We start from the raw sequence: 60,948 nt of genomic DNA on the forward strand, positions 1-60,948 counted from the left end.
TAACATGATTTGGAAAGGACAAATGCATTACATGTTCACACAAATGTAATGTCTAATGTACTGGATGGAAATAGCAAAAGCATATTATAAATTATAAAGCATATTTTGGAATCATGATTGCTTAAATAAATGCAGTGTCAAATACAAATAAAAATGGACTGGATGCACAGAGAGAGAGAGAGAGAGAGAGAGAGAGAGAGAGAGAGAGAGAGAGAACAACTGATAAATCAGTTGTCTGACAGAGTTTTAGTCAGAAGCTGTCAGGGCTGCAGCTTCTCCTTCTCCTCTCTCTGAGGATGGAGGATCAGGACGGAGCAGAGCTCTGCTTTCCACAACTCCTCAATGCCTCCTGTAGGAAACCAAAGCACTATCAGTCTGACATTGTCCTCATGAATTTGTTGTTCTTCATCTCTGTGTTCACTGTGACTCTCAACCTGCTCGTCATCATCTCAGTCTCCCACTTCAGGCAATGTGAACAGTCTGATTTGCAAGAAAATGTTACTTAGAGTTAGTGTGTAAATGACTTCACATCTTGACACCAGACATATTTTCTGCTTTGCAGACAATGTTTTTGAATGTTAATTGTCCAGATGTGCCACATGTAAGACATATCACTTTACATTAATGTCTGATATTACATTACATGTCTTTGTCTCCCTGCAGGCAGCTGCACACACCCACCAACCTCCTCATCCTCTCTCTGGCTGTGTCAGACTTTCTCTACGGGCTTGTGACAATGTTTGAAGCTCATCGACAAACAGCTTGTTGGTTCTTTGGTGACATCATGTGTTGTCTACATATTTATGTGAGTTCAATCTGTTTCTATGCCTCAGTAAGTGACATGGTTCTCATATCAGTCGACCGCTATGTGGCTATTTGTGACCCTCTGCATTATCCCACCAGAGTCACTGTGATGAGAGTTAAAATGTGTGTTTGTATGTGCTGGATCTGTTCTGCTGTCTTTTACAGTATAATTTTAAAAAAAGAATTAACTCAACCAGGTAGAAATAATTCCTGCTATGGAGAGTGTGTGGTTATAATTCCCTTTATTGCAGGATATGTTGACATTGTTTTCTCATTTATTGCTCCAATCACTGTGATCATAATTCTGTATATGAAGGTGTTTGTGACGGCTGTGTCTCAGGCTCGTGCAATGCGCTCTCATGTTGCAGCCGTCACACTCCAGCGTTCAGGGACTGTAATGACTAAGAAATCTGAGCTGAAAGCAGCCAGGACTCTGGGTGTTGTTGTCCTTGTGTTCTTAATGTGTTATTGTCCAAATTTTGCTCTGTCCTTTATAATAGTTGGGGCTGTTAGTAGTATACCTGCAGCTTCAGGAGTTTTTCTGTTGTGTATCAGTCCCTGTCTGAACCCTGTGATCTACGCCTTGTTCTACCCCTGGTTTAGAAAAGCTATCAGACTAATTTTCTCTCTTCAGATACTGCAGCCTGGCTCCCGTGAGACCAACATGCTGTAAACAGAGACTATGCAGTGACTGAAATGTGATCTGCTGTATGGACAAAGAAATTCATTTGTTCGTGTTCTTCAGTGACTGAATTCACAAATCCAGACAGTGAAAATGTGCAGTTCTTAAAGTTGTTACTGTCAGATAATCTGTTGGATTTTCTCCTGATTGAAGCGATGCTTCATTATTTCCAGTGATGGTGCTTATTATCAGTAACCAGTCACACACACTCCCTGCTGCAGATATCTAACCTGTGTATTTCCAGTCTGAGTCTGTCCTGTTTCTCATTCAGCTTCTGGTTACAAACAGTTTTTTCCTCTGTGTTTTCACAAGCACCACACAGTGACTTCTGTAACACAAAGCTAAATTAGAAGTAAGCTTTAAAAATGACAACTATGATGAATGTGGTACGTTTTACATTCTGTCTCTCTTCCTCAAATGTGCACAAACTCTTCAACAGACCCTTACATGTGAACTATATTGAAGATATATAATGAAATGACGTGAAAGCAGATGGTAACAGACTGGGTGGTTTAATGTTGGCCAATTATAGTCCCAACAGAGAGAGGAATTCACAGATGGCAGGACATGAAAAGGAGCAGGAGACTGAGAATTAGTATTTCAGTCAACTGAAGAGAAGCAGGACTGGTTTCCTTTACTTTTGAATTGTGACCAATATTACTACTAATGATGATCAATACTAAGAACGATAATAATTAGTTTGATAACATGCAGGTTGTTTCTGTGGCCTCAAGGTGTCAGTGTAACAATTCTGTGAAACTGTTTTAGACCAGAGCACAATATAGGAAGGTGTGGATGCAGGTTTAAACAGTAACTCAAAAACTCAATGCTCAGGTACTTGCCTGAAAGTAATGCATTACAGGTAAGAATACCATTTTTAAATTAATTTTTAAAGTACTTAGTCCGTGGTTGTAAGTCCAAAAGTAACAGTACTGCATTCACTCATGGAGATACTCACCATGGGTTTGTGCATAGTCTGGGATTTGATCTGGGATACTTTTGTGATGCTCTACCCATTGAGCCACCGCTACTGCAAGACTGTGAAAACCGCATTACTTTTAACTGGATATACATGTCTGCTGTCCAAAGAAAGCAGACTGCCGAGTTCAAGTTAATGTACACTCCCCAAAACCAAAATGTTACCACAAATAAAATTATCAAAGCCTATAGAAACTTTCTTCCAGTAAAATGTACAATTTTTGCTGACAGGTCATTCTGACCAACAGTAACATAAAGTGTCTTGCAAAAGTACAAGGGGTAATTTCAGGCGATATGAATACTTTTGCAAGGTACCGTATTAGAGTTTGAGTTTTTAACACATTTGGATAAATGGCAGACCCAAATACAAGACAGTCAGACGGAGTGTAATAATAAAAAAATTATCTCTAGGCAAGACTCTGAACCCCCAATAGCCCATTCCCATCCCCAGCTCTGCAGTGGCGGACCAAGCCCGGTAGAAATAGGGGAGGGTTGCGACAAGAAGGGCATCCAGTGTAAAGACTGTGCCATATCTACATGCAGACAATGATCCGCTGTGGTGACCCTGAACTCACAGGATAAGCCGAAAGGACAAAAAAATAAATTAATAAAAAATGTAAAAACTATGGCAAAAAAGAAACATCAAGTAAACCTTAGTCCAAATACTTGGCACAGGAATATGAACAAATTTCAAACAAACAAGGAGAAGCTGTATCTGTAAGTGCTTATGCTGTGTAGGGACGCAGCAAGCCTATCCCAGCAGTCATTGAACAGGTCTATCTCAAGGCCAACACGGACCATTCACACTGACATTCATACCTATGGGCAATTGACAGCCACCAATGAAGCTAACATGCATGTCTTTGGAGTGTGGGAGAAAACTGCAGCCCCTGGAGGAAACCCACACAAGCACGACCACAGACAGCCATAAATGCAAACCTGCATCCAGCAGGTGAGGCAGCAGCACTAATCACTCCACGACCATGCTTCTTCTATGACACAGCTGTTATTGTGTCTTTGGGTCTCTCTCTCTGTACCTTTCTGCATGTTCCCAACTTTAGAACTTTGTGTTTCCCATGTGCAGTTACTGGTCCTGGCAACCTGCCTCGAGTTTTGTTGTTGTTGCCACCCGCTCCATTAGAAGCAGACATGCTTCTAATGAAGATTACTTCCATTAAGGTCATAAAAACATTTTTTTTGGCCCTATCTAGGTAACACACACACACACTCACACATATATTACTGGTCAGTGTATAAAACACATGAGCTTCCATGTTGCTAGTTTTATAGTCCCACACAAATAACTAATTAAAACCAGTGTCCACATTTTCCAAACTGAATATCAGAGAACAAAAACAATGGGAAATGAATAAATAAATTCCAATCACCCATTCCCACGATACTTTAAATAATCCTTGAAGCTTTGCACAAGAGAGAAACAACTAATGGTTCTAAGATTAAGTATGGTTCAGTTATCTGGGTCAAGGTAGTTGAGGGTTTTAGGGGACAATGATGAGATGAAGAATAAGAAGCAGAGAAGCCTGGAGAAATGTAGAGAGAGACGTACCTTATCTTGCAACTCCAGCAATATCCAAGCAGGTTAGGCAGGTAGCAATTTAGCCAGCATAATCCAGGGATCACTCCAAGATTTTCTATTATTGTCCAAGTAATTCAGCCAGTTCAACCACCACCGTAATTCTTTATTTTGTGTAGTTCCTAACTTTATCTTTGATTCTTTAGGATTGAGGTCCAGAAACTGAAATTAGGCTTTTTTTCCCTCCTATTTCAGTCAGTCTCACTCTTTTGTCTTTTCTTTTGTGCTGCTCAACTTTTCCCCTCCCACTGGTCAGAGGTGTGTCTGCTTTAACTCCACATCATTTTCTGTCATCGTGCTAAACAGATAATCTTTGATTTGAAATCCACCAGACATTGTCTGTCTTCCTCAAATGTGCACAAACACTTTAACAGATCCTTATATGTGAACTTTACTGAACATATTAAATGAATTGAACTGAAAGTGGATGGTAACAGACTGGGTGGTTTAATTCGGCCAATAATATTCCCAACAGACAGAGGAATTATATATTAGTTCAGTCAACTGAAGAGAGACAGGACTGGTTTTCTTTGCTTTAGAATTCTGACTAATAATATTAATAACAATAATAATATCTTCATAATAAGTTAATACTGAGGGATATAGTAAAATTATATTAATTAAAGAAAAAAGGTTAAACAACATTGAATATTTATTATACAATAATTGTAAAAAGACAGCATGGTAGTTTTACTCTCTCCAATTGTGTTCCAGAATAACCAAATGGGAGTGGCTGAGAGAATTTAGGTTTACATCCCGGGGTGTTAGGTTATTAGAGGGCCTTGTTGATCTAGCAGACACAAACAGTGATTTGGGACTGGCATTATTAATACATGTGTCAAATAATGGAACATAGCTTCTTGTTATAAAACCATCCACTGAAAAAGCAATATAGTTATTGCTATTTCAACTCTTAATCATGTAAAGCATCTCTGGTTGAAATGACTGCGGCAGGCATGGAGGGAGCTGTGGAGCTGTGGGCTCTAAGACATCAACTGGGGGGTGGGGAACAAGACTTGTCATAATCGTAGCTGCCAGCTGCGGTATACAGTAGAGCTGTCAGCTGATTAGTAATCTGGCCATTTTTTCTGAAATTTTGGCCCAAGGGCGCTGATGTGGTCTGTTTAGGGTGAGGGTGGGTTGCATCGAAGCTCCCAAACCCCACGGTGACGATAGAGTGGCTGGAGTAGTCATTTGTCATAAGCGATATAGGGTATCCTTCCAGCCTTTATAAAGAACTTTCAGTACCATTCAATGCATGTGTGTATTTGTATTTGTGATCATGTAATTATATTAGTGTTATAAATTGCTGCCTAATTTGTCTACTGTGTGTAAGAAGCCAACTAAACCCTGTATGCTAATGTTGAATGTCAGATTAAAGGTGTGTTTTTTTATCTCATTATTTGTTTTCCATCCTCCTAAAATGTAGTGTGATTAAAATTGTGCAACACAAATCCAGTGGTGTAAGTAAACTTTGCATAAAACATGATTAAAAAACCCAATCCATACACTACACAAATCCCAACTTAACTCCAAGATAAACAGATACTATCTTAATAACAGCTTGGATGTGGTTACAGAGTAAGCTTCTATACAAAAAACAATTACCGACCTACCTCAAATGACTTGCCAAGTAGTTCAGTTCTTGTTTGGTGCAAACACGGAATATTAAATCACAATAACCATGGCAATATTGACCTTGAGTACAGTGCACAATGCAGCAGTGACACACTGTGGTTAATTCAGGTTACTGCCCTACAAATACATCATAACATACATTCATTTTCTTGATTTATTCTCTCTATTTGGCTGTTGGTTTGGGAATGGAACCCAGATAGAGGTGTCCAAGGCCTTGCAGATCTCAGTTCAAAAAAGTCTAAAAAGCCGCAGTGAACCAAGGCCCCAGTTTGATAGTTCATCCTCAGGCAGTTCATGAGGCCTGAAGACATGCTGTATCAGCAGCTCTGCGGTCTCTCTGGCAGATGGCAGTTTAACTAGGGGAATGGCATGAACTAATTTGAAGGGAATCACTAACTACAAGCCTGGAGACACCGGCCTGAATGAGTTTTACTGACGCTTTGAAAAACAATGGGACAGACCTGATACACCCCAACCACTGATCAGCAGCAGTGACCCCTCCACTTCCTTACCTGGTAAATGGTAATTGGTAAATGGTCTGCACTTATATAGCACTTTTCTACCTATTGGCACTCAAAGCGCTTTACACTGCTTCTTATTTACCCATTCACACTCACAATCACACACACATTCATACACCGATGGGGGAGCTGCTATGCAGCTGGCCAACACTCACCGGGAGCAACTAAGTTGGGGTTCAGTGTCTTGCTCAAGGACACTTCGACATGTGACCGGAGGAGCCGGGGATTGAACCAACAACTGTGAGATTGGTGGACCGCTCTACCTTCCTGCGCCACAGTCGCCCTCTTTTTTTTTTTAGATGTTTAAAATAATTTATTATGTTGTTGTTGTTGTCAGCTGTAATAGCTTGTTTATAGTTCAAGGTAAAACTCATCAAAAGAGTTCCTTCTGTAATGTTCAGTCATCCTGCCAAATCTTTCATTTGTCTGGATTATTAGTACGTGTCCCACATATGAATCACTTTTTGAATGAAACCAGCCAAGGTTAAACAGCACAAACATCTATTGACAAATGAAAGCTTCAGGTTAACAGTGTTTTTTTTGGATGTCAACCCTGTTGTGCGTTATATTTTCATTTAAGGTCATTTCTTCTTCCAGAAGTGACTGTACTTGTCAGCTTTGAAGTCATCTTCATAGGCACGGGGCCGCGTAACTAGTTGGGTCTCTCACAGCTTTACACCTCAGTGTCCCCCTTCCCTCCGCCCCTCACACCTCTCACCATCACAGAGGGAGATGTGAATAGACTGTTTAAACGGTTTAACTCTCGTAAAGCTGCAGGCCCGGACTTTGTCTTCCCCTGAAGCACTGTGCCAATCAGTTGTCTCCGGTGTTCAGAGAAATTTTTAACACCTCCCTGGCCACCGTAAGTGAGGATCCCCCTAAAAAGGTGAGGATCATGGGACTTAATGATTACAGACAAAAGCTATACTGCTGTTATCATTCATCCCCAACACTCAGGTTAGATGGCTCATTACAGGGATCATAATGGCCGATTTTCAAACACCCTCTTTGAGTGTTTGTTTACACATTATGTTTTGTTGACTTTATTTTCATCAATAACTACAAAAGTTTCAATAAAACTAATGTAGCAGTAATAAGATTGGATATACATACTAAACAGTTGTTATTCTGACATACAACAGGTGACAAAAGAGTATGAAACAATCATTCATGTGAGGTTTTGCACATTGAACACAGGCATAGTCACATTTATGACAAACACCAGATCGTATTTTGTTGAGAAATTTACAAACCATGGCATCATTACAAATCAGATTTGATCCCTTTTTGACACCCCTCTCTGCATATGATACAGAAAAAACACGGTGTTGACCACACGCCAAGGAATTATTATTCTGCACTTGCTCTGTAGAAAAAAAAACACGTCTGTACAATTCTGTTTAAGAAACTGGTAAATAACAGGTGGGAACTGAACGTGTCTAGGGGGATTGCACAAGCTATCAAAAAAACAACTGTCTATAATGAGCTTCTAGTCTGACATTTCCACTTTTAACCAGAGACACGTGTCCAGCGCATTCCTCATCTGGATCCATTTTAAAACAAAAAAGAGTGTATAACCTCTAGTAAAATCCTGACGTGGTATCACCAGAGATCGGTCTTTTAGGTGTCTCGCTGTCGTTTGTATCAGCTGATAATATTTACAAACCTATATACACACACACTTGGTCACACACCAGCAGGTACAGAAATTTTTTTACACACACTCTATAGCATATTTTGCATTAATTTTTAGCAGGGCCTGGCTGTGAGCCAGTCTCACGCTGGGAGGCACTGCTACTTTTTTGATGAATAAACTGGCGGAAAAATTACTGACATTAAACTGATGTAGAAGTCATCAGACAGAATTCAATTTTTTAACGTATATTTGAACGTATCTTTATATCATCTCTGTTAAAAAATAACTTCTCCCGAAAGAATAGATCGCCGTGTATTAACTCCACTGTACGACTGTCTCGGGTGCAATCAGCCCTTGATGCAAGACCTTCATTGTCACCATCTATTGCTGAATTGTCCATGTTATTAGCTGTATCCATGCAAAACAGAGCTGTACTGAATTGCATGTGTAGAGTTTCTGTTCCATAGTTTTTAAGCAGTTCCAGAATGCATCTGTATGGATAAGTGTTGGAGGACTGTGTTATGAGCCTGTCCCACAGTGTTATACGTATCACCCTGTGGAAAAGTGATGCTCCCGGATAATTCACAAAATCCCACGTTTGCCGCTTTTGCTATATTTGATCAGTCAGGGTTAGTGATTTTGACACGGGTGTACAGGTGTGTATTAATTAAGGTTAGATAATCTTCTCCACTTATGTAGAATTCCAGAGGACCAGAGAGCAGTGGGATTTCAACATATGTGGATTTCTCAATACTCGTCTGCTTATAGGTTATGGCAAAAAGGTCTCACTCTTTACACACTCTTGTAAAGTCTGGGACGTCCATGCTTTAAAGTCCATTGTTTATTTAGAAGATGTCAGTACTTGTCTGTCCAGTGCTAAGTGGAATCTTGCCTCCAAGTTACTTTTTAGCAATCCTTGCTGTTTTACATGATTTTATACGGGTTATGGGCTCTGTGACACCACACCTATATCCCACAGGAGGCCTTTTTATTGGTCTTTTACAGTACACAGCTAGTCCGTTTCCCTCCTGCTTCTGCGTGCTTCTCCCAATATTAGACACCACATCGCCCACAATACCCGACGCTGCTTTTTTCATATGAGGAGCTGCTATACTGAATCCACATTTAAGTAGGGGTATGGCCATTCTGAAGTGATTGGGAGAAACCTTGCTAAGTCCATTTCCATATTGTGTACTGCTGCCAATGAATCTGGGTAACTCTCTGCCTGCTTGATTTAGATAATTGTCGCAGCAAAAACTGTAAGGCAAGTTAAGAGGCAAAAGGCAACTTACAAGTGAAGGGTTATGGTGAATTTAATTAGCAAAATGGAGAAAACATACAGAGCAGAACAGAACTACACTCTAGAGTGGGCCAAATCAGATTTGACCCCACTGTGTAGGTTTTTCAGGCTTCTATACATTTAGCTCAGCAGCTGGATTTACAAAAAGAGCAAAAGGAATGAGTCAATGCAATTCAACCTTCATACAATGTGATCAGGAGTCTAATTAGCAAGTTCTTGTCACTTTGTCCTTTTGCCTTTCATGCCTTGTCCTTGAGATTGATCATCTGTACTGGCTCCCGTAGGGTCCCTGCCAGGAAGCACCTTTTCAGATGTAGGTAGTTTTATGGTTGATATCTAGCTAACACACTTCTTTGCGGAGCAGACACAGAATGTCTTGGTGGGGAACAAAAAGTGAGGAAGCCCTAGTGTGAGCAAGTTTGATACTGGGTCTGCCAGAAGTGAAAACAGTGAAACAGTGTTGCCTAGACTTTGAAATGTCTCTCACACATCCCCCCTTTTATCATTTTATGATAACTACATGATCAGGATTCATTAGGGCTGAGCAACAGTAGGGACAGCTCATCAGAAGTGTTAATTCACAAAGAAAGAAGCCAACATTCATGGATCATCCATGGGATTGTTGCAGCCATGGTGAAGGCTGGTGTCTGCAGGGGTAGACAGGGCTGCTTTCATCTGCGGACGAAGGTCTGAGAGAGGCAGAAGGTTTTGCACAATGCTGCATCATATCTTAATGACGCCGAGTCATCAGTCTGTGTTACCATTAAGCCCCGCACTAGGAGGTTTTCCAAATATAATCTCAAATGGACTTAACCCATGTGTTTTTCTTATTTTTGTACGCATATAGAATAACACCAGTGGTAATGCTTCCATCCACGTCAAACCTCTTTCTTCACAGCATTTTGTTAGTTTTGTCTTCAAGTTGCCATTTTATTGTTCTATTGCTCCTGCACTCTGAAGATGATAAGATTAGATTAGATTAGATTCAACTTTATTGTCATTACACATGTACAAGTACAATGCAACGAAATGCAGATTGGGTCTAACCAGAAGTGCAATAGCAGCAAAAGCAGGATATCTAGTTATTGCATAAATTAATAAGTTAGTATTGTAGAGTATTTTGCAGATGGATATGTACATAAACAGAAATTTTAAGAAAATGGATATATACACAATGATATACAAGGCTGTGGTGAGCTATAAACAGAAGAAAGAGATAGTATATAACGATAAATAAGGTTATGGTGGGCAGTAGTGCAATGGATATAGTGCAAATAAATTATGAACGGAGGCTTTAAAGTGATAGTAGTGCAGTGTAAGTTATTGCATGTTTTGTAAGCTGCAGTAGCGACTGTAAATGAACAGTTGGCAGTGCAAATGAGCAGTTTTGTGGTTCAGTTACATAAGTTATGTGTAAACAGTCCAGTAGTGCAAATGACATCGGGAAGGGGGGTTACAATGGGGGGGCAGAGGGGAGCAGGGTGCAGAGTTCAGTAAAGAGACAGCTCTGGGGGAAAAAAAAAAACTGTTCTTCAGTCTACTATTCCTTGTTTTGAAGCACCTGAAGCGCCTGCCAGAGGGCAAGAGAGAGAGTCTATGGGCGGTATGAGAGGAGTCCTTATAGATGCTGAAACACAGGCAGCGTTTCCTCTGGATGTTCTCCATGACTGGAAGAGTAGACCCTGTGATGTGCTGGGCGGTTTTCACCACCCGCTGCAGTGCCTTGCGCTCTGCAACGGAGCAGCTCCCATACCAGACTTTGACACAGTTGGTCAGGATGCTTTCTATTGCACAGTGGTAGAAGTTCACCAGAATATCAGAGGACAGTCGATTCTTCTTTAGTGTCCTCAAGAAGAAGAGGCACTGGTGGACCTTCTTAACTAGACTGGAGGTGTTTATAGTCCAGGACAGGTCCTCAGAGATGTGGATCCCTAGGAACTTGTAACTGGAGACACGCTCAACAGCCGTTCCATTAATGTGGATGGTGTCATGTGTATTTCTTGACTCTTTCCTGAAGTCCACAATGAGCTCCTTTGTCTTGGAGGTGTTAAGTAGCAGGTTATTGTCATTGCACCATGTGGCGAGGTGCTGAATCTCCTCCCTGTAGGCAGTCTCATCATTGTTGCTGATGAGACAAATCACCGTAGTGTCATCTGGAAACTTGATGATGGTGTTAGATGTGTTCACAGACTTGCAGTCAGAGGTGAAGAGGGAGAAGAGGAAGGGGCTCAGTACACAGCCCTGTGGTACGCCAGTGTTTATGGCGGTGGTGTTGGAGCAGATGGAGCCGGATTGGACTTGCTGTGGTCTGTTGGTCAGGAAGTCCATAATCCAATTGCAGAGGGAGATGTTGATGCCCAGGTCTACAAGTTTAGCTATTAGCTTGGATGGGATGACCGTTTTGAAAGCTGAGCTGAAATCAACAAACAGCATACGTGCATAAGTGTTCTTATTGTCCAGATGTGTTAGCACAGAGTGCAGTGCCATGGAAACGGCATCCTCTGTGCTCCTATTGTTGCAGTAGGCAAACTTTTCAGAGTCCAGTGTGGATGGCAGAGAGTCCCTCAGGTGTGCCAGGGCCAGCCGCTCAAAGCACTTCATGACAATAGGTGTCAGAGCTACAGGGCGGCAGTCATTCAGACACTTTGGGGTGGAGTGTTTTGGCACAGGCACGATGAAGGTGCTTTTAAAACATGTCGGCGCAGCTGCTTGGGGAAGAGAGAGGTTGAAAATGTCTGTGAAAACCCCAGTGAGCTGCTCAGCACATGCCTTGAGCACACGACCCGGGATGTTGTCAGGTCCACTGTGAGAGCCACTAGTGGCCTGAAAAGCAAATGTGTTTAGAAACCTTGGCTGAAGTGTGAAATCTGCCCCCACAGGCCACACTTTGATGGTTCTTACTGATGACTTCACACGATTGATGAGGGATGCATATTTGGAGGTGAGGAACAAAGAAAGGTGATCTGACTGTCCTAGGTGGAGGAGGGGGGTTGCAACGTAAGCTCCAGCCATGTTTGTGTAAACATGGTCTAAGGTTTCGTTTCCTCTGGTGTGGCAGGAAACATGCTGGTGAAATTTGGGAAGCACTGCCTTCATGTTTGAGTGATTAAAATCACCTGCAACAATAAACGCAGCATCTGGGTGAGCGCTCTGCTCAAGGAAGCTCTGCTACCTCCCGCTCTGCCTCGTCTTTTCTTCAGTGCCACTGTCTCTAAGCCGAACATCATCTCTGGTCTCACTACCATCTTGAACACCTTCCTTTCATTCTCGCTGATACTCTTTTATCACACAAAACACCTGACACTTTTCTCCACCCGTTCCAACCTGCCTGCACTTGTCTTTTCACCTCTTTTCCACACTCTCCGTTGCTCTGAACCGTTGACCCTAAGTACTTAAAGTCCTGTACCTTTTTCACCTCTGCTCCCTTTAACCTCACTGTTCCACCTGGTTCCCTCTTATTCACACACACACATGTATTCTGTCTTACTGCAGCTAAGCTTCATTCTGTTTTCCAGAGCAGACCTCCACCTCTCCAGATTTTCCTCCACCTGCTCCCCTCTCTCATTACAAATCACAATGTCATCTGCAAACATCATAGTCCATGGAGATTCCTGTCTAACCTCATCTGTCAGTCTGTCCATCACCAGAGCAAACAAGAAGGGGCTCAGAGCCGATCCTTGATGCAGACCCACCTCCACCTTGAACTCCTCTGTCACACCTACAGCACACTTCATGTCCTGCACCACTCTAACATACTTCTCTGCCACTCCAGACGTCCTCATAAAATACCACAGCTCCTCTCTCGGCACCCTGTCATACGCTTTCTCTAAATCTACAAAGACACAATGCAACTCCCTCTGACCTTCTCTGTACTTCTCCATCAGCATCCTCAAAGCAAATACTGCATCTGTTGGACTCTTTCTAGGCATGAAACCATATTGCTGCTCACAAATGTTCACCTCTGCCCTTAGCCGAGCTTCCACTACTCTTTCCCACAACTTCATTGTTTGGCTCATCAGCTTTATTCCTCTGTAGTTGCCTCACCTCTGCACATCTCCATTGTTCTTAAAAATGGGCACCAGTACACTTCTCTTCCAATCCTCAGCATCCTCTCACTCTCCAAGATCTTGTTAAAAAAACTAGTCAGAAACTCTACTGCCACCTCTGCTAGACACTTCCATACCTCCACAGGTATTTCATCAGGACCAACTGCCTTTCCACTCTTCATCCTCTTCAATGTCCTCCTCACTTCACTCTTACTAATCTTTGCTACTTCCTGCTCCACACTTGTAACCTCTTCTACTCTTCCTTCCCTTTCATTTTCCTCGTTCATCAAGTCTTCAAAGTTCTCCTTCCATCTTCCCATCACACTCCTGGCACCTTTCAATACATTTCCATCCTTATCTTTAATCACACTAACCTGCTGCACATCCTTTCCATCTCTATCTCTTTGTCTGGCCAACCTGTACAAATCCACCTCTCCCTCTTTAGTGTCCAACCTAGCATACAAGTCCTCATATGTTCTTTGTTTGGCCTTTGCCACCTCTACCTTCACCTTACGCTGTATCTCCCTGTACTCCTGTCGAGTCTCTTCAGTCCTCTCAGTGTCCCACTTCTTCTTAGCTAACCTCATTCTCTGTATACACTCCTGAACTTCCTCGTTCCTCCACCAAGTCTCCTTGTCCACTTTCCTCTTTCCAGATGACACACCGAGTACCCTCCTACCTGTGTCCCTGATCACATTAGCTGTAGTAGTCCAGCCATCTGGAAGCACTTTCAAACCACCTAGAACCTGTCTCAGTTCCTCCCGTGAAAACTACACAACATTCTTCCTTTTTCACTTCCACCACTTCATCCTCTGCTCTGCCTTTGTCATTTTACACAGCACCATCCTGTGTTGTCTGGATACCTGTGGGGCATAACCACTAACAACACTGAACATCACATCTTGAATTTCCAGCTTCAGACTTATCAACCTGTCTGAAACTCTTTTCACCTCTAGAACATTCCTCACAAACTCCTCTTTCGGGATAACTCCTACTCCATTTCTCTTCCTATCTGACCCATGGTATAACAACTTGAACCCTTCTCCTAAGCTTCTAGCCTTGCTACCTTTCCACCTGGTCTCCTGGACACAAAGTATGTCCACCTTCCTTCGACCAACAGTAGTCCAATTTCCACCGGTAGCCTGTAGGTCAACAGCACTGGTTGTGGTCATTGTTAACCCGGGCCCCAACTGATCCGGTATAGAAGTCATTGTCACATTTAGCATTTCTCTCTTTCCCACTCTGCTGGTGTCCCAGCTTTGGAGCTGTGTGTTTTCCAGGGTGCAGCTACTGGTACTACCAACCAGCTCGATGTATTGTTGACCCTCTCTCTTCTCTCTTTACTTTCCATTCACCCCAACCGGTCAAGGCAGATGGCTGCCCACCCTGAGCCTGGTTCTGCTGGTTTGTTCCGTTAATGGGAGTTTTTCCTCTCTACTGTTGCCTAGGGCTTGCTTCAAGGGGATTTGTTGGATTCTCTCTATACATCTTTATACTCTTGACTTTATTCTGTAAAGTGCCTTGAGATGACTTTGTTGTGAATTGGCGCTATATAAATAAAGTCGAATTGAATATATACTGTATTCGCTCACCTGCCTTTAGACCCATATGAACTTTAGTGACATCCCATTCCTAATCCATAGGGTTTATTATGACGTCGGCCCACCCTTTGCAGCTATAACAGCTTCAACTCTTCTGGGAAGGTTTTCCACGAGGTTTAGGAGTGTGTTTATGAAATACATAATACACAGTGCTCGCAGTCTTCGCTCTTATTCATCCCAAAGGTGTTCTATTGGGTTGAGGTCAGGACTCTGTGCAGGCCAGTCAAGTTCTTCAACACCAAACTCACTCATCCATGTCTTTATGGACCTTGCTTTGTGCACCTGAATTCATTTATTTGGATGAGTGAGCGGATACTTTTGGCAATATAGTATATATACACACACACTACTGCTGTCTTTATAATTAATTATTTAGTAAGACAAACTTCAACAAAATACAACGATAATTCACTCTACATTGACCAGTCACTCTAAAATAAAAGACTGTTTAACAAATTCTCTTAAACAATATAAACCTTTTTTGATGGAAGTAAAAGATTTTACCAATTCTATAATATTAATACTCTAAATTCAGTAATGTTGTGGAAGTCAAATTAATTCCCAACAAATCAATAAAATGGACATTAACAAAATGTTTTCACAATACTAAACAGTTCAAGAGAGAAATTATTTAAAAGGAAACTGAATTTCTAAGACAAATTTTGAACCTCCGTCTGTGTCTCAATGACGTACTAAATCTTTAAAGCTATGGGTTAGTCATTTTAAATTGAAAAGAATTTCAAAGGCCTATATTCTAAATTCTAACACAAAAATTAATTCCACTTTAAGGAAAATTAACTGTTTAAGACAATTGAACTTATAAATGACTATTTTTCTTCTGTCCTTCCATCAACTTAACATTATCACAGTTTAGTACTAAGGCAGACCCAAGAGAAGACACTGTGAGACGGATTAAACTAAAAAAACAAACAAAAAAACAAAACAAGTTTATCGTAAAATAATCAATAAATAACAAATCGCTCGTAACAGGAGAGAACAAATAAAAACTTGACAGGTAACAGAAAACACTGGGTTACAAACAAAGACACCACACACCTTTAACAAAAACGCAACACACTAAACTTAAACTATAACGGAAAACCAGACGAACACTAGGAAGAGACTAGGAATGAATGAATGAATGAATGAACAGAAGCAAACCAAACCCCAGACCAAAAGTTGCTGGGAAAACAGAGTCCAATTCTCAGAAGTCAGGATTGTTAGGATCAGGTAAATCAGATGAGGATCTGGCAGGGAACTGTGGGGAAAGCTGGATCTAAATAGTGAGCAGAACAGGTGCAAACAATAATGAGGGATAACGAAAGGTAAAGCTGAAGGAAGAGACTAAGAACAGGAAGCGGGGACAAGGGTCTACAAAATAAAAGTCCAAAGGCAGAACGCGTAATTGAAGGCCAGATCGTGATAAACATGTGTTATACCAAACTGACACACTAACCTGTGGGGCATAACCAAAGATTAACTGGTTGTAAAGGTGAGAGAGAAGAATTACCAACATATTAGTTAATAAGTAGTATAATAAGGCTGTAGTTCATAAGTTGCTCACTGTCATTCACATCATTTATAAGTCCCTGTTTAAATTATCCAGGTTGAGTTATTTTAGCTCAGCTTGATATCTCTGATGTTTGCATTGTTTCTTTAAAAAAATGTTGACCAAGACAGACTTTATGATGCACTGTTTTATGGTGAGGCAGTAATGGCTAATAAAGAAGAAATTAATGTTGTCTTTTAAGGTAAACAGTCAGAAATCAGGTTTTGGAAGAGGATTTATCCTTGAATTAAACTTAACAAGATTTAACATTTAGTCATTTGCCAGACAAAACGACTTGAAAAAAACAAAAGTTATTTGAGAAATGTTTCCGTTTTATGAGATGCGGGTGGAATTGTGGAAATTGTGGAAGAGGTTTTTTAAATATTGGGAGTGAGGCTGCCCATGCCTACAATGTGGGATCAGTGAGCTGAAGAGTTTTGCTTGGTATCTTTTGTCTGGTGATGGAACCATGAGATACTGTTCTTTGGCAAAGCACAGTGGATAGAAGAAATTGTAGTCCTGAATGTGGGAGTTGAGGCTGGTAGGTGCTGTTGTGTTGACCACTCTGTAGGCAAAATTCAGAGGTTTGAACCTGATATGGTCAGCTACAAATGAGATGTAACATTTAGGATTTATACAGAAACCAAGACTAGACTTAGACATTCATGTTATCAGCAGCATCAACTTCACTAATGTTTAAATACTTTTTATATTATTATAAATTGTTTTATAGTATTTTTAATAGTTTTTATCAGTAATTAGGAAACAACACTTTCTTACTGTATTACTGGACTTAAGAACATGTACCTAGTATGTCTTTTAGTGGCTACATGTAATACAGTACTTTTGGATTCAAGTATTTTGAGTTATTTCTTATTTTCCTATTTTTTGTTCTGAAAACAGACACAGAGGAAAAAACAGTTTGTAACCAGAAGCCGAATGAGAAACAGGACAGACTCAGAATGGAAATATACAGGTCAGATATCTGCAGCAGGAAGTGTGTGTAACTGGTTACTGATGATAAGCACCATCACTGGAAATAATGAAGCATCACTTCAATCAGGAGAAAATCCAAGAGATTATCTGACAGTAACAACTTTAAGAACTGCACATTTTCAATGTTTGGATTTGTGAATTCACTCACTGACGAACATAAACAAATGAATTTTTTTCTCCATAGAGCAGATCACATTTCAGTCACTGCCCAGTCTCTGTTTACAGCATGTTGGTCTCACGGGAGCCAGGCTGCAGTATCTGAAGAGAGAAAATGAGTCTGATAGCTTTTCTAAACCAGGGGTAGAACAAGGCGTAGATCACAGGGTTCAGACAGGGACTGATACACACAAGAAAGGTACCAGAGACTGCAGGTAAACCACTAAGAGTGTCAACTTCTATAAGGGAGAGACAGTAATATGGGCTGTAACGCATTAAAAAAACACCTACAACAACACCTTGAGTCCTGGCTGCTTTCAGCTCAGATTTCTTAGTCATTACAGTCCCTTAATGCTGGAGTGTGACAGCTGCAACATGAGAGCGCATGGCACGAGCCTGAGACACAGCCGTCACAAACACTCTCAGATACAGAATTATAATCACAGTGATTGGAGAGAGAAATGACACAAGTGTGTCAAAAACCCCTGAGATGTAATTAATGGCCATCACACACTGTCCAAAGCAGGAATTAAACCCGCTTTGTCTGATCAGATTGTCCTTATAAATCAGAACATTGTAGACAACAGAACAGGTCCAACACATCCAAACACACATTTTAACTCTCCTCACAGTGACTCTGGTGGAGTAATGCAGAGGGTCACAAATAGCCTCATAGCGGTCGACTGAAATGAGAACCATGTCTCCTACTGAGGCAGAAACAGAGATTGAGCCCACAAAACAATACAGTGAACACATGACATCACCAAGTAACCAACACCCTGTTTCTCTGTAAGTTTCAAAAACTGACTCAAGCCCAAAAAATAAATCTGACAGAGAGAGGATGAGGAGGTTGGTGGGTGTTTGCAGCTGCCTCCAGGGAGACCAAGACATGTAATGTCTAACTGTACACACTTATAAAAAGAATCAGTTGTAAGTTTAGCTGAGTTTATCTTTGCCTGAAGTGGAAGACTGAGATGATGACGAGCAGGTTGAGAACCACAGTGAAACCACAGATTGATCTTGCAGTATGTCCCTCTTAAAGGCCAGCCGGCAGCTGCTTGGTGGAGGTCAGCCTTGTTTGTAGCCAAGTGGGTTATGATAGTGTGAAGTCTGATTCTCGAATAAATTTCATTGTAATCTTCCTTGATAGCACAGCTAAAGTCAGTGAACTGATTGTATCAGGTGTTGTCATTCAAGACACATATCAGTTCTCCAGCTGGAACCATCTCTAATGGCCCCATTTATTAGAAATGAGGCACTTGCTACAGAACCAGTGTCCCTGATATAGTGTCCTGTCCCCAGTGACAGGATAACAAATTATTTTGTCTTTTATTTTAAAGTAGATGAATTCAATTAAATGTTTTTTCACCACATCAGAAACCATGTGTTTTGCTTGTAACATCAGGGGCATTTACTTCGCTCCTGTTCTGAGAGGGTGTCTCATGAACATGTGGAAGCAGCAGTATCTGTTATTTGTGCCACTGTTGCAAGCCTGGGCGGTATTCACTAAGCACGTCATCACAAGGGGCCATCTTCCTGATGTAATAATGGATCTTGTTTGTTTCATCCTGGATAGTGGCTCTGATGCTCACTAATCCTCTAACGCCTTCCTTCCACTTAGTGTACAGTCTCAGGATGCTGGATTTCGGGTGAAACCCTCCATTCATTCTAAGGAGCTTTCTTTGATATCAGTGGTATATCACTTTGCAGTGACTTTGGAGTTGGAGGTTTGGTCTTAGTCACGGGTCCGTGCTCCCAAGAGAAGGGCCCTATAAAGGTCTTTTGGTCCATGAATGACGTGAGTGTCTTGAATCTCTCCTGCATCATTAGGATGTCCTTAATTCTATCTGCCAAACCCTGGTAAAAAGCATCTAGCAGAGAGAGCATCAAGTGGGGAAAAACGCTCAACCGGAATTCGGGATGTTTTGCATTTTTGTGTTTTGAGATTTCAGCTGAGGAGGAATGATGAGTGGGGTGCCGAAAGAAGAGGTCCAATGACTGAGGGATCTTTTGTGTGGTGCAAAAATCCTATTCAAGGAGAAAACATCAAAGCAAAGGTCCTATCAGAAAAGTGTTTACATTTCATGAGATGCAAGTGCAAAAAAAAGCAGAGAGGAAGTTGTTGGGTTTTTTTTAAGTGCATAGGAAGGTGTGGAAGAGTTCTGTTTTCAATAGTTTTTTGAATATTTGGAGTGAGTTTGCTGAGAGTGCAGAGTTACGTAGCTCATTCCACCATCGTGGGATCACAGAATTTTGTTTAATGTCTTCTGTGCGTGTGCTGAGACCACCAGATGTCGTTCACTGGCAGAGCACAGTGGACGGGAAGGATTGTAGACCTGAATGAGTGAGTTGAGGTAAGCAGGAACTGTTCATTCGATCAGCCTGTAAGCAAGAGACAGTGCTTTGAACCTGATGTGAGGAAGCCAGGAACAGGAAGCCAGTGTAGGGATCTGAAGAGTGGTGTGACATGAGTCTTTTTGGCTGATTAAAAATGAGTCGTGCTGCCACATTTTAGATCATCTGCAAGGGTTTGATTGTGGATACCGGTAACCCCATTAACAAAGCGTTGCAGTTATCAAGACGAGATATGACCAGCACCTGTACAATGAGTTGGGTTGTATATTCTGTGAGATAGGTCCTTAGATTTCTGGCCAACTTAGTGGGGACATAACTGTATAATTAATATTGATGCAGATGTTGTCCTGTGTCGCAGGTCTGGCTGGGAAGACAAGAACTTAGGTCTTGGAGAGGCTGAGCTGAAGATGTCTCTCTCTCATCCAAGCAGAGATGTCGGAGAGACATGCAAAATGGCGTAATGACACAGTGGAGTCAACAAGGGAAAGGACAGGAAATGCTGTGAGTCAATAGCATAGCAGTAATAGGAAAGGCAATGTGAGGGGATGATAGAGCCCAAGGATGGCGTATAGACAAAAAAAAGAAGAGGACCAAGAACTGAACCCTATGGCACACCGGTACAGAGGCTATGTGTCATGATCTAGCTCCTTAGCTCTACTTCCTTAACTGGACTTTTATTTGTAGCCTTTTTTCCACCTTCCTGTTCCCAGACATTATTGTTTCCCTCACTATTTAGACCCAGCTTTTCCCAAAGTTTCCTGCAAGATCCTCATTTGATTCCCAGACTATACACCAAGCTTGTGATTTACCTGACCCGTGTAATCCAGAATCCTTAGACCCTGTTTCCCTGAAACTTTGGTCTAACGTTTGGTGTGTCTTTTATTTTATTTCCTTAGTCGTTTTCTCGAGTCTTCATTTAAGGCTTGTGGTATCTTTGTGGTATCTATCTCTATCTTGAAGTCTAGGTATGGTGTGTTTTGTATTCTGTTCCTAGTAGCTTTTCTAAATGTTCATTTTGGGTTGACGGTGTATCTCTGCTTGTAGTCTATGTTTGGTCTGTTTTGCCTTTAGTTTCCTTAATCATTTTTCTAGTGTTCATTTTGGTTTGTTCTGTAGGTTTAATATCCTTGTTTCAATGTAGCTCAGTGCGTTGTGTTACCTCCCGTGCTTTACTTTGTACCCTCCTGTTAGGAGCTTTCTTCATTCATTTTACAATAAACTGGTTTATTAGTTTACTCCCTATTTACTATTTATTAGTATACTCTCTATTTACTTTAATAGTAAACCATAAGAGTAGGATCTGGCCGAAATATCGGACCCTGTGAACTTGCTTTTTGTGAGAGGGAGACACCATGAAACCATGAAGTAGTTGAGTTTTGGATTCAGTAAAGAAAGCAGACAGATATTGGTGCTATTTTCTGGGGAGCCCTGACCATTGTTTTGCAAAGAATTGTATTATTTTAAGGACCTCAGAAGTGAATGAGAATCAAACCTCAGACCAAATCGCTTTTCTCAGATACACCTCAGTCACTTCCTACCTCAGTTCACTGGCACAACACCCATGAGGTCAGACCATCCACATCACTACAAGGCTCCTGACCGAGCTCCTAGGTGCATCATCGACATGCACTCTGTCCCTGTTCCTGAGCCTCTTTCTGGGTCAGCTGACGGTGCTTTTGACCCTGAAACTGCCCCTGGATCAACCACAGCCCTGCTGGTCCCCAAGCCTAGCCATCGACAACCTGTCTGAACTCGCCCCTGCTTTAGCCAACACCAGCATGAGAGTACTCTTGGATCTAGGTTGGCTAACACCTGTCTAGACTCCAATCCTGTCCTTGGGTCAGCCAACATCTGTCCTGCTCCTGTTTTGGCCTCATGTTTGGCTTAGGTCTCACATGTCCTGAGTTCATCTGTGGGCATCCTACCCTGGGATCTAGTTCGGTCCTTTCTGTTCTGGTTCCTGTCTCTGGGTCAGTTGATGTCTTTGTTCTGGTTCTGACTCTGATCCTGTCTCTTCGGCACTCCAGCACCTGTCTCAATTGACCGACGCTCCTGCTGTTCCTGGTCCTGATCCTGCTCCCAGGTGGGTCAATGCCGCCACCTCACCCTCTGTCTCCAGGCTGGCTGTCACCTCCCCTGGTTCTGATTCTGATTCTGATTCTGATTCTGATTTTGATTCTTATTCTGATCTTGAGCCTGTTCCTGTCTTAAGGTTGGCTGTCGCAAAGAGGATCTGATGGTTCAGTGTCAAAGGCTGCAGATAGGTCAAGTATGTTTAAGACAGAAGACTGACCTGCAGCTTTTGCAGCACGAAGAGATTACACAATCATCAGTACTACTGTTTCTGTGGCGTGACCACACTTAGTCATACTGGTTTACATTACGGAGGTTGTTCTTGGAAAGAAAGTCTTAGAGTTGATTCAAGAGAAGGCTTCTTAAGCAGTGGAGTAATCTGGGCCCGCTTGAATGAGGTTGGAAAAGTCCCTCTTGTGAGAGATGTCCTGATGATTAATGTAATAGCTGGCATTAGTGTGGATGCAACTTCTTGAAGAAGAGTGCAGGGGACTGGATCCAGAGAGCATGTGGTCAGATGGTTAGACAGGAGGAGGGTAGATATGTCATCCTCAGTCAGAGTTTAAAATGAGGAAAGCAATGCAGAGTTGGAAGAAGTTAGCAGGATGTCATCTTCTGGAGGAAAGAACTGGGAGCATCAGGCTGCTACCTAGTTAGTAAAGAAGCTGGCATAGTCATCTGCAGTGAGAGAGGAGGTGGAGGTGGGTAGATGAGTGATTTGAAAGTGGAGAACATCTTTCTGTCATCCCTGGTGTTGCTGACCTTGTCCTGGTAGTATTCAGTCTTTGCCCTGTTGACAATGTGAGAAAAAGACAGAAGCAGACCCAGATACTCAGCAAGAGCAGATGTCTTGGATTTGCGCCACTTCCTCTCAGCACTCTTGAATGTGGTGATTTGCTCATGGATCCAGTTGGTAAGCCATGGAGTAGAAGGTGATGGACCAGCAGGTCTAAACCACATGGGGCAGAGACTATCCAGACACGATGAAAGTGTAAAGCAGAGGCTTTATGTGGCTGCATCTGTATCAAGGGTGGAGATGTCCTATGGTGGGGGCAGAATTCCAGAGACCAGTGAAGAGAACTGCTCTGGGTTGAGAGACCTGAGGTTACGGCGGTATGTTACAAGTGTGGTAGGAGAATGCGAAGGTCTGGGGATAAAGACTGTGAGCTGAATGAAGGAGTGATCCGATAAATGCAGCCGAGTGACCAAAATCTTGTCTGTGATGCAGTTCCAGGTGAGAATGTGGTTCAGGTTGTTGCCAGCTTTGTGGGTTGGAGGAGTGGAGACCAGTCTCAGGTGAAATGTGTTTAGAAGAGCAAACACGTCAGCCAGGTGGATGTTCAGCTCTCCTAAGATTATGAGAGTAATGTTGTCTTTAGGGAAGTGGGACAACAGGATGTCAAGCTCATAAAGACGTTCGCCAGCTGGCCTGGTGGCCAATAGATTGCAATTATATGGACTGTAATCAGTAGTGTACTCCTAATGGCATGATATTCCAGAGATGACAGATTGTTGAGGGATGCCATCTGGGAAAACTTTCAGAGAAGTACAGTCCCCCCCCCCGACCTAATGAGCAAGGACTCTGAGAGAAGGCAAAATTAGTGGAGAGTGCAGCTGGGGTGGCCGTGTTCTGTGGTGTGATCCAGGTTTCTGTAAGTGCAAGCAGCTGAACAGCTGACTGTGCAGCAAAAGCTGGAATGAAGTCGGCCTTGTTCACTGCAGACTGGCAGTTCCACAGGGCATGTCATACATTGGTGGCTAAAGGCTCTGCCTCCCATTCTGTTTTGGAAACTCCTGGAACCACAAGTAGGCCTGCATTCTGAGATGGTGGTCTACTGCGATGATATGGAACTATGAGGTGTTTTATAAATGATGGAGCCTGATCATTCAGAGCTTTCTCTATTCTAGTTTATGAGAATACACAATATTTGTTTGCATTTACATATAAAGGGTTCCAATGTGTATACAATCACTTACCAATGGGCTTCATTGACAGTTGTTGAGTTTATTCAGCAGCTGTATGGACACTTTTGTTCAAATTCACTTTTGTCTTACCTGGTGCATCAGCTTTATTGCAGTAAGTAGATAATATCCCAATTGGTGAGGCAATTGGGATATTATCAACTTACTGCAATAAAGCCACCTACCAAGACTGCATTAATGCCTCTCTGGCTCTTCTGGAACATTTTGAGGGTTGACACAAAGCATTTCTTTCTGAGCTGCAGTTTTGTCAGCAGGCTGCGAACAATTTTTACTATGTTTTGAGACTATGTAGAGGCTACCACAGACTAAAAAGGAAATGCCGTGATTCCTGCATCTACTAAACTGCCAAACTATGTTCACTCGGCCTCTGACTTTACAATTACTTTGATTCATTAAAGCAGTGTCCTTTTTAAGTTTTAAGTTTTTAAGGTCATGTCTAGTTTTTTTAGTTCCCCCTTAGTTCTTCATTCTAGGTTCTCCAGTATTCAGTATATCTCACTATAGGACTAGAACATCAGGTCAGACAATGTATTAAGTGCTGTCTCAACTGCAATATAGTCCGCTTTTAAAGGCACCAACGTTTGGCCATTTACCTCCTCCACCTGGGCCATTTCAGCAGTTACAAATTGACTTCACAAATATGCCAAAAGTCACAGATAGATTTTCAAAGTGATCTGAGAATGCAAAAGAAAGTAAAATGCCCAAACCTTAGTTTAATATTTAATGGAACATTATCCAGCACAGTGGTTTGGCGTTTGTACCCCAAATACGTGGACGTAAATAATCTGGTGCTTAGTGCTTCTCCCACCTGAAATCCTACCAAATGGCCCTTCCTTTAACCTCTCACTGAGTCAGGCTGTCAGCTCCCAGCACCTAAAATATTGATTCCCATGCCAAAGAAGTCACCTGTTACATGTCTGAATGAGTACTGCCCCAAACTTTAGGCCCACTCTGATTTGCACCATGGCCAACAGATCTCCTGATGACACAATAGCCCCTGTCTTCAGTACAGCAGTCTTGCTGACTTTGACTATGACTCCAATGCTAGACCCAATTCATACCATTTCAAGACATTTGCTGATGACAGAACAGTCTCTTATCACCAAAAATGATAATGTTTTAGACTCAATGTACATAAAATGAAACATATTGTGGTTGACTTCAGGAGAAGCCCTACGTCACACCTGCCCCTGACCAGTCATGGCTCGGCAGTGGGGAGAGTTGGCAGGAACAGTTTCTTGAGTGTACACATTGGGACAAGCTCTCTGGACTATTAGCATAACATTACTTGCACAGCCTTCTTTAACTCCCTCTTTCAGGTCTACAATCCCTCCCGTCCGCTGTGCTCTGCCAGGCTCAGCAATGCCTTCACTTCCTTTGAAGAACGAAAATTTCAAAGTATATAACACAACACAATCACTCAATTTATATAGTTATATGTGCAATTTTTAAGAGTGTATATTGCATTCAGCCTCAACATACATAAACTTAAGCTGGTTATTCATATCAACCTTCCTATTACGTCCTCATATTATTATACAATTGTATCAGTTAAGTTGACATTTTATATGCCTTAAGTTTGGGCCTTTTGGACATTTTATTTTGTGTTTTGTGTTGTGGAAAAACAAAACTCTATTCACCTCTAAAAGCTCTAAAGCAGGCTCTTGACTTGTGATGTAATTCAAAAGAAAAAAAAACATTAGTGCTCAGAACAGAGAGAGAGAGGAGAGGAGGGATGAATGTTGTGACCAAAACTGATAAATCAGATTGTCTGACAGAGTTTTAGTCAGAAGCTGTCAGGGCTGCAGCTTCTCCTCCTCTATCTGAGGATGGAGGATCAGGAAGGAGCAGAGCTCTGCTTTCCACAACTCCTCAATGCCTCCTGCAGGAAACCAAAGATAACTCAGTCTGATGTTGTCCTCATGTATTTGTTGTTCTTCATCTGTGTTTTCACAGTGACTCTCAACCTGCTCGTCATCATCTCAGTCTCCCACTTCAGGCAGAGATAAACTCAGCAAAACTTACAATTGATTCTTTTTATAAGTGTGAACAGTCTGATTTACAAGAAAATGTTACTTAGAGTTAGTGTGTAAATAACTTCACATCTTGACACCAGACGTATTTTCTGCTTTGCTGACAATGTTTTTGAATGTTAAATATCCAGATGTGCCACATGTAAGACATATCACTTTACATTAATGTCTGATATTACATTACATGTCTTTGTCTCCCTGCAGGCAGCTGCACACACCCACCAACCTGCTCCTCCTCTCTCTGGCTGTGTCAGATTTCCTCCTGGGGTTTGTAACACTTGTAGAAGTTCACCGACAAACAGCATGTTGGTTTCTTGGTGACATTGTGTGTTCTCTACATGTTTATGTGGCCTCATTCTCTCTCTCTGCCTCAGTAGGAGTCATGGTTCTCATATCAGTCGACCGCTATGTAGCTATTTGTGACCCTCTGCATTACCCCACCAGAGTCACTGTGACAAGGGTTAAAATGTGTGTTTGTATGTGTTGGATTTGTTCTGTTGTCTACAATGGATTGATTTATAAGGACAATCTGATTGAACCAGGTTGGTTTAATACCTGCTACGGACAGTGTGTGGTGGCCATTAACTACATTTCAGGGGTTTTTGACACACTTGTGTCATTTCTCTCTCCAATCACTGTGATCATAATTCTGTATCTGAGAGTGTTTGTGACGGCTGTGTCTCAGGCTCGTGCCATGCGCTCTCATGTTGCAGCCGTCACACTCCAGCATTCAGGGACTGTAATGACTAAGAAATCTGAGCTGAAAGCAGCCAGGACTCTGGGAGTTGTCATAGGTGTGTTTTTAATGTGTTTCTGCCCATATTACTGTCTCTCCCTTATACAAGTTGACACTCTTAGTGGTTTACCTGCAGTCTCGGGTGTCTTTCTTGTGTGTATTAGTCCCAGTCTGAACCCTGTTATCTACGCCTTGTTCTACCCCTGGTTTAGAAAAGCTATCAGACTCATTTTCTCTCTTCAGATACTGCAGCCTGGCTCCCGTGAGACCAACATGCTGTAAACAGAGACTGTGCAGTGATTGAAATGTGATCTGCTCTATGGACAAAGAAATTCATTTGTTCATGTTCTTCAGTGAGTGAATTCAGACTGGTTACAGACAGTTTTTTTCCCCCTAATAAGCAGAAAGTATTGGAGATAAAAGGCATTTCTGAAAGGAAATACACCTTGAATGCTTCAGTTTTTACCTAGGTACTTTAGAACTTAAAAAGTGTTACTGAAAAAACAAAAAAGAAAAGTGAAATTTGAGCCTAGAAGTTGAAAAACATTACTGAAAGCATTGTGTTAAGTTGCAGTTTTCTATGTAATTATGTAGAAATAATGTAAGTACAAACAAGCAAAAGATGAATTCCAAATAAACTTTAGAAATTGCAGAAAAAGTAGAAATGGGTGGAACACATTTCAATGGTGGTGAAAATATACAGTTAGAATTTAAATAGGGGAGGAATATATGTGTATTTGAAAATTCACCCTATTGACTCCCATATAAAAAAATAAAAGAAAAAAATGGGCAAAGCAAAAGATTGTTAAATAGAAGCAGCCCTTGTTCTTAATAATGATCTTGATAGAATGGTTTATGTACATGGAAGTATGCTGAAGTGATTAAAAACAGAAAATTGCAAGGAGGAAATAATAATAATAATAATAATAATAATAATAATAATAATAATAATAATAATAATAATAATAATAATAATAATAATAATAATTACAATCAATAATATGAATGCTTTTAACTTTAACGAAAGTACATTATTCAATTCAATTCAACTTTATTTATATAGTGCCAATTCACAACAAAGTCATCTCAAGGCACTTTACAGAATAAAGTCAAGACTATAAAGAATTATAGAGAGAAGCCAATAGTTCCCCTGAAGCAAGCCCTAGGCAACAGTGGAGAACAAAAAACTCCCTTTTAATGGAAGAAACCAGCAGAACCAGGCTCAAGGTGGGCAGCCATCTGCCAGGACTGGTTGGGGTGAGTGGAAAGTAAAGAGAGAAGAGAGAGAGCGCGACAACAATACATCGAGCTGGTTGGTAGGACCAGTAGCTGCACCCTGGAAAACACACAGCTCCAAAGCTGGGGACACCTGCAGAAAGGGAAAGAGAGAGGGAGACAGAGAAGGATTAAGACAACTAAGGGAGAAAATACACAGAGTTAATGTCATACAATTGTGACAATTGTAAGGTAAAGGACAAATCCTGGTCAAAAATAACTTCAAGGTTCCTTGCAGTTTTGTCTGAATTATCAACTTTAGAAGTAAAAATTGTGGGACATCCAGGCCTTTATGTCTTGTAGGCTTGAAGCTTGATTAACTGATTTTTTTCATCTGGTTCCATAGATAGATAATAGCTGGATATCATCAGCATAGTAATGTAAATTTATCAGGTTTTAAATCCTGACTGTCTTCATGAAAATTATTCCTGTACAGGTGGTTACATAATTGTTTTGCGACTACATTTTTAAGGATTTTAGAAATAAAGGGGAGGTTAGATATTGGTCTGTAATTGGCTAAAACACCTGGGTCAAGACAGGGTTTTTTAAGTAATGGTTTAATTACAGCTACCTTATAGGCCTGTGGTACATAGCCTGTTTCTAAAGATAGATTGATGATATCTAATATGAACGTATCTATTAAGGGTAAAGCTTCCTTGAGCAGCTTAGTTGGAATAGGGTCTAGCAGACAGGTTGTTAGTTTAGATGAGGTAATAATTGAAGTTAGCTCAGAGAGATCTATGGGTAAAAAGCAGTCTAACAGGGATTGGGGCCTTATCGATGATTCTAGCACAGTTGTACATGAAGATCTATCTGTAATTTTTGGGGGGAGGATCTGGTGAATTCTTTCTCTAATAGCTACAATTTTATTCATAAAGAAGGTCATGAAGTCATTGCTGCTCAAAGTTAAGGGAATAGTAGGCTCAACAGAACTATGGCTCTTAGTCAGCCTGGCTACAGTGCTGAACAGAAACCGGGGGTTGTTCTTGTTTTCTTCTATTAATGATGAATAATATGCTGTTCTGGCATCACTGAGCTTTTTTGTACATTTTGTTTTTCCAGGCTAAATGAGATTCTTCTAAATTTCTGGAACACCACTTCCTTTCTAACTTTCGTGTTGCCTGTTTTAAGATGCGTGTTTGTGAACTATACCATGGAGATCACCTCTTCTGGTTTGCTGCCTTCTTTTTCGGAGCATTTCACTGCATTCTGTCTCTTTCTTTTTCATATGATCCACCAGACCCTCATATGTGAAGTGAAAGAAATCAAAAGACTTAGAAATGTTCAGTCAACTTAAAAGAGACAGGACTGTTTTACTTTAAAATACAAAATACAACTACTCCTCCTCCTACTACTACTACTACTAATAATAATAATTTCTGCATAATTTTGTTCCTATTATCTGATGCATCATGGTGATCATTCTGTTAAACTGCCTCATAATTTCTCTAAAAATTTAAAATGTTCATGTCTTCTTAGGTTCATTTCATATACAGATTCAGGATGAGAACAACTTCAAAAACCTGATTTTTCAAAAGTCACCATTTCCAATAACCAGAGTATAAGGCTAAATAAGAGAGAGATAATTAAAGGGGGGTTCTGCCTCATTTTTAACAAAAAAGTCCACCTAACCTAACTCAACTGAAATCAGTGCCTCAATTGCAGTCCACCCTGGACATATTATTTATTTCCAGTTTTCACTGTAGAGCAGCACAGTTAAAATCTGTCCGCCAGACTTTCAAAATAAGTCATTAAATATAAAACAACTAAACGTTGCTGATACTGTATGCTATTAGATGAAAAAGTGATCATAATGCAGTACAGGTTTCAAATTCCTTAAATGCAGTGTTCTAAGCAGTCTGGATGGAAGCAGCAAATGAGAGAACACTCACTAAAACCAAAAGAGACTTGGCACTTGACTTGGTTTTTCCCCTGTGGAAAATAATTGAATCATAATATGACAAAAGACCATTAATTGATTGTGAATGCTTGAATTGCATTGTGTTGATTTTATGCCCGATGTACTGTAGGTTAGCGTACAGAAATAATTACTGAACTGCTACTTTGAGAAATTACATCCATAGCACATTAGTGGAATAATTCATGTGTCCACAAAACAACATCATCATCTATGAAAATGAATGAGCAGCTCCTTCAGGGAGAAAATCTTACTAGTACAATATTCGGAGTTCTGACTAGGTTTCATCAAGAGCCTGTGGCAATAGTTGCAGATGTGGAGGCCCTGTTCAACCAGGTGAAGGTCTTGTCAGACGACGCTGTCCTACTCAGATTCTTATGATGGCCAGATGGTGACGTTAGTCAGCCGATGGCAGAATACAGAATGGAGGTGCATCTGTTCGGTGCCACTTCATCGCACAGTTGTGCTAGCTATGCACTCAGGCGATTCGCAGAGGACAAAACAAATCTGTTTAATGCCTGCACAGTAAATACGGTGCTATTTGTTAGAGAAAAAAGGTCCCCTTTTGGAGTGCTGTTTCTTGCCTAAACATCACTCTTAAAAATATGAAACCACTGAGGAAATGCCTCTGCGTCTTCCTTGACTACCACTTTCCACTTTTTGAAACACTAATTTTCATTGATCAGTCTGTCTACTGCCACAGAAGAACGAGTGGCAGTCAAAGAGGGTCCAGAATTACACTGAGAACAGAAGAATTTTATTGGCAAGCAATTGTACTGTTGGAAACATTTTGCCTACAAATCCATTATTCCAGTCAGACAAGCAGGGTTACTTTAGTAACTAAGCGTCCATTTGGAAAATATTTCGACATGCCTTGCATGAAATGAGTAAGTCTTCTGGTACAGGAGCATTGATTGTTGTCAAAGACGTTAATAAAGGGGGGACACAAAAAAACTGGTTACTATATTAACCAATAGTCCATTTGTGAAACACTGTGACAGCTGCTGAAAGGTTAGTTCAAAGCATTTGTGGTTGTTGCAAGTTTCCTAAATATACACTAATGCTTTTGACCATGTTGGGGGTACTTTGGTTATCAAGTAGCATCTTGGACAACCTTTTTACACAGTTGCTGCCTGAAGGAGAAAGATCATTGCTACATTTGAATGGCTAGGATTCGAACCCATTGCCTTCTGCATCTCAACCCAGTGGTTTACCACTCAGCCAGGCCCCCTTTTCCATTATAGTAGCCTGTAGCCTTACCCAAATCTGTGCCTCTATACAATCCTGTCTCGGAGGTCTAAAGACAATTCCTTGTACTTCATGTCTCGGTTTGTGCTGTGGGACCTTATATAGACCAGTGTATGCTTTTCCAAATCATGTCCAAGCAACTCCAATTCTTTGACTGGAGGTGGACTCCAATCAAGTTGTAGAAACATCTCAAGGACTATCAGTGGAAACAGGATCAACCAGAGCTCAATTTTGAGTGTCATGGCAAAGGCCACAAATACTTTTGTACATGTGATTTATTTTCATTTTAATTTGCAAAGTTTTCAAACAAACTTCTTTCATGTTGTTAATATGTTAATATTTAGAATTTTTAGGAAAATACTCAATTTGATCCACTTTGATATAAGGTTGCAACATAACAAAATGTTAAAAAAATTAAGCGCTGTGAAAACTTCCTGGATGAACTTTACTTCCAGCCAGATACTGTATTTACTTCGATGGACCTCCCGGTATTTTTGCCTGCCTGCCCCTTGTTTTCCTGTTGTTATTTAACCTGCTGCCTGAATTTTTTTATGTTCAATCCAATTACTCTGCCTCTGATTCATGGACTGATTCATGGCCTACTTTGTAAGCCACTTGGTTTCTGGACTTTGGATTTTGTAAATTGCACTCATTGATATAGTTGGATGGATATTGAATTATTGATGTTGTATTTTGTACACTTTGGAAATTGGCTACTGGACTTTGGATTAAAGAATTTATTGTGGACTCTACTCTACTACAACTACTGAAACCTTGTCAAACCTCACCTGTTTTCCCTCTCCATTCCACTCTCCTTCTCTGTCTGAAACCTGCAATCCTTCATATCAGTAGGAATACTTACTTACCTACCTTGTCTTGAAGTCCCATAAGATTAATTGGTCCAGAAGCAACCAAGACCTAAACATCTGTGCCCTCTACTCATTTTACTATCTGTCTTTACAATAAATCTGTTATTTATCTAATTTTCTTGTCTCCACATTTTCTTCAGGTATCCAGCTCTAAACCGTCACAGGCAAGCATATCATCTTTGATGGTTAGTGTTTGTCCAGCAAAAGACATGTTTGTCTTTTGCTGGCCTCGTTTAGGGCCCAATTTACTGTCAAATTATTATTGTATTTGTTGCATTTTGGGTAATAAAAAATACATATTTTTTACATTTTATCCCTGTGTTCTGTGACTACCTTCTTGGTCCCTGACACATGGTTATAATCCAACAGGGTTTAGACAGGCAAAAAACAGATTTGTAAAATCCTTGTATCCTTTTGAAACTACTTGCCCTCTGTGACCAAAAAAGTAGTATATTTGTAATAGTAATACTGAATTCTTGCAGTGTATTGATTAGCTTCACAAGTTAACACGCTTCACTAGCATCATGTGCTTGATGGTCATCATACATACAGTAAGTGTAGTAATGTAAAAGCAATGAGGTTACCCATGGCTTCCAAAGCTGCATTTGTTTGCCCTGTGAAGTAAGATGGCCAGTTTGCGTAAATAGGCTTTAGAAAAGACTGATTTGTATGAATCAGAACAGAATGTGCAAAACAATTCTTATGTGGGACACACAGACGTTGGGTACATGGGCAGAATATATATCCTTATTTTAAAAGAAGGATGTGAGGAATCACATGTTCAAAAAGAAAGAGTTAATATTAGTTTGATCAAAAATTGTGTTTTTTAGTTGTTCAAAGAGAAATGTATAATTGACTTAAGGATTTAGATAATTCTTGGTCGCATAAGTAATCCCATATGCGATGGACAATTCCTTGAAGCTTTATAATAATTTAAGTATTTACATCTTATATTTATGCAGAAACTGTATTTATGAAGCATGTGGAACAAATCTGGACTGGACTTGATATTGACATATCAGCAGCATCAAGTTCAATAGTAATTAAACTGTTTTTTCTGTAACTCAAGTGGATTGATGCTAAAAGAGGTGACTATATTACTGTATTGTATATTGCTTGTGTTTTTGTGCTAGTTCTGACACTATCCAAAGCTGCATGAACACCTTCCTGTTCTGTTCTCTGCTCTGAGGCAGTTTAACTGTACGGGGGCGGCTGTAGCTCAGTTGGTAAGGCAATTGACCATGGACCACAGGGTCAGTGGTTCAATCCTGGCTCCTGGCTACAAGTCGAAGTGTCCTTGGGCAAGACACTGAACCCCAAGTTGCTCCCGGTGGGTCAGGTGAGCACCTTGCATGGCAGCCACCACCATCGGTGTGTGAATGGTTGAATGGGAAGCAACATTGTAAAGCGCTTTGGATAAAAGCGCTATATAAGCGACTATTTATAAAGCGACTATTTAACTCAGTGGTTACACTGACACCTGGAGGCTACAGGAACAAACTTCATGTTATCGATTCTTTAGAATCGAAGAATAGAAGATTCTATGGGACTATTATTGGCCAACATTAAACCACCCAGTATGTTACCACCTGCTTTCACTTCATTTCATTTTATATTTTCAATAAAGTTCAAATGTAAGGGTCTGTTGGAGTGTTTGTGCACATTTGAGGAAGAGAGACAGAATGTAAAATGTAGCACATTCATCATAGCTTTCATTTTCAAAGTTTACTTCTTATTTAGTTCTGTGTAACAGAGGTCAAGGAAGAGTGATGCTTGTGAAAACAGACACAGAAGAAAAAACTGTTTGTAACCAGAAGCTGAATGAGAAACAGGACAGACTCAGACTGGAAATACACAGGTTATAAATCTGCAGCAGGGTGTGTGTGTGTGTGTGTGTGTGTGTGTGTGTGTGTGTGTGTGCACTTGCAATTCTTACTTGGTGAGGCCCAGTGGCAAGGAGCCCACCAACAGCGTGGGGCCCAAAGCCTTTGTGGGGCCCAAAATGCTGGGCCCCACAAAGATTTCATTCAAAAAGCAGCTCAGGAGCCTCCCCTAATGTTGCTCTTGCTTTTTTTTCATTTGGCCCACAAGGTCAGAAATTTTGGAAAAGTGTGTGTGAAGTGTGTGTAAAATTTATCCTCAGTACTGCCAACTAGTGCTAGGGGCTTGGTATTGCAAAAGATACACACTTTCGGAAGTGTGTAACATTTCAACCAATCAGAGTACAGCCCTGATGATAAGAAGACATTTGATTGGCTACTTCACCGTCACCGTCACCAATTTGGGATACACGCCCATTTCCTCAAACCACAGAATATTGTGCCATTTACCAGTATGAAAACTTCATGAAGGGAGCAGGTACGTTTCTTTTCTGATTTTTTTTTTACAGTTTTTAACTTTTTTATCCTCTGCATAGTTGCAAGCAGGGTACAAAGTGAAGTTGTAATATAAATTTATAGTTGCTAAAGTTAGCTACAGCATGTTGGCTGGTAATGTTAGCAACACCATACTACCTTCTAATGTTAGCTATGTTATAGCTTACAGCTTGTAAAGTGATCTATAGCTCGGTAGCTACTGCTGTAATGTTATAGATACATATCTAGCACATTTTCTCTGAAGGTTAAAATACAATTGATTTTATAAGATAAGATATTCATTTGGATCGTAGCTAGATGAGATTAGTTGCCTTTAAGGCACGTACGTCACACATGTTGTACATCTACATGTCACTAAAATCTTACTTTTAAACTTTCAAAATACATAAAATTACATGTATGACAAATATTGATCCATAAGGAAATAAAAGAATCAATCAATTTGCTTCAAATCATGGGAAGAGGCTTTTTTGTTAAAGGATCATGTTTAGTTAGAAATACATTGAAAAGAAATACATGCTGAAAAGACCCACACTGTTGCGGGCTTTGAATGCACCATGACTGCAGCTCGGTGAAGACCGCATGCTTCTTTTGGACTAAACAGGACAAAATCACTCCGGCAGTAATACAAGACAATAAAGAAATGTAAGTCAACTTATACCTCAAATACTATCAATGCTAACAAAGAGCTGGTAATGAGCGTTTTTAACTCGTTTGTAAAGTGCCATCTCATGCAAGATGCTAGCGTTAGCATTAGCGCTAGCATTAGCGCTAGCATTAGCGCTAGCGTTAGCTAAGTAAATGATAACACTGATAAAATTGTTCGGTGTTTCTTCAGGACAATATTCACTTGGACTTTAAGGGGTGGGAACTGTACTGCAAATGGGGGTAGGAGCAAATTTTCCCCTTTTTGAAGTACAAGTGCGTAATATTTATTATGGTAATGTGTAAAAATTAGTAGGATTCAGATTTTGGCCTTGCTCAAGGGGATCATTGAGAAGTAGAGGGGAAGGTGATGGTTTTTAGCTGACTTTTTTCACTTCTTTTTATTCATTATCCACAAATAACCTCATAAGTTTAGCCTGCTGTGTAAAAAAGAAAACTCATGACAAAAAAATATATTTTTACCTTGGTCAACAAATTAAATTTTACCTATTAGAAAATAAATATGACAGCTTTGATAAAGATGGATGTTATGTAATATTTAGAATGCCATTTATATAATGTGTGAATCTGGCATGTCACTTGTGCAAAGGGTAGGTAAATAATAAATATTAGATTCTGTTTGTTTATACTGTCTCCATGTCAGAAATAAGTTATAAATGGCCTAATCAATACATTTTAATAATGATTTATGTGTATAAATGCATACAGTTCTCTCTTCTTGGAGATGAATCCTCCTACCATTAAGCTCCAGGATTTTCATAATATCTTGTAGAAAGCACTAAAGTCCTCCATATATAAAGATGATCCTGTAATGATAACAGTAAAATTAACGCTGGAACATAACCTTTACTTAATTTACATTAAATCCAATTTTTTTGCTGTATTTCATTTATGAAAATAGTTTTATGTTAAATGCTGAAATCCCTGCTTTAATGAAGTAATATGTTTCGCTAGGTGTCCTGAATAAACCTTTTGTAGATCATCTTTGGAACATTGGATTGTTGGGTTCTCTTCTCTAAGCATCACAGTAGTTTTTTCCTATCTCAAGGAATATGGTTAGGAAAGGACAGGTTAGCAAAGAAGGAGAGGGAGTAATTTGTTTGACTATTGTTTGTTTGAATATACCTCGTGTTTTATATTTATGGTCTGCTATTTTGAATATTCCTGGGTTTCTGTTGAGCAATCTACATAGACCATATACCATGAAATATTCAAATACTCAGGTGATTAGTTAATAAGATAACTTGTGTTATGACTTAAAAACTGTTTCACAGAGCCATAATGAGTAAACGGAACTCAAGACTACAGCCTGCTGAGGATGCAAAGTCTTACATTCAATCTTCAAGGGACAAGCCTGGGTTTATAGAAAGATATATTGACACTAACAAAGGTAAGGGATAGCAGGTCTTTTACTTCTTTTCCTTTCGGCTGCTCCCTTTCAGGGGTTGCCACAGCGAATCATGTGCCTCCATCTAACTCTATCCTCTGCATCCTCTTCACTCACACCAACTAACTTCATGTCCTCCCTCAGGGATAGCAGGTCTTTTACTATTACTATTAATTTCATACATATATTAAAGCAAATATTTATGCTACATATTAGAAACAGATATATATTGGCATTTCCAGAGAAGCCATTGTGCTGATACTCAATAGGTCTAGCTGTTGGTTGTAAAGGAAGTAGGCTATACTCTTTCTTGTTATTGTTGCACCACATTTAAGTGACAAGAGGTGGGTCATGCTGTATGTTAAAGGTTAAGACAGCTCATTGTTTCTGTTAATCAAATGTATATCTAAAATAACCTTATAGGAAGAGGAGTGTTCGCTAGCCAGCCCGTCGACCCAGGTGCTTTTGTCTTGGAGTACAGGGGTCAACTTATATCAGTGGAAGAATGCCAGTCAAGACACTACACAGAGATAGAGAGTACATTTCTGTTTGAATTTGAGTGGCAAAATCATCACTGGTGGTAAGATTATAACAAAACATCTTTTGAAGAAATGTAGAAAGTCTTTAAGAGCTGAAAGTTTCGAATAGTTGATGAATTACAAAAAGAAGGAGAAATCTTATTCAAGCTATCACTTCTAAGTATTGATATTTTAAACTAGACTGAGCCAGTCTAGAAGTTTCTGTTATCACACATTATTTATGGTTCTTAAATATGTTTACACTGTGAAGCCTGATTTTTGTAAAATAACTAACATTTGAATGTTTTACCTTTTATACCTTTTAGTATTGATGCATCCAAGGAAGATGGCTCTCTTGGAAGATTAGTAAATGACAATGGCAAATCTCCAAACTGCATCATGAAAAAAATCATAGTAGATGGCAAGCCACATTTGTGCCTCTTTGCAGTTAGGAAAATAGAGATAGGAGAGGAAATTGATTACAACTATGGTGATTCAAAATGGCCATGGCGTAAAAAGGTGAGTTGGTTAAATAGGGCATACTAACTTGCGTGTGAAGTTGTACTGACTAATGTAACAACTTTTATATTTTTCCATTGTTTTGTAACTTTATGTGTGTATCCATGTTCTTTTAAGATTAAGTGATATCCCTAAAAGTAATTATTTTTCATCTGATTTCTAGGTGAAAAACAAGAAGGCCCCTGCTGTGGTAATTGGGACTTCCCCTATACACCATCCTTCCCATAAAGATTCAAAAACAGATGATGCCAGTTCAAAGGTAAAGTAGTAATACAATGATGCAAAAAATACCTGACAGCTGAGCTATCATAGACAAAATCTTCCTAGTCTTTCCCTCATGGGGCCCTCCTGCATCCAGTTAACCTAAGTGACTCATAGGCTCATTCCCTTGTGTTTCTAGTCTTCCACTTATGGGGCCCTCAAATAGTCAGTTAATCTTACACACTCAGAATTTTAAAGTTTCTCCCCTTATGGGGTCCTCCCGTATGGATCTAATTTATAGTTATTTTACATCATTGCCTTAATACCTGCCAGGGTCAAACCTCAAGTTATTATAGTCATAATGCTACACCTCTTTAGGGGCTTCATGTTTTCAGAAGGTATTTTGAATGTTATCCATTGCATCCACTTCTATGCTGTTGTCAGTCATGCAGAAAGGCCATAGCATGTGGTTATTTCTTTATGCTAAATGCTGTTTTAGAAATAGCTGACAGCTAAACAATATTAGACAACTTGTGAATCTGTAAATAACCAATGTCTGGCAGTTCTTGATGTGCTTTTGATTTTGGTCTGAATACCAGGTGGAAAACAAGCAGACTCCTGCTTTGGCAGTGGAGACCGATACATCCCCTATAGATCATCCTACGAGTGAGGATTCAAACAAAGATGATCCCAGCACACAGGTAATAAAGTAATGCACACACTAGTCACATAGCTTCTTTGTTCACCTGTACTTTGTGTAATTCTCATATGAAGATAGGGACTTGTTCACTGCTCTTCCAAAAAAGCTTTTTGATGGATAAGAGTAAACCTGACAAATCTTCCTAGTCTTTCCCTCATGGGGCCCTCCTGCATCCAGTTAACCTAAGTGACTCATATGCTCATTCGCTTGTGTTTCTAGTCTTCCACTTATGGGGCCCTCAAGTAATCTGTGAATCTCACACACTCAGAATTTAATAGTTTCTCCCCTTATGGGGTCCTCCCGTATGGATCTAACTTATAGTTATTTTACATCATTGCCTTAATACCTGCCAAGGTCAAACCTCAAGTTATTATAGTCATAATGCTACACCTCTTTAGGGGCTTCATGTTTTCAGAAGGTATTTTGAATGTTATCCATTGCATCCACTTCTATGCTGTTGTCAGTCATGCAGAAAGGCCATAGCATGTGGTTATTTCTTTATGCTAAATGCTGTTTTAGAAATAGCTGACAGCTAAACAATCTTAGACAACTTGTGAATCTGTAAATAACCAATGTCTGGCAGTTCTTGATGTGCTTTTGATTTTGGTCTGAATACCAGGTGGAAAACAAGCAGACTCCTACTTTGGCAGTTGAGACCGATACATCCCCTATAGATCATCCTACGTGTGAGGATTCAAACAAAGATGATCCCAGCACACAGGTAATAAAGCAATGCACACACTTAGTCACATACTTTCTTTGTTCACCTGTACTTTGTGTAATTCTCATATGAAGATAGGGACTTGTTCACTGCTCTTCCAAAAAAGCTTTTTGATGGATAAGAGTAAACCTGACAAATCTTCCTAGTCTTTCCCTCATGGGGCCCTCCTGCATCCAGTTAACCTAAGTGACTCATATGCTCATTCGCTTGTGTTTCTAGTCTTCCACTTATGGGGCCCTCAATTAATCTGTGAATCTCACACACTCAGAATTTAATAGTTTCTCCCCTTATGGGGTCCTCCCGTATGGATCTAACTTATAGTTATTTTACATCATTGCCTTAATACCTGCCAAGGTCAAACCTCAAGTTATTATAGTCATAATGCTACACCTCTTTAGGGGCTTCATGTTTTCAGAAGGTATTTTGAATGTTATCCATTGCATCCACTTCTATGCTGTTGTCAGTCATGCAGAAAGGCCATAGCATGTGGTTATTTCTTTATGCTAAATGCTATTTTAGAAATAGCTGACATCTGAGCTATCTTAGACAACTTGTGAATCTGTAAATAACCAATGTCTGGCAGTTCTTGATGTAAACCTGACAAATCTTCCTAGTCTTTCCCTCATGGGGCCCTCCTGCATCCAGTTAACCTAAGTGACTCATATGCTCATTCGCTTGTGTTTCTAGTCTTCCACTTATGGGGCCCTCAAGTAATCTGTGAATCTCACACACTCAGAATTTAATAGTTTCTCCCCTTATGGGGTCCTCCCGTATGGATCTAACTTATAGTTATTTTACATCATTGCCTTAATACCTGCCAAGGTCAAACCTCAAGTTATTATAGTCATAATGCTACACCTCTTTAGGGGCTTCATGTTTTCAGAAGGTATTTTGAATGTTATCCATTGCATCCACTTCTATGCTGTTGTCAGTCATGCAGAAAGGCCATAGCATGTGGTTATTTCTTTATGCTAAATGCTGTTTTAGAAATAGCTGACAGCTAAACAATCTTAGACAACTTGTGAATCTGTAAATAACCAATGTCTGGCAGTTCTTGATGTGCTTTTGATTTTGGTCTGAATACCAGGTGGAAAACAAGCAGACTCCTACTTTGGCAGTTGAGACCGATACATCCCCTATAGATCATCCTACGTGTGAGGATTCAAACAAAGATGATCCCAGCACACAGGTAATAAAGCAATGCACACACTTAGTCACATACTTTCTTTGTTCACCTGTACTTTGTGTAATTCTCATATGAAGATAGGGACTTGTTCACTGCTCTTCCAAAAAAGCTTTTTGATGGATAAGAGTAAACCTGACAAATCTTCCTAGTCTTTCCCTCATGGGGCCCTCCTGCATCCAGTTAACCTAAGTGACTCATATGCTCATTCGCTTGTGTTTCTAGTCTTCCACTTATGGGGCCCTCAATTAATCTGTGAATCTCACACACTCAGAATTTAATAGTTTCTCCCCTTATGGGGTCCTCCCGTATGGATCTAACTTATAGTTATTTTACATCATTGCCTTAATACCTGCCAAGGTCAAACCTCAAGTTATTATAGTCATAATGCTACACCTCTTTAGGGGCTTCATGTTTTCAGAAGGTATTTTGAATGTTATCCATTGCATCCACTTCTATGCTGTTGTCAGTCATGCAGAAAGGCCATAGCATGTGGTTATTTCTTTATGCTAAATGCTGTTTTAGAAATAGCTGACAGCTAAACAATCTTAGACAACTTTTGAATCTGTAAATAACCAATGTCTGGCAGTTCTTGATGTGCTTTTGATTTTGGTCTGAATACCAGGTGGAAAACAAGCAGACTCCTGCTTTGGCAGTTGAGACCGATACATCCCCTATAGATCATCCTACGAGTGAGGATTCAAACAAAGATGATCCCAGAACACAGGTAATAAAGTAATGCACACACTAGTCACATACCTTCTTTGTTCACCTGTACTTTGTGTAATTCTCATATGAAGATATGGACTTGTTCACTGCTCTTCCAAAACAACTTTTTGATGGAAAAGAGTAAACCTGACAAATCTTCCTAGTCTTTCTCTCATGGGGCCCTCCTGCATCCAGTTAACCTAAGTGACTCATGTGCTCATTCGCTTGTGTTTCTAGTCTTCCACTTATGGGGCCCTCAAGTAATCTGTGAATCTCACACACTCAGAATTTAATAGTTTCTCCCCTTATGGGGTCCTCCCGTATGGATCTAACTTATAGTTATTTTACATCATTGCCTTAATACCTGCCAGGGTCAAACCTCAAGTTATTATAGTTATAATGCTACACCTCTTTAGGGGCTTCATGTCTTCAGAAGGTATTTTGAATGTTATCCATTGCATCCACTTCTATGCTGTTGTCAGTCATGCAGAAAGGCCATAGCATGTGGTTATTTCTTTATGCTAAATGCTATTTTAGAAATAGCTGACAGCTGAGCTATCTTAGACAACTTGTGAATCTGTAAATAACCAATGTCTGGCAGTTCTTGATGTGCTTTTGATTTTGGTCTGAATACCAGGTGGAAAACAAGCAGACTCCTACTTTGGCAGTTGAGACTGATACATCTCCTATAGATCATCCTACGTGTGAGGATTCAAACAAAAATGATCCCAGCACACAGGTAATAAAGTAATGCACACACTATTCACATACCTTCTTTGTTCACCTGTACTTTGTGTAATTCTCATATGAAGATAGGGACTTGTTCACTGCTCTTTCAAAACAGCTTTTGAGTCAGGATTACTGTTTGGGTACCATGAGTGCATGTGGTTGAGGTAAAAGAGTAAATACAATTTTTTTCTAGTTCTTATGCACCCTGTTAATCTGAGAGATGCATTTGGTCATATGCATGAGTTTCTAGTCTTTCCCTCCCGGGATCCTCAAGTTCACTTAATCCAGGTGCAGTCACTAGTCACACTAGCCATTAGTTACAAATCACTTTTGTTGACCTGTACTTTGTGTAATTCTCTTATGAAGAGATGAATTCCAACTCTTTGTAATTTTATTCAATTGGCTCAATAGCAGTTGGTATCAAAATTAAAGTATATATAATGCAACACGTATTTATTTGATGCATTTTTAAAATTATATTTTTAATGTAATTCATGTCAGCCTCTATGTTGTTTTGCGAGACTTGTTGATGCCTGTAGCTGTGTCCTAAATATAACTAACGTGCTAATTTAGATGATTGTTTTTTGTCTATTCTACTTTTTTAAAATATTTTTTTCCTTTCTAATTATTTGTTTTATTACATTTAGGTTTTCACTGTTAATAGTTTTTCCCTAGTGGACTATTCTGAAACTGATGATACAGACGAAGGCTATATAAACGATGGCTCTCATACAGTCATCCAAATTAACAAAATTACAGAAAACATTCTGGTATGTCTTAAATTCCAGTAAAATGTTCATATAAGTGTTAAAATCCTTGTCCTGTGATTGATTTTTATAAAATATTAACAAAAATTGATTGCCATACCTTAACATTACACCCATTTTGCAGGATAGTGTACCAGATCATTCTGATTTTCTCCAAGATTCAAAGAGTGAGACTGTAGTGGATGAAACTGATAATGAGGATAATGCTGTTCCTAAGCTTAGAAGAACAAAAAGCATTCTGGTATGTCTCTGACACAATATCGTGTCAGTTCTGTTAATACCAACTAAGTGGATAAGGCAATTTCCAAGCATTTCCCCTGTAATGATTTTTATTTAACATAACTGTTTTTGCAGATGAATAGAATACCACATTTTTCTGATGCACTCTATGATTCAAGTGATGACAGCACAGAGTGTCCTTCATCATCACAATCTAAAAAGGCTTTCCAAAGGCCAAGAAGAAGGTGTTGCCATCCTGTAAGTCTATTTTATTTTTTATCTTACCCTTTAATGCTATTAGTTAGTGGGCAGTGCAATTCAAACTCAGAATTATAATATTGTGCCTTTGTGAATATGTTTGCATAATTTAAACACTTTTGCACTTTTACCGGAGAAGTCATTTTTTAAACTACGCCTGCGCAGTTTTATGCTGTAGATTCAAATAGTTTGCAATTTTTTTTGTCCCAATAGTTTAACATATCTCAAATTTGTGAATTTACTTTGAATGAAAGTAATTTCACTTAATGCCCCTATAGAGAGTATACTATTCTAACAGGCAGTTGACAAAAGTGTAGCCAAGTTGTCACAATAACACAATAATTTGTAGGGAAAGATATTAACAACATTTTTTTTTCTTTAAAAGATTGAAGATAGTCTTATACAATCAGATGAAGCAAGTGGAGCAAGCGAAGAGGAGTATATTCCAAATCCCAGGGAAGAAAGCACAGACAGTGATGGTAGCTTGGAATTATCCCTTGAAAAAAAGAGAGAGAACAACATTGGATCTACTAGTCAGAGAAGAAGCAAGTCTTCTAGTCAGACCCAGTCTGAGTCTAGTCAGAGCAGAAACATAGTTGTTGCAAGTTGTGATTCCACACAAAGATTTCCTGAAGGCACAGCTGATGCAAATGAGGATGAAACTGCACTCCTTGAAGAGCCATCTGTTTTTGTTAATCCAGTTTTGAAAAAGGAGGATGGGTCAAGGAGATATAATAAAAAACATCAGTGCTTGTACTGTGGACAAGTAGTTCAGAAAATGTCAAGACATTTGATGCGTAAACACAAAAATATGATTGATGTTGCCAAAGCTTTTAGTTTGCCAAAGAACTCAAAAGAAAGGCGACTGCAATTAGATTATATCCGAAATAAGGGGAACTTTGAGCACAACACTGAAGTTTTGGAGAGCCACAAAGGCAAACTCATCCCATGGAAACAACCAAAGAAAAGAAAAGAAGGACAGGAATATACACATTGTGTGTACTGCTATGGATTGTTCACAAAAACAGTGATGTGGCGACATTTCAAGGTCTGCAGGTTCAAGCCTCAGGGGAAGCCATCTAAACCAGGAAAAACAAGAGTCCAGGCATTGTGTGCTTTTGCTGAACCTGTTCCACCTGGATTAAGTGAAGCATACTGGAAGTTCTTAAGTGATATGAATCAAGACAAGATTGCAGTAGCAGTTAAAGAAGACAACTGCATTCTACAGTATGGTTACAGGCTGTTTATGAAGAATGAGAAGGTAATCAGCCAACATCAGTACATTCGACAAAAGCTGAGAGAGCTTGGTAGACTGCTATTGGAAGCAAAAAAGATTGCACTTGTGAAGACTATCAAAGATCTTATAAAACCTGAAAAGTACAATCATGTTGTCACTGCTGCAAGATGCCTGGCTGGATTTAGTGATGAAACTGGCAGATATCAACGTCCATCTCTTGCTCGCAAAGTGGGACACAGCTTGCATTCTTTGGCCATGTTTCTCAAGTCTGAAGGATTAAAGAACAAAGATAAACAAACTATCAAGGATGCTGAGGATTTTGCACAGCTATACCAAGAGAGTTGGAAATTTGACATTGCAAGCCAAGCACTAACCCAGCTTGACCAGACCAAGTGGAATTCTCCTCAACTTCTACCATTCACACAGGATGTCCAGAATCTTCATTGCTACTTGTCTGGAAAACAGCGGAAACAATTGAATGCCCTGAAAGAAGAGCCTTCACCCTCAAACTGGAAAGACCTTGCTAGAGTGACACTGGCACAAGTTATTCTCTTTAACCGCCGGAGAGCAGGAGAGGTATCCAGAATGCCTTTGTCAGTGTACTTATCAAGAGACACATCAGAAACACATGAAGATGTTAACTTGGCCCTTACAGCACTCGAGCAGAAGCTTTGCAAACATTTTATTCGGATAACCATAGTAGGAAAGAGAGGAAGGAAAGTTCCTGTTCTCCTCACTCCAGACATGAGAGAATCACTTGATACTCTGACTGAAAAGCGAGAAGAATGTGGAGTGTTTAATGAAAATGGATACTTGTTTGCATTACCACAATCTGTCCATTACCTCAGGGGTTCAGACTGCATTAGACAATTTGTGAATGAATGTGATGACATAAAAACTCCCAAAGCACTAACCTCAACAAAACTCAGGAAACACATTGCTACCCTATCCACCGTTCTCAATCTCAAGACTACAGAACTTGACCAGTTGGCAGATTTTCTTGGGCATAACATTGAAGTACACAGAAAGCACTACCGTCTTCCAGAGGGCACCCTACAGCTAGCAAAAATAAGTAAAGTTCTCCTGGCAATGGAACAGGGACGGCTAGGAGAGTACAAAGGGAAGAGTCTGGATGAAATTCACCTTGATGTGAATGGTATTAAGACTTATTATATGTCAATGTAAAAAAAAGAAACATTTAAAAAGGACAATTTCTGTCTAATCCTACTTTTAAATGTTTCACTATAACTAATTGACTTATGAAAAGGGCGAGTTTTGTAGATTAACTTTATCTACAGTCAGCAATTTATGCAGTACTTTGTTACACTCTTGATCACATCAGTTTTCAGCTTTCCAATTCATTTTATCAATTAACATTTTAGAAACTGTTGACATGGAGGAGTGTTCACAAGAGGACATAGAAGGTATGTATGTTGTTTTATCTTAAGTGGTTGGAATGAATGATCTCTCAATGGATATGAATACTTTTGACTAGTGCATGTGGATTTTGTTTGGACGATTAAATGCTGGCAGGTTTCTGTAGCTATTGACCACATTTAGGAATAATTTTGCTATTTTTTTAAAGCCAGCATCTATTTTCTATAATGTAAAATAGTACATATGAGAATTCTTTTGTTTGGGGTGTCCTTATCAAGTTTTTAATCATGGGAAACTGTCAGTGGGAATTAATATTAAGGCACCGCTGTTTTCCACTCAATAGAAAAAAGCTGTAAACTCCCTGTAGGGGTGCAGTTCTAGTGAAGTCAAAAAGCTTTTCACACATATTCCAAAGTTCAAAAGAATTCTTACAACTTACAACTATAAAGTAGTGTGGATCCAAGCCTGTTTTAATTATTTATTTTTGCCCATATATCAAGTTGCATTTTCTGTGTAGTCCAACTGAGCTTCTCTAGGTGTGGGATATGGAAATCCAACCTGTTGAGAAAATTAAGCTAAAAAATATAAACTTATAGTATCATTAGTAATTAACAAAATAAAGTAATTTCTATGTTAATCTCAGCAGCAGTGCTTCTATATTTGTTATGCTGTAACTGTCGTCATAGTTTTGTTATATATAGATTACATTAAATCACATTTGTTTAGCTTTTATCAAATGAAGAGTGAGCGGTTAGTTGGTATGTAGTACTGTTTGTGTGCTCAATATTTTGGTGTTTAAGCTGTGGACCTGCTGCTTGAAGGATTTGACCACAAAATTATTCTCCCACCCCAATTAGCAAACAACTGCACCAAAATTAAAGAGGAACAATGAGTAATTTCACATTATCTTTCAAACTTATACAATATAGGAGTGGTCTGGGCATGTGCAAATCTCACCCCTTCATGCAGAACCAGACTTTTTAACCCTTGTAGGTTGCTAACATGTAAATTTGATTTAGCACAGCACACAAAACCATGGCAAAATGGAGAAATAGAAATTGTCAATCCCACATGATCAGTTATGCATGATAGCTCCAGTCAGCTTTACTAATAGCTACTTCATATGTTAGTTCTAAATAACTGTCTTAAGTACTTGTAGTAATTTTTTTTTTACTGTACCCAGATTACGGTATTCCAGAAGAACAGGGGACCAAACATGTGGACAGTGTGGCATCCCATCAAGAAGGTACCATCATGGAGTTAGCTCATCATTAAGAGACACACTTGCCATATTAAATTATATTAATTTATACTAGCTATTCTTTTGAGCAATGTAAATCTATTGATTGATCTATTAATCTTGCATATCTAACTCTTTATTTTCTGTACACAGATACCAGTATGGCACTGGTTTCAGAGAATGAGGTCAGTGTGACATCCCTACAAGAATGTACCTCCTCATCAAGTGGCCAAATCCAGAGGAAGTTGGCTAAAAAGAGAGGTCAGCTTAGAATAGTGGTTCCTTCTTGGACCAGCAGGCCCTTTCGATTTCCAAGTTTCTTACCAGCACTTCCAGTTAGTACACAAGCAGATATTACTAGACTAGGACATCACCATCACAAAACGTTTAAAGTGCACTGCTCAAAAAATGCAGGTCATTGAAGGGCATCCGTGGGCATCACCCACTTCAGTGACGTAGTATTTTGGTCTTGTTTATAACCAATGTGGAGTTGGGCATTAAGTGAAGTATATGAACTTTAAATCTCTAGGTAACAATTGCATTAACTATGGAAGGCTTTGAAGGGTGCACAATCAGTTTACTCGTGGAGTGAAGAATGGATATGTGCGAGATGGGGGATGGAGAGGAAGATGATACACATCATACATGGTTTCTGTGTGTAGGGGGTATAATGTCCCCATTTGGAGGTCTGTAAGTATACAGTAGTTTGGGTTTAACATAGTCTTTCCCAAAACTGAATGACTGTGGAGGAGTCCTTTATGGCCTTTGAACCAATTCAGTACTGCAGTGAATATGTGATTAATCTAGTTGTGTTTCCTTTCAGGTTAAGATTTGAAGTTTTTAAATCTAAAATATAATATGATCTTCTTATGCACATTTAGGTAATCAAACTGCAGTGAAAAGAAGCTGGACACCAGAGGAATGTGCTGCAGTAGAAAAGCATTTACGAAAATGTATAGTGATGAAACAAGTTCCAGGTAAGGTGGACTGTGAACGTTGCATTGCTGCAGAACCTCAAGCTCTGGGAAACCGAGACTGGAAAGCAGTTAAATACTTCATAAAAAATCGAATTACTACCATGAGAAGAAAGGTACAGTAGAAGAGCTTTAATGAATGGGTAGAAACACAAGGCTGGTCCTTTGTTCTATACTTTCTGTTGATGCCTGTTTGAAGGTAATCATGTTTTTCTCAGTTCCTTCACCATGCCCTCTTTGGTGTCTGTTCAGCTATGACATTTTATCACAAAATTCTTCCCACTACCCTACAGATCTCAAATATTTTTCATTTATGAAGCAAGAACACACTACACACACATACAGAATTTTAGTTCAAGAGTATGGCTATGTTATTGGTTTACAGCTGGTGTCCTCTGTTCTGCAGTCTCTTTTGTTTTTTCTCATTATGCAAAAGCAGAAGTTTACATTCCCTTATTTTGAAATGGTAAAAATGGTAATAAAGTGATTAACATTTGATTTGTATAAGCCAATTTTTGCTCTTTCAAAATAAGTTGGATGCAAGTTTTTGCATCCAGCTATGTTAATATGTGCTCCATAAGCTCAAATCCTTGAGTTTTTTTTTTTTTTCTGAAATGTTTTGTGTAAAACAGCAAACTGCAGAAATAAAAGGGAAAATCCCTATACCGCGTGGTTTGGTAATTGAGAAGAGATTCAAGTTTGAGTATTCTAATATCGTCGTCTTCATAATGCTCTTATCTTTCATTAACTTGAAATGGCAAAATGTGAAATGTTTGGTGTAAAGGAATAACAGATGTGGAATAGAGAGAATGTAAAGTAGAATATAAATCCCTGATACTGCCCTGCATTTTCTTTAAAAACAAGGTAAAGGAAAAATAACAGAACTAATTTCTCCAGATGAAGATTTTGTTCCCTGCTAAGATACGTAAACTGGAAATATGCATGTGTGTGTGAAGGTGGATCTCATAAATACTGACCGTTAGAAAGAGACCCCACAAGCAACAAAAAAACGGGCATGAAAAATTAAGTTTTATATTCTGTGATTTAAAAGTGATATTTTTAATTCTAATTTTTTTTTAGATTTGTGTGATTTTTTATAGCGGTGTAGAACCACTGGATAGGGTGGACCCTACCAGTGGGTAAAACACTAGCGGGCCCCGCAAGGGAGGTAAACAAGTATGTGTGTGTGTGTGTGTGTGTGTGTGTGTGTGTGTGTGTGTGTGTGTGTGTGTGTGTGTGTGTGTGTGTGTGTGTGTGTGTGACTGGTTACTAATAATAAGCACCATCACCGGAAATAATGAAGCATCACTTCAATCGGGAGAAAAGCCAACAGATTATCTGACAGTAAAAACTTTAAAAACTGCACATTTTCACTGTTTGGATATGTGAATTCACTCACTGAAGAACATGAACAAATGAATTTCTTTGTTCATAGAGCAGATCACATTTCAGTCACTGCACAGTCTTTGTTTACAGCATGTTGGTCTCACGGGAGCCAGGCTGCAGTATCTGAAGAGAGAAAATGAGTCTGATAGCTTTTCTAAACCAGGGGTAGAACAAGGCGTAGATCACAGGGTTCAGACAGGGGTTAACACCCAACAGAAATACGCCAGAAGATGCAGGTAAAGTAGTGGAAACTTGTAAGAGGTAGAAACAGTAAGATGGACTGTAACACATTAAGAACACAAGGACAACAACACCCAGAGTCCTGGCTGCTTTCAGCTCAGATTTCTTAGTCATTACAGTCCCTGAATGCTGGAGTGTGACAACATGAGAGCGCATGGCACGAGCCTGAGACACAGCCGTCACAAACACTCTCAGATACAGAATTATCATCACAGTGACTGGAACAATAAATGACAAAACTGTGTCAACATATCCTTCAGTGTAGTCAGAGACAATAATACACTGTCCATAGCAGGGATTAAACCTACCTGGTTGAGCCAAATTATACCGACAATAATGACCGTTGTAGATAACGGAACATATCCAACACATCCAAACAGACATTTTAACTCTTGTCACAGTGACTCTGGTAGAATAATGCGGAGGGTCACAAATAGCCACATAACGGTCGACTGATATAAGCAACATTTCTCCTACTGAGGCAGAGAAACAAGTCGCGTTAACATAACCATATAAAGACCATATGATGTTGACAAGTAACCAACAGCCATTTAGTCTGTGAACTTCTAACATTGTCACAAGGCCTAAGAGAAAGTCTGACACAGCCAGAGAGAGGATGAGGAGGTTGGTGGGTGTGTGCAGCTGCCTGCAGGGAGACAAAGACATGTAATGTAATATCAGACATTAATGTAAAGTGATATGTCTTACATGTGGCACATCTGGACATTTAACATTCAAAAACATTGTCAGCAAAGGAGAAAATACATCTGGTGTCAAGATGTGAAGTTATTTACACACTAACTCTAAGTAAAATTTTCTTGTAAATCAGACTGTTCACACTTATAAAAAGAATCAATTGTAAGTTTTGCTGAGTTTATCTCTGCCTGAAGTGGGAGACTGAGATGATGACGAGCAGGTTGAGAGTCACAGTGAAAAAACAGATGAATAACAGCAAATACATGAGGACAACATCAGCCTGTTGGAGCTTTGGTTTCCTGCAGGAGGAATTGAGTAGCTGTGGAAAGCAGAGCTCTGCTCTGGCTTGGTCATCCATCCTCAGCGAGAGGAGGAGGAGAAGCTGGCAACCTCTGACTACCCCCCCCCCCCACCCCCCTTTGGTGTGTTGCATCACATCCTTTCCTCATCACTTTATCTCTTTCTCCCTCTATTTTTCCTTGTAGGTTTGTTCCCCTTTTCACCCTTTTAGATCCATCTTACAAGATTTTGGATTTTTGTTATCATAGACATGTACAGCAGGTGCAATAGGGGTATTTATATCAGTGTTTTATACTTATCTTCTAGGCCTTTGAAGTTTACCTAAAAATATGTCAAGGGAACAATGTTTGTTTGGTTTAGGCAGTTTTCAGTATTGGAGCAAACAGACAGACATAAACTACAAGGTAGTTGTGGAAATATGAGTGTGTAGCTGTGGAGGTACTGTGGAATTACTTGTTATCATGTCAACATTATCAGGTCAATTGTGGAATGTGAAATTCAAGAAATGTTCATTGTTTTATCATATAAAGATCTCTGGAGTGAATAATTGTTAGATTACCGGACATGAGCTAGCCTGCATCTACATTAGTAAGAAACCATCTCTGTATGGACTAAACATGTGGATTAACATTCAGTGTAAATAATTATTAATTTCTTAATCCTTTTGGTTTATCCTGTGAGTTCAGGGTCGCCACATCAGATAATTTGTCCGCATGTTCATTTGGCACAGTTTTTACGTCAGATGCCTTTCCTGACACAACCCTCCACAATTTCTACCGGGCATGGGAACAGTGTCAATAATGAAAGGGGTAATTTGTCCAAATATAGTGGAAAAAAAACAACTGTTAAGGTCATGGAGAAAGCTTTGCAAACCCTGGTTAATGCAAGAAAGGCCAAATTAGGCCAAAAGATAATTCTTTTAATGGATAATGTTTGCGGTATGGAGATGGCGGATACCACATTGATGACAGAGTTTAACCAATTGTTTGGTGAGTTTTGTTTTCTAAATATCTCGGTTAGAGAGGTACTCCACAAGTTGAATTTAGAAGACATGACATGACATGAATAGTAAATAAATAAACTCATTCAGAAAATTTTGTGACAGTGTTGCTCGTTGGATTAAAAAGGCACATCAGTGCATAGAGGAAGCAAAGAAGGCCAGTGTGGATGTAAGTCCTGAAGACTGTGTTTCTGGGGCATCCTCCAGGAGATCCTGGAAATCCAAAACAAGTTCTGAGTGCTCTGTAGCATCTTCAGCTTTTTAGTACGCCTTAAGGCTGAACTAGAAAGGGCAGCTTTATTAGCCAAGGCTGAGGTTCTAAAGCAAAACACACACTTTAGAGAAACAAGAAGCTAAGCTTAAGGCAGAAATTAAGAAAATTAGAGTGAATGCTGCTCTGGCTGTTAGTAATCCTCAACGTCTTGAAGGCTCTGTGGTATTAGGTGGACTTAAAGAGCTGCAAAGACAATTAAAAATCAAATCAGATACAGATAATAAATGCAAGGGATAACATACCTGTTACTGCTATTAGCAATGCTGTTGTAGTGTGAAGAAGCAAGCAATGAGCCTAATATGAGGTGTTTTAATGCTAAGTCCAGTGGAAATGCACAGGCAGAAACATATCACAGTGGTTCCCAAGCAAGTGCTTTTAGCCAGCTTCCAGGTCCAGAAAGAGATAGTCCATGGCCTGATGGCCTGGAGATGAGACTCCAACACAGATGATTTGATTAAGATTTGACCAGGACTTTCAACAACCAACTTTTACATTTTTGATTTTTACACTCTTCAACCACCCTTTTTCTTACACTAAGGAGGTTGTGAGTAGAATGATAGCCAAGATAGACAGGGCAATAAAAGACATTTCTGACTGATTCTTATGTTTTTGATTTTTGACTTTGACTTAGATTTTTACTGTTTGCTGTTAGCTTTTGCATCTGCTAAATAAAGTGCAAGATCTGCAGTTAAAGTAAGACCTTCCTTGCTTTAATTGTAATTTTATAAGCTTTTCCTAAAGTGTCTGTAGCTTCTCCTCAATAATGTGAAAGAAATAGATTGTGTGTGACTAAGCCAGGTTCCCTAGATGAAGGCTCTAGTTAGTTTAGTTTAGACCCTGAAATCAATATCTCCTAAACAGTAAAAGTACACTTGCAGCTTAATATTTTCCAGCAACAATTACTATAAGAAAGAAGCTACAATCAACTACTGTGTCTTTATTAGTATCTGTAGTTTCAGGCTTATGCAGGTGCTAGTGAACAGGCAGCAGGGGGGAACATTGGGATAAACATAGTAAATAGCTAGATGAATTCAGAGAAAGCTGGTCCTACGCAGCCCAGGACACACGTATAACAGTTACTACTGGACCAAGGCCTGACAGAGGTCTGGATATCTGGCTTGGAAATGGATTTGAAGTTGGTAAGGGAAAGGTTGTGGCCCTGGGCTGAGAATGAACATTGATCTTAAAGTGGTGCACCAGAGAGCACACACTATGCATGGAGAGCACTAGGAATGCAATGCTGAAGTTGACTAATATGTCCAAGCATGTACAGTGCTGCTAGAGCTGCCAGAAGATTTGGGAGACTCACCAGCGGAAAGAGTCATCCCTGATGAGTGCCTTGAAGAAGTGAAACTCTCTGTCCAAAAGGAGATGGGTCGCACTTGTATGCTTCTGACATGTAAAGAGCTGGAGAAGCTGCAACTTTGCCAGACAAGCATGCTAAGAAACTGCAGCATGTGCGGGCAGTACATGATGGGCAGAAAGGTATGCAGAATTCAAGAGCAACCATCAACAGTACAAGAAGAGAACACAATACTAAACAGAGGTTGTCTACTCTACCTCCTCAAAATATTCCCAACTTTAGTGGAGATCCTCTAGAACATATCTGTCAAACTCAAAGCCCACAAGAGCTGAAAAGGTCTGATTATCTTATAATAAATAAGTCAAAAGGTGCTTTGACCACAATCTGCATTTCCCATAAGCATTGACAATCATTTTACCCGTGAAGTGACAGCATCCCACCACTAGATTGCAGTGCCATAAATGGCACTGATTGACGGCAATGATTGCCATCAGTGCCATTTTCTGAATGAAGAACTACAACTAATGTTCGCAAAATGTCCAGGAAGAGGAAAATTGATGAGAATGGAAGGCTGTTTCAAGAGAGATGGGAAGGCGAATATATGTTTGTGCTTCAAGGAGAAAAACTGGTATGTCTTTAGTGTTATGAGGCCGTGGCAGTTATGAAAGAGTACAATCTACGTCGGGATTTCGACACCAAACACGGAGCTAAGTATGCCAAAGTGAGCCTTTAAGACAAACAAAACTGGTGCAAGAATTAAAAGGCAAATTGTTATCGCAGCAGGATGTGTTCAAGAGAGCCACAACCAAAAACAATGTGGCAGTGAAAACTAGCTTATGGTGGCTGAAGAACTTGCTTTTTCAGAGGGTGCATTTTTGAAGCAGTGCATGCTGAAGGTTTGTGAGCAGGTGTGTCCAAACCAGATACAGACTTTTAAAAATGTAAACAAGCAAACATTTGTTTTTACATTTATGCAAATATATATGTAATATTTATAAGTTGAATAATAAAAATCCAGAGTAATTTAAAATTAAGGAGTAGTTTTATTTTATTTTATTGCATTTATTTTACATTGCATTTAGTTACATTTAGCTACATTTATATTGCCTCAAAGTACATCTGGCCCTTTGAGGGCAACCATTATGCTGATGTGGTCCTCGGTGAAAAAGAGTTTGACACCCCTGCTCTAGAATATAGACCTTAAGGCCTTAAGTTGGCAAAACGATCAATGCTCAGGATAGTAAAGTGTTCAACTCATTTGCTCTTTCCCTGGCCAGTTGTGGAAATGTAATGACAGATTTGGAATATATGGAAGCCAACATGCCAGCTATTGTTTCTAAGCTTCCATACCAGTTAATGAAGTGGAAGAATCTGGCTTATGACATTCATGAGAAAAATTAGTGCAAAGCATTTAATGATCTAGTGGAGTTTTTTTAACAAACAAGCCAAGGTTGTATTGCACCCTTTGTAAGTACAAACCCAAAAAACACATAAAGTTTCCTTAAAGTATCAAGCCTGTGAGAGCAGGTGGTAGTAAAAAGAGCTTCATCACCACTGTAAAGGAAGTAAATATCCTAAGTCTTGTCTTTTTTGGCAAGATGAATATACTTTACTTTACTTTACTACACACTGTAAAAACTTTTTTTTATAAGGATAAGATAGACTTGCTGCACAGCAAAGGCACATGCTTCAGTTGTTTGAAACCAGGACATATGAAATAATTCTGTCAAGAGAAATTAAACTCTCATGTTTGCTCAAGGACACACTCCACATTGCTGCAGATAAAACAAAGAAAACACAACTAAGGAAAGGCAGCTGGTTGATAGCGATGAACAGTCAGTGATCAGTAGATTTCTAAACACCAGACGTAATAACCTTTTGGATACTGGTTCCAGGACCACAGACAGCTTTCTTGTCATAGTTCCTGTCCAAGTGAAGGCAAAACAAGGCAACAAAGTAATGACTTCATAGGCATTCTTGGATCCTTGCAGTGCAGCCACATTTGGCACAGATAAACCTCTTGATGAGCTGAATCTACATGGGAAAAAGCTTAACCTTCTACTTACAACTATGGTGGAAAACAAGGTTGTGATTAGTAATATGGTAAAAGACGTGGAAGTAAGTCACATGGAATCAAATAATATTTAGGAGATGCTTTTATCCAAAGCGACTTACAAGTGAGGTACAAGGCAGCAAAAATCTAAGTCAAGGACAAAATATCAAAGCAAGTCCTATCAGAAAAGTGTTTACATTTCATGAGATGCTGGTGCAATAAAGAGCAGCAAGGAATTTATTTATTTAGATAGAATAGATTTAAGTGCATAGGAAGTTGTGGAAGAGTTCTGTTTTCAGCAGTTTTTTGAATATTGGGAGTATTGGGAATATTGTTGCTCGTTGGCAGACCCCAGCAGAAGGGAAGCATGGTAGACCTGAATGAGGTAAAGCATCAACAACCAGTAACTGCATTAACAAAGTGTTGCACTAATCAAGACATGACCAGCACCTGTACAATGAGTTGGGTTATATATTCCGTGATGAAAGGGTCTGATTTTCCTGATGTTGTAGAGGGCAAATCTGCTGCCCTGGAGACTGAGGAGATGAGGTCCTTAAAGCTCAGTTGGTCGTCAATGATGACCCTGAGATTCTTGGCCGACTTAGTGGGGACAATCACTGTACATCGAATGTTGATGTTGATGTTGATGTTTTTAATCAAAGGTCTGGCTGGGAAGACAAGGATTTCGGTCTTGGAAAGACTAAGCTGAAGATGTCTTCCTCTAGCAATGATAGAAGCAATAGATAGAAGCATAGCAATGATAGAAAATGCCATGTGAGCAGATGATAGAACCCAGGGATGTAGTATAGACAGGAAAAAGAAGAGGATCAAGAACTGAACCCTGCGGAACACCGGTAGAGAGGCTATGAGAGTGACAAACGTGGATACCTTGAAGGTTCATCCCGATAGGTAAGATCAAAGCCAGGCTAGAGCTGATCCAGAGATGCCCAAGTCAGAGAGTGTGGTCAAGAGTATCTGATGGTTCACAGTGTCACAGTCTGATGATAGATCAAGTAGGATTAAGACACAAGACTGTGGGCGACTGTGGTGCAGGAAGGTAGAGCGGTTGCCCACCAATCTCACAGTTGTTGGTTCAATCTCCGGCTCCTCCGGTCACATGTCAAAGTGTCCTTGAGCAAGACACTGTACCCCAACTTAGTTGCTCTTAGTGAGTGTTGGCCAGCTGCAAAGCAGCTCCCCCATCGGTGTAAGATTGTGAGAGTGAATGGGGGAATAAGAAGCACTGTAAAGCGCTTTGAGTGCTAATATGTAGAAAAGCGCTATATAAGTGCAGACCATTTACCATTTGACCTGCGGCTTTTGCAGCTGGAAGAGATTCCATGACATTAAGGAGTACTGTTTCTATGGAGTGACCCCTCTTGAAGCCAGACTGGTTGACATTGAGGAATTTGTTCTTGGAAAGAAAGTCTGAGAGTTGATTGAAGACAGCTTTTCCATTGTCTTGGCCAGAAATGAAAGTAAAGAGGTCGGTAATTTTCCGGTAATCTGGGCCTTCTTGAATGAGGTCAGAAAACTGCCTGCAGTGAGAGAGGTAGATGGCGGAGGTGAAGGTGGATAGATGAGTGAATTGAAAGTGGAGAACAGCTTTCTGGTCTCCGTCGTGTTGCTGAGCTTCTCCTGGTAGTATTCAGTCTTTGCCCTGGTGACACTGTGAGAAAAAGATCCAAGCAGATCCTGATACTCAGCAAGGGCGGATGGAGTCTTGGATTTGCACCACTTCCTCTCAGCACTCCTGAGTGTGGAGGGTTGTTCACGGATCCAGTCAGTTAGCCACGGATTAGAAGCTGAAGTTTGAACAGGCCTAGAAGACATGGGGCAGAGACTATTGAGACACTATGAAAGTGTATTGCAGAGGCTGTCCATGGGTGTGTCTGCATCGACAAATGGAGAGGTCCTGTGTTGGGGGCAGAGTTGCGTAAACCAGCGAAGAGAAAAAGGTAAACTACGTTAATCCTTCATTGTGTGGATGATCCTGCCAATCACCCAGGAGTTACAAGGCGCTGACTCATCAACAAGCAACACAATGTCCCCTGGAACAAAATTGTGGTTTGCATTTTTGCCGCCTTTGGAGCTCAGGTAGATACTCTTTAGCCCAGCTTTTCCAAAAGAGATCTGCCATATACTGGACTTGTCTCAATCTAAGGCGTAAGGATCATCTTTCTGGAAAACTGGAATCTTGAAGAAGGTGTATTGGTGTCAGGTTTGTGATTTGGTGTTGACAGGTGCGACACCTGGATAGAATCTTTATGATTGCTGATATTTGATTTGGTATCCAGTATCTTTGACGTAAAGTAGACAAGACATGGTTGCGACCACCATGCCCTATCCATTCATGGATGTCCTGCAGTATAAGCTGAAATACCGCCTATACGAAGAATTCCATCTTGAATCAATGGATTTAGTCTGTGTACGTGGCGCTCCGTTTCACAAATTTGATCTGGAAAGCTCTTCCGCTGGCAGTGACAAATTATTTCAACCTCTGCTTCCTAAAACTCATCCACAGTTAGGTTGTTCTTTCTTGTTTTATAGTTCGGCATTTTTCCTTGAAGCTGAATATCTTGGACAATATTTCCTAACAACTTTTCCTGCAGGACAATGTTAGGAGCATCTTTCAACCTCAGAAGCAAGGCTACAGCTCGCTCTAAATGTGTCCATGATGAGTACTACTCTATCAACCTTTGCATTATATCAGTGCTTTCTTCAATTGCGAGAACATTCACTGTGACTTTTCTTTTCACCTCAGGATCGGCTAAATCAACGTCTTGCAAGTCTGGATTTCTTGGCCACTTCTCGACGGCTTGTGTAAGGAATTCAGGTCCAGAAACCCAAAGCTTATTACGCAGAAAGGCTTTCATGTTCTGTCTCCTTTATGCACCATTTGCTGGGTTAAGTGAGTTCACGTAGTGCCATTGTGAACCTTTTGAGTTCTGCTGAAATGCCGAGACCCTATTAACTGCAAACATGTGAAACGTTGATGTCTCATTGTTGATGTACTTTAGGACTGCTGTACTGTCAGTCCAATACACAATCTACTGTCAGTCCTCCAGTGGAAGCTCCAAATCCTTTGCTGCAGTAAGCTCCAAACGAGGGATAGTGATGAGCTTTAGGGGGGAAACTCTTGCCTTTCCCAACAAAAAGGCACTGTGAGTTTGGTTACTGATGCATAGCTAGCACAACTATGCGATTAAGTGGCTCCAAACAGATGCACCTCCATCCTGTATTCTGCCATCGGCTGACTAATGTCACCATATGGCCACCATAGGAATCTGAATAGGACAGCGTCGGCTGATGAGACCTTTTCCTGGTGGAACATAGTGTCCACACATGAAACCTAGTCAGAACTCCAATTATTGTACTATTCCAGGTGGCCTACCTCCAACTCTATCACCATATTACTGGTCACAATTTTGTTTTCCCCCATGGTTGTAAGAAGAAGGCTGACCTTTTTCCCATGCAGCTTAAGCTCGTCAAGAAGTTTATCTGTGCAAAACATAGATGTGCTGCCAGTATCCAAGAATGCATACGAAGAAATCACTTTGTTGCCCTTTTTTGCCTTCACTCGGAAAGGAATTATGTGGGAATTACATCTGCTTTGCATGAATCCATTGAACACTGCAAGTTCGTCACAGTCCACAGACTGCCTCTCCTTCTTGATCTTCACGTGCAGCAAAGTAGGTTGCGTCCCTGAGCAGAACTGACAGTTTACCTCCTCCTGACAGCGCTTGCTCACATGCTCTGGTTTCAGGCATCTGAAGCATAAGCCTTCCTTCCTGAGAAACTATTCTTATCCTTGTAAGGAGAATTCTGTAGTTTATTTTTACAGTGCTCAAAAGTATGCCCTTCATGGCAAAACAGACAAGACTCAGGTGAGGCTTTGATAGTATTGGAAGAGTCTGTCTTACTAAAGCCAGGCTCTGCATTCACATCCTTTTGAGTAACCACTTGCGTCACAGAAGTGGTAAAGCTTTTTTTAATACAACCTACCTTCCCTACCTTGGCACCTGAAGGACTCTTTAGGTGTTCTTTAGGTTTGTCTACCATGTCCCCATAGTAAGGATGCAGTGATCTGGGCTTCATCATTTACAAACTCAACTACTTCTATAAAATTAGCCTTAAGACCGTGTTTCCTAGATCGTAGGCCAGATTCCTTCACTTCTCTTTCAACTCTCCACATCTCCCTGGGTTTTCCAATTGTGTTCCACTCCAACAGGTAGAGTTGATCACTGTCATCCCCCCTCTATTCTCCACAGTCTGTTCAAATGTTTTGGCTACAGAATCTGTTATAGACTTCCTAGATCTCCTTGAGGATGCCCTGGACACTGGACACTGGACACTGTCCTCAGGAGCAACACTTTCATTTCCCTTATGTGCTTCCTCAAGACGTTAATTTTCCTCTGTTAACCCACGTACAACCTCATCGACAAGTTTTCTGAGTAATTTTAACGTTGGCTCAAACCAATCTTTCTGGTCGGTATTAATTTCCTCTTCGAGCTTAAGCTCCTGGTATACTTCCTTGATTGAGGTATTTATGCTACAAAACTCCTTGAGCACATTGTAGAACTCTGGCAACAGCTTGGTTTCCACCACCATGCAGCAGTTGTCTTCCATGAAACAGCGCATCTTGGTCTTTAGTTTCACCAGCTGGTCCAACTTGGCCTTCCTTTTTTCTGTCAGATTTTTCAAAGCATTCTCCATGGCCTTGAGACTTGACTTTCGTTTCTCTACGCTGTCTGGATCAAGAGCTGGATCAGCTTCTCCCTCTATCATTTGCTGAGTAGTGTTTAGCTGGTGCAGAGATGGTTTCTTACTAATGTAGAGGCAATCTTACTCGGATCTGACAAATCTGATGCTACAGCAAATACTTCACTCCGGAGATCGTTGTATGATGAACATTGAACATTTATTGTACTTGCTTCTCAACTTAGCCGATGATGGGTCAATTGTACATGCAAGTTTAAGTACAGCAATCTCACTAACACGTTCGCAAACAGCTTTATCAAACAAGTTTCTCAAAGAATGGCTGAACTCACTGATGTTCAAGACGGTGGTGAGACCAGCGATGTTGTTCGCCTTAGAGAAAGTGGCACTGAAGAAGGCAGACAGGAGGCAGAGCTGGAGGTAGCAGAGCTTAAGATGTTGAGGTTCTCTTTGGGAGTGACGAGGATGGACAGGATCAGGAATGAGGACATCAGAGGGACAGCTCATGTTAGATGTTTTGGAGATAAAGTCAGAGAGGCCAGATTGAGGTGGTTTGGACGTGTTCAGAGGAGAGACTGTGAATGAGGTTGGACCTGGCTCTGTAAGTTCCATCATTATTATGCACAGGTTTCTGCACTGTTCTTTAGATTGTAGATTTTTGACTGTGGCCTTTGTGTACTAGAACTTTTAAGACTTGATTTGGAATTTGAGAGAGTTTGCATTGTGGATATTATGATTAATGATGAACCTAATGGACAGGCTCTGGACTTCCTACAAGTAAATGTACTTTTCTACTCTGGACCTAGTTCCATACTGAGCTCAGACTTGCTTTTACTCTTGCCTGATTATAACTTTTGACTAATATCTCCCTGCCCACTTAAACTGTCTCTGAATGTGACTGTACATGATCTCTCTCTTTCTCAGTTGCTAGAATTGCCTAAGCTCTCTTAGTTACCCCTGCTGTTTCTGGCAAGCGGCATACCTCACCACCACCACCTCTTCTACTCTATGATTACAATAAACTATCTCAAACCAATGGTACAACAAAAATGGGAACAACAAACTGACAAACTTCCCTCCGTCATGTTTTAGTCATTCCACCATGTTTCTGTATACTATAAAGATGTATCACTGAGTTCCCAATATACCTGTCAGGCTTTATGCATATTTTGCTCAATGTAGATTTCAGTCTTACGTAATTGAATGT

The 60,948-nt window shown here is 40.1% G+C and overlaps 3 protein-coding genes across 9 annotated transcripts; all 3 read left to right on the forward strand.

Annotated features, from left to right (window-relative positions):
- The first annotated feature begins 33,878 nt into the window (after positions 1 to 33,878).
- Positions 33,879 to 39,310, forward strand: LOC137133585 (N-lysine methyltransferase KMT5A-A-like). Of its 3 annotated transcripts, XM_067517355.1 has the most exons (7): positions 33,879 to 34,349; positions 36,307 to 36,422; positions 36,843 to 36,999; positions 37,264 to 37,456; positions 37,620 to 37,715; positions 38,257 to 38,358; positions 38,977 to 39,310. In XM_067517355.1, exons 2-7 carry the CDS (start codon positions 36,314 to 36,316, stop codon positions 39,148 to 39,150), a joined length of 831 nt encoding a protein of 276 aa, XP_067373456.1. In that variant the 5' UTR covers positions 33,879 to 34,349; positions 36,307 to 36,313; the 3' UTR covers positions 39,151 to 39,310. The 3 variants fall into 3 exon arrangements, with proteins under 3 accessions (XP_067373456.1, XP_067373455.1, XP_067373457.1); XM_067517354.1 differs by lacking the exon at positions 33,879 to 34,349 and having other exon boundaries at positions 34,359 to 36,422; XM_067517356.1 differs by lacking the exons at positions 33,879 to 34,349; positions 38,257 to 38,358 and having other exon boundaries at positions 34,359 to 36,422.
- An 840-nt stretch (positions 39,311 to 40,150) lies between these two features.
- LOC137132814 (uncharacterized) lies at positions 40,151 to 44,364 on the forward strand. Its single transcript, XM_067515804.1, has 8 exons — positions 40,151 to 40,267; positions 40,887 to 40,988; positions 41,607 to 41,708; positions 42,346 to 42,468; positions 42,590 to 42,706; positions 42,820 to 42,942; positions 43,328 to 44,284; positions 44,347 to 44,364. The coding sequence occupies exons 6-8, from the start codon at positions 42,820 to 42,822 to the stop codon at positions 44,362 to 44,364; spliced, it is 1,098 nt and encodes a 365-aa protein (XP_067371905.1). The 5' UTR covers positions 40,151 to 40,267; positions 40,887 to 40,988; positions 41,607 to 41,708; positions 42,346 to 42,468; positions 42,590 to 42,706.
- Positions 44,298 to 49,011, forward strand: LOC137133540 (uncharacterized). 5 transcript variants are annotated; one of them, XR_010915249.1, is made up of 6 exons: positions 44,298 to 45,335; positions 45,562 to 45,603; positions 46,740 to 46,802; positions 46,950 to 46,981; positions 47,326 to 47,486; positions 47,678 to 49,011. XR_010915249.1 is itself a non-coding variant. In XM_067517246.1 (5 exons), the coding sequence occupies exons 1-5, from the start codon at positions 44,435 to 44,437 to the stop codon at positions 47,893 to 47,895; spliced, it is 1,332 nt and encodes a 443-aa protein (XP_067373347.1). In that variant the 5' UTR covers positions 44,298 to 44,434; the 3' UTR covers positions 47,896 to 49,010. The 5 variants fall into 5 exon arrangements, 3 of the variants coding, with proteins under 3 accessions (XP_067373347.1, XP_067373348.1, XP_067373349.1); XR_010915248.1 differs by having other exon boundaries at positions 46,950 to 47,486; positions 47,678 to 49,010; XM_067517246.1 differs by lacking the exon at positions 47,326 to 47,486 and having other exon boundaries at positions 46,950 to 47,057; positions 47,678 to 49,010.
- Positions 49,012 to 60,948: the final 11,937 nt, after the last annotated feature.

This window comes from Channa argus, chromosome 9 (genome assembly GCF_033026475.1).
Source record: "Channa argus isolate prfri chromosome 9, Channa argus male v1.0, whole genome shotgun sequence".
Taxonomy (NCBI): domain Eukaryota; kingdom Metazoa; phylum Chordata; class Actinopteri; order Anabantiformes; family Channidae; genus Channa; species Channa argus.

Bases quoted from the DNA above. Each gene is read 5' to 3' on its own strand.
- LOC137133585 (XM_067517355.1), top strand. From the start codon at position 36,314: ATGAGTAAACGGAACTCAAGACTACAGCCTGCTGAGGATGCAAAGTCT. The intron at 37,457-37,619 runs GTGAGTTGGTTA...TCTGATTTCTAG, and splicing joins AATGGCCATGGCGTAAAAAG to GTGAAAAACAAGAAGGCCCC. The intron at 38,359-38,976 runs GTAATAAAGTAA...TCTGAATACCAG, and splicing joins AAGATGATCCCAGCACACAG to GTGGAAAACAAGCAGACTCC.
- LOC137132814 (XM_067515804.1), top strand. From the start codon at position 42,820: ATGAATAGAATACCACATTTTTCTGATGCACTCTATGATTCAAGTGAT. The intron at 42,943-43,327 runs GTAAGTCTATTT...TTTCTTTAAAAG, and splicing joins GAAGAAGGTGTTGCCATCCT to ATTGAAGATAGTCTTATACA.
- LOC137133540 (XM_067517246.1), top strand. From the start codon at position 44,435: ATGTTTCTCAAGTCTGAAGGATTAAAGAACAAAGATAAACAAACTATC. The intron at 45,336-45,561 runs GTATTAAGACTT...TTAACATTTTAG, and splicing joins AATTCACCTTGATGTGAATG to AAACTGTTGACATGGAGGAG. The intron at 45,604-46,739 runs GTATGTATGTTG...TACTGTACCCAG, and splicing joins TTCACAAGAGGACATAGAAG to ATTACGGTATTCCAGAAGAA.